The sequence below is a fragment of the Populus alba genome, chromosome 1 (genome assembly GCF_005239225.2).
Source record: "Populus alba chromosome 1, ASM523922v2, whole genome shotgun sequence".
Taxonomy (NCBI): domain Eukaryota; kingdom Viridiplantae; phylum Streptophyta; class Magnoliopsida; order Malpighiales; family Salicaceae; genus Populus; species Populus alba.
In genome coordinates, this window is record NC_133284.1 from 52,028,279 (window position 1) to 52,089,226 (window position 60,948).

General features: G+C 34.1%; 4 protein-coding genes across 5 annotated transcripts; 2 read left to right on the forward strand and 2 right to left on the reverse strand.

The window, feature by feature from the left end:
• The first annotated feature begins 8,595 nt into the window (after positions 1-8,595).
• LOC118048982 (kinesin-like protein KIN-14E) lies at positions 8,596-19,088 on the forward strand. 2 transcript variants are annotated; one of them, XM_035058832.2, is made up of 24 exons: positions 8,596-9,031; positions 9,152-9,400; positions 9,805-9,877; positions 10,165-10,296; positions 10,375-10,613; positions 10,870-11,197; positions 11,905-12,004; positions 12,091-12,272; positions 12,410-12,525; positions 12,729-12,831; positions 13,519-13,671; positions 13,807-13,953; positions 14,048-14,248; positions 14,803-14,967; positions 15,049-15,153; positions 15,302-15,439; positions 15,524-15,718; positions 15,849-15,975; positions 16,639-16,841; positions 16,978-17,160; positions 17,476-17,571; positions 17,679-17,876; positions 18,105-18,376; positions 18,558-19,088. In XM_035058832.2, the coding sequence occupies exons 2-24, from the start codon at positions 9,243-9,245 to the stop codon at positions 18,748-18,750; spliced, it is 3,807 nt and encodes a 1,268-aa protein (XP_034914723.1). In that variant the 5' UTR covers positions 8,596-9,031; positions 9,152-9,242; the 3' UTR covers positions 18,751-19,088. The 2 variants fall into 2 exon arrangements, with proteins under 2 accessions (XP_034914723.1, XP_034914724.1); XM_035058833.2 differs by having other exon boundaries at positions 9,161-9,400.
• A 2,748-nt stretch (positions 19,089-21,836) lies between these two features.
• LOC118048990 (2-oxoglutarate-dependent dioxygenase DAO) lies at positions 21,837-23,519 on the forward strand. Its single transcript, XM_035058840.2, has 3 exons — positions 21,837-22,233; positions 22,678-22,993; positions 23,085-23,519. The coding sequence occupies exons 1-3, from the start codon at positions 21,902-21,904 to the stop codon at positions 23,328-23,330; spliced, it is 894 nt and encodes a 297-aa protein (XP_034914731.1). The 5' UTR covers positions 21,837-21,901; the 3' UTR covers positions 23,331-23,519.
• A 3,126-nt stretch (positions 23,520-26,645) lies between these two features.
• Positions 26,646-30,171, reverse strand: LOC118048984 (probable L-type lectin-domain containing receptor kinase S.5). The gene is made up of 2 exons (XM_035058834.2): positions 28,722-30,171; positions 26,646-27,768 (listed from the first exon to the last, which is right to left on the reverse strand). Exons 1-2 carry the CDS (start codon positions 29,950-29,952, stop codon positions 26,951-26,953), a joined length of 2,049 nt encoding a protein of 682 aa, XP_034914725.1. The 5' UTR covers positions 29,953-30,171; the 3' UTR covers positions 26,646-26,950.
• Positions 30,172-32,229: 2,058 nt separating this feature from the next.
• Positions 32,230-60,630, reverse strand: LOC118049020 (uncharacterized). The gene is given in 49 exon segments (XM_035058880.2): positions 32,230-33,237; positions 33,583-33,652; positions 34,083-34,187; positions 34,265-34,375; positions 34,450-34,554; positions 34,771-34,917; positions 35,118-35,181; positions 35,270-35,629; positions 35,717-36,027; positions 36,110-36,289; positions 36,364-36,414; positions 37,447-37,530; positions 37,615-37,728; positions 38,308-38,578; positions 39,669-39,785; positions 39,892-40,258; positions 40,359-40,622; positions 40,710-40,893; positions 41,243-41,686; positions 41,784-41,855; positions 41,974-42,588; positions 42,900-43,055; positions 43,150-43,278; positions 44,174-45,399; positions 45,514-47,075; positions 47,190-47,476; positions 48,486-48,602; positions 48,682-48,867; positions 49,465-49,567; positions 49,979-50,037; positions 50,480-50,581; positions 50,654-50,749; positions 52,643-52,793; positions 53,231-53,358; positions 53,458-53,655; positions 54,167-54,268; positions 55,001-55,064; positions 55,878-56,027; positions 56,953-57,032; positions 57,169-57,237; positions 57,660-57,867; positions 58,267-58,325; positions 58,649-58,717; positions 59,055-59,098; positions 59,409-59,502; positions 59,685-59,800; positions 59,876-59,953; positions 60,137-60,301; positions 60,495-60,630. Coding segments are annotated over 48 exon segments (10,461 nt in total). The 5' UTR covers positions 60,234-60,301; positions 60,495-60,630; the 3' UTR covers positions 32,230-32,542.
• Positions 60,631-60,948: the final 318 nt, after the last annotated feature.

Here is a 60,948-nt window from a genome sequence, read left to right on the forward strand (position 1 = left end):
TCTAGCTTTACAGCGGCGGTGCAAGCTCTCCCCAACCGTGAGAAGTCCAACAACCTTGCCTCTTTTGTTGAGTACGCTGCCTGAATTTGATTTTGTCTGAGGGATGCATATCTTCTACAGGCAAAACACATGATTAGTCAGCATTTTCAGTATCTTTAATTCGGGCTTTTTTCTTTGCTTAGCCCACATGGTTTCAAGACAAAAGTTTTGTCTTCTTTTAAGCCCATTTGGTTTTTCTTTCTCTTGACCTGAGTTTGGTTTGGGTTTTTGTTGAGTTAATCCATGTTTTATAAGGACTTGGACTCTTCACATGGATATTTGGGTTGATTTTTGTTAAACATGGCTTTATTCTAGTTTATTTTTTAAAATAAATTTTCAAAATTTTAAAAAAATTATTTTGCAATTAATTTTAAGTTCCGCGTATTTTTTTACCCTCTCATAGTTAATATTTGAAATTGTAACTTATATGTAGGTTTTTTTTCAGTATTAAATAAATTATTTTCCTTCCATAAAAACAACAAAAAATCTTTCTTTTAAAAATTACAATTTTATTTTAAATTGTATATGATCAAGTCTCTCGAAACTTAAAAAATAAAAATTATATTTTTCATAAAAAAAAAAATACATGACATGATTTAACATTTTTTAAATATCAAATACTCAATTGAGCTAAATAGAAAAGGTAAAGTATCTATTAAATTCAAATAATATATTTTAAGGTGAGATTGTGGGGTAGAAAACAAAATACCCAAATCCCTAAGAAAATTAGAGTTTATGAGAAATTAGTAAAAAATATATATATATTTTTTGCAAAGATTACTTGGTATAATCTCAAGATAAGGCTTAATTTGATAAAAATAAGCAAGAATTTTGAAGAGATTTTTTAAGGTAAGAACCTTATAGAGGTTTGGCCATGAAGAAAAAAATTGAGGGGAGGGGGTGTTTTGTTGGAAATCTTGATGAATTAATGATGTTAATACAACTTAAAAGGGTGTAAGATCAAAAGTTTCTATTACGTGGAGACATTAAGGAAAAAATCGTAATTTTTATTTCACGGTTCATATTAGGAATTTGGGGAAACCAGAAAGTAATCATAAAATTGAATAATAAGCATGGAAAGGGAGAGGTATTGAGAAATGAGTTGTTTAAAAATTGAAGATAAAGGATAGGTTCGACCAACTAGGAAGGTTTCCTAGTTGTAATCCTTGTTTGAAATTATGCATGATTATGATGATATAAACTTTGAGAGTGTAAAAGGGAAGATGAGTTTCTTGAATTCTTAAATACTAGAATTTATGGCAGTTGAGTGTTGTTTTTTTTTTTTTAAAAAAAATCATTTTTGGTGTGTTATGTATGTAACTTGTATGATGAAAGGATTGATTATGAAGGTAAAACTCAAATTGGTGCAAGGGTGAAGGTTTCAGCTAAAAAAAAAAGAAGAAAGGAATTTTTCAATAGCAAAAACGAGCTAACCATTTTGATAAATGGTTAGATTGATTTAAGAAACGGTCAGACCGTTTTGACTACTGTTCTATGGTAGCTTGATTTTATATTTTGGTCTTTTCTTGATTTTATTTGAATCATTTAGATTGTTTAAGAATATGAGTGATTTTTATGTGGAAAAGAAAACATAATATATGAATACGCATGAAATTAATTTGTATGATAGCATTTCTTATATCACAATACCAAAAGTTGAAACACTATATGTGATGATGTGAGGGTATATATATTAATGAGTAACAAATGCCTCAATTATTAAAAGAATATTGAGAAGTATATTTTTAATATTTTTAAGAAGATGTAAAACTTGATGTGATATAGAAGAGGCATTGATTGCGGGACCCTAGATAAATAGGATAGAACAAATGAGAGGAACATATGGATGCTTACCACCTTAACCTTTTTAATTTACAATAATTTATATAAGTCATTATATTATGAATATTAATTTATATATATGTACTGTGGAATGATAAAAACTCATGAAGTTTCGATATGGAGATTAGTTTAAACAAGTTTTGTATTCATTAAGTCGACCATATGAGTGGGGCTTAGACTAATAAGATGATATTTATAAGATGCTTAAATTGTTCAATGAAAAGTTAACGCGACGAGTGGGGCTTCACTAAATAAACTTGAATTGAGAATATTAGTACACATGGGTTGTGTGCATGATAGTCAATCATATATATAGAGTTAAGGTCAAGGTTTTTTGAAGGGCAAGTTTGATATAATTTTATACATGAGAGTCAACCATAAGAGTGAGGCTCCAAAGTTGTTAATATCAAGTCATCCATGAGAAAATAGAGACTTGATCATAAAATTAATATATTGGCCACAAGTGTAAAGGTGGTGGACAATTTATAGTTAGCTTCATGAGTGAAGATAAAAAAGGTGTCACACATGCATTTTAGGCACGAAAGCTAAGAGAAACAAAGGATTTTTAGTTGTTTATATTAATGAATCTATAAAGAAAGTTTACGAAGGGTTGAATATGATGACCTTTAATGTTAAGATTATCTTTTGGTATTCTTGTGTGGAAAAAAAACATTTTAAATCCAATGCTATAGGAAAAAGTTAGCTTAAAGAGTGGGGCATGTGTGCTAATTGTTGGAATAAAAAGTTTTGATTGGTGAATTATTTCTACTAAAGGTTAATAAATGAAATGTTTATGGTGAATGATGTAATAATGAAATCCATGGAAAAAGTTGTGAAAATAGAGTTAATTTATGTATTAATTATTAGTGCCTTAGTGTAATGATATGCTATTTTTATTCTAAAATTCTAGTTTGTTTACATTTGACAAGTTCTTTGTATCCTTCTCAAAACTAGATTGGTATGGCAATATATTTTTTTAGCCATATGATTTTTCAATTTTGTTTAGTTGTAGTATTTTATTAGTTCTATTTAGCCATATGATTTCCATATTTTATGATATTTAATATAATACTCGAGAGAATGAAATAAATATAACTAATCAATCTTTAAGATTTATTATCTCATTTAGATAAAGCAATTCTGATGATGTTTGATTTATTCTTTTATTAAATATGATATTTTGATCACTTGATCTCGTGATTTATGTGAATGGTTATAAATAATACTAGTGTATAACAATAATAATTTTTACATTTTAAAATATATTGTTAAAAAAGATTTGGGTTTGCCACAATGTCAAACCCAAGAACTTTGGGTCTCACCTGCCAGACCCAAGTTATTGTTACTTGGGTCTTACGCCCTTAATGATAATAAAAATAATAATATTAAACTTGTCCAATCCAAGTTCTTATAATTTTTAATCCCTTCAAATTAAATTTATGGTTTTTTTTAAAAGTAATAATATTTTTTTAAAAAAATTTAATAATAATAATATTTTTAATTTTACCTTTCAAATCAATAATAAAATAATAATCATAAAGAGACTTGGATCAGGCAGAGACACTAAATCCAAATAACTTGGGTATAAAATGTTATTATAATTGTTTTAATTCATAGTCATCTGTGTTTTGATGAACAATAAAAAAGTAAACCTAAAAAACTAATGTATATTGTATAATTATCGGGAGAGTATACGTAATTTCCAAGTTTCTTTTATGTTTATGTACCCGCATAGGCAGGGGCAGAATGAAAGGGAGGCAAGCAAGGGGCCAGGCCTTTCATATATATATATATATAGTTTTTATCTTGTAATTAAATATGAGGTGCTGTAATATTTTTTAAAGAGATGTTTACTTGGAAAGACTTTGCCTTGATTAAATGGTACCTACATGCCTACGTGGGAAAGGAAAAAAAAAATATAAAGTTATCAATGTGTTTTCTAGCCTTTTCTTTTCTCTCCCTACAGACTACAACCCTAATATAAATGCTTACAACGCATCAAAAACAAAAATAGAAATAAAGATACAAATCATAAACATAATTTTTTTGCGGAATGATTGAAGCAGAATACTGATTAATTTATCTTTCATTAAACAAAACAAGATAATTAGGTATCGATAACTCAAATTTAAAATATATTTTTATTTTTGTTTTGAGATGTTTATTAAGAATTTGATGAGATTTTTTTTTTATATAATTTTTTTTTTTTTCTTTCAAATTTGATAGTTCTATCCATTGTTTTTTTAAATTCTTGTTATAGTGAATTTTTTTTTCTAATTAATTAAAACAATTATTATACATGGTTATATTACTTTTAGCCATCCCCAACAAATATTATAAATTAATTAATTTGAAACTCATATACAACAAATTAAAATAAATATTATATATTATTATATTATTTTTAATCATTCCTAATAAATAATTTTAGCTCCGTCCCGGAGTCATGGGTGGGTATCCTCCCCATTGCTCGATGCCCATACTCTGTATCCTAGGGTTACATCACTTTTCTAGATACTGTAATTGTTTGTTGTGTGGCTACACTGTCATCCTTGAAGCTGCCTGCCATTTTGGTAAGGAAGATGAACGAAATGCTTGACGATAAAGCTAAGGCAAGTTGCTGTCATGTTTGCTTTTGGTGAGTTGAAAAGTTGAGCTCAACAAGAACGCAGGACTACGTGAACGTGGCGGCCTCTTCTGTCAGTTCAAAACACGGTCCCATGGTGGTTGGGATGAATGGTGTTCTTAAATTTTATCTTTTTTATTTTTAAATTTGGATTATGGTGATGTTGCTCTCTTATTTTTATCTTTTTGAATTTGAATTGGAAGGTTAGAAGAAAAGATTATGGATTAGCTAGGTTTGATGTTTAAAAACAACTTCATCCATAAAAAAATAATTAAATGAAAAAAATAATGTTTTATGAATTCTTTAATTTTATGTAGTTATAAAACTTGATTTGGATTTTGAATTGAGAAGGTCAATTTAAACTGATTCAATATTTCCTAAGAAGACTAAATTAACATTATTTTAACGAAACAAAAAAATAAAAGTTTTTATCTGAATTTTAAATAGTTTACGAGTTAATTTATATTTTTTATTAGATTAGACTGAATTAATTTTTTAATTAATTTTTTTTAACCTGAATTGATCTAAACTTTGGATTATCTGAGTTTATGAGTAACCTTGCAAACCAGTCTAGATTTTTTTATATCTAGGACAATCATAATACATAAAACAAGCTACATAATTCTCATTTTGACTTGAAAAACTAGTAAATATTTCATTTTTAAATACCCTAATGAAAAAAAAAAGTACCATGGTTGATAACTAGACCTAAGGCAATAATTAAATGCATTTGGTTTCCTATCAAGACGGTTGGTATTTGTTTTTACAATGATAGCTTCCCATTCCCCAATTTTCTCATGTTTGTCTTGAATGCTACTATACAAGTACCACTGTCTGAAAGCTGCCTCCAATTTTACTTCTTGGTTGTCGGACCCTTTCAATTTAATAACATTATTTTTTATTATTTTTTTTTTTTAAAATCAATGGATAAATAATCAGGCTTTATTAGCCGATCAAGTCAACGGGATCCGTTTTCCAACAATCTAGTTTAGATTTTAAAATAATTAGTTAAAAGAAATAATTAAGCATGTTTAAAAATATAGTTATAACTATTTTTTAATTAAAAATATATCAAAATAATCTAAAAATATATTAATTTAAAATTAAAAAAAATTATTAAAATTTTTTTTTTATTTAGCTAAATGGCAGGCATTAGGAGCTATTGCAGGTCACACACAAGTATATAATATAATAATACAAGGAGGTGCCTGGACCGGCATGGCCGGCACTCCAGCAAATTTGCTTTTGAAGGGGTCATTTTGCACAAACGTGCATGTGCTTATGTAGCAATAATTGTAAATAATTGTTGGAGTATGATTCCTTCTTTGAAAGGATCAAAGGAACTGTCCAAAGTAGTAAGGACACAAATCGAGGGGGTCCACTTTAAAATTTCTTCGTAAAGTAACAATGATGTGTGCAAGGATCATGTGATAAAATTTATTGTGCTTTGTATTTATCTAGATTAGACTAAGATTATGTTTATTTTTATATTTTAAAATATTTTAAAAAAATTAATTTTTTTTATTATTTTAACTTTAAATTAATATTTTTTAATATTTTCAGATAATTTTAATGTATTAATATTAAATATATTAAAATAAAAAAATATTATTTTAATATATTTATAAATAAAAAACACTTTAAAAAATAACTATAACCATACTTACTTAACACTAATTTATATTGTTCCTGGTAACATTGTATAAAAATAATATAAAAAGTTTCCTCTCCGTAACCTTTTTAACCCATTTTTTTGGCAGCATAAAATCATTAGGGAAAAACTTAAATTTGATTAACGAATAAATTAGTTGAAAATAAATAAATCGAGGCTTTTGTGATTTTTTTTTGGCAGTCTCAAAATATTTTCTTTTTCTTCGAGCATTGAACTCTGCTAGGAAAAATAATTAATAAAAATGAATTTAGCATTTAAATAAATCAATTGGGCACGCACACGTCTTAAAATGTGAAATAATAAAAAGAAAAAGGATGGCTAAGATCATAAAGATGGGGCCCATGGAAGGTGTCAGGTCTAAATCTTGGGGGGCAGAAACAAATGGGTCGACTCCTGTGGAATGGGCAAAACTCCAGAGAATATTTGTTTTTCCGTTAAAAAGTGTTTCTATTTTTTTTAATTAGTTTTTTTTTAATTTTAGATTATTTACATATATTAATATAAAAAATAAAATTTTAAAAATAAAAAAGTATTATTTTAATATATTTTCAAATAAAAAAATACTTTAGCAATGATTAATATCTAATATTTTATTTGGTATTGTGATAATTTTTATGATTTAAAAACAATATTTTTTAGTTATGGTTTAAAAAATCAAGTTTTAAAAAATATATCTAGTTTAAAATAATTGTAAGATGATTTTTACAAGAAAAAAAATAAAAAACACATTAATTTAGATTATAAAAAAATTAAAGTTTAAAACGGGGTTATATGTGAAAACCTATAAAAAAACACACAAGTTATTTAGCTAATTAAATTTTTTTTTTCTCATTGATTAGGTATAAAAGCAAAAATCCATTACAATATCAAACAACTTCTTAATCTATTATTTTTATATAAAAAACATGATTATCATATATTGATATTAAAATAAAATAAAATTTAAATTGTTTTGATATATTGATATTAAAATTAAATTTTAAAAATAAAAAATATTATTTTAATATATTTTCAAATAAAAAATATTTTAGCAATGTTAATGTCTAGTATTTGTTTGGTATTGTAATAATTTTTATGATTTAAAAATAATATTTTTAGTTTTGGTTTAAAAAATTAAGTTTCAAAAAAATATCTAGTTAAAATCATTATAAGATGATTTTTACACGTAAAATAAATAAAAAATATATTATTTTAGATTTTATAAAATTAAAATTTAAAGCACAATTATGTGCAAAGATATGTAAAAAAATCACGAGTTATTTCTTTTCTTTATGATTAGCATGAAAGCAAAAATTATTACAATACTAAACAACCTCTTAATTTATTATTTTTTTATATAAAAAAACATGAATTTTATTTTTTGAGTATATGTTAAGTTTATCGTATATCTTTCTTTCAGGATTCTTAAGCTAAACTAATGGAATTAGCTACTTCATTTGCACATGAAAATCTTCCATTTGTTTACCTTAGAATATTTTAGAAATAAAAAATAATATATACAAATTGCGTTCCTAATTCAATGATAAAATCGACTATATTAAAGATTATTATGCTGTTTCAATAACAAGTATTTTTTTTAATCAAAATAAAACATTTTTTTTAAAAAGGGAATATATTAAAAAATATATAATTATAATATTAATGATTAGTATGATAACACAACGTTAATATAACTGCAATTCATTAGTAATTAAATATAATTATTTTATTATACAAAACCAAGTTAACCGTTAACTTCTTCATCAATTCATTAGAAGCTCAAAAGTTGAGCTTCTAATCAAATATTTGTTGGTGCAAAAAACTATATTACCTTTTGAAATGAAATAAAAATAATGTTTTTATCTTTATTAAATAGAACATTCAATCAATATCGTGTTTTTTTTTTAATAATTTTTCATTAAAAAAAGTTAATTTATATTTTTAAAATTTGTTCTACAATATCACTCCAATTTTATTTCTAGAATTATTAAATTAGTTAGATCACTTGAAGATCAAACTAACTTGTTTTTAGTGTTAAATATTAAAAAAAATTATGGAAAATTATGGAGTTGACTCGTTAAGTTAACTTGTGATTTATTTAATTTGAGTAGAGTATAATTTATTTATTTATTTTTTTAAAAAATATTATTTTAATTTTCTTGCTGGACCAAGTAAATTTTATAGCCTGTTTGCCATTGCGGCCAAACCGGCTTTTCGAAAAAATTCAAATTTTTTTTTTTTGCCCAAAAATGATTTTTAAAAAATGAAAAAACATTATTTTTTCGGCACGAAAAGCTATTGAAAAGCAACCGACACCCTCTTAGTTAACACGCTGGATTCAAGATTGTTTTTTTTAGTAAATTCAAAAAAATTAAAGTCTTATTAGATGGCGTTGTAAATTTGAATTTTTGGAAGAGGCTAATTTATGTACTCCGCCATGAAACAGAAGAAAAAGGAAAAAAAAGTGTAGAAGTAGAAGCAGCAACTCTGTATTGACATTGCCGTCCCTTCCTCTCCTCTTTTCTCCTTCCCCCGCCTCTTCTCTCCCATTTATATCATTCTCGTGACCATTACCCTCCACTCTCTCTCTCTCTCTCTCTCTCTCTCTCTCTTCACACTTTTATCTATCAGTGCCATCAATACACCATCGCCATCACCATTTCAGATCTCTTAATCTCTCAAAGTTTCCTCCTTTCTTGATTGTCAGCTTCAAAAGGAAAGAAACTTTTTCTTGGTTCCCATTTTTCGTGTGCATTTCCTGATTGATAAATTTCAGTTCCTTTTCACTTCTTGTCACTTTTTGCCATTTTCCCATCTGGGTTTTGTTTCTGTTGCTGTTTTAGATAGATTGTATTGTGGATCTGCATTGATAGGTGTGTGTTTCTTGATTGAATTTTGAATCTTGTTGACTTCTTGGATTGTTATTTTGGATGCCCTTTTAGCTAAAGATAATGTTTTGATCTTTAAAGTGTTTGTCTTTTGCATTTATTAAGGAAATATAGCCGGGGAAGCTACATGGAGAAACTGGTTTATTCGTGGAACGGATTAATAGTCATGTGACGTGGGGTTATTTGTGTTTGAGAAATGAAACATGATGTGCATTCATTAATGGCTCAAAGTATAAGATCAAGAAGGACTTCTTTTAACTCCACTAATGGAAATGAAGAGACTCCTATGCACCCTTCTGCTTCTTTCTCAAATGGGGATGGATATGATAGCGATGGCTCCAATTTCGATACGCCGTAAGTCTACCATGCCATTCTTAGCTTCTTGTTTGATACTTTCATTGTTGGTTTTTTATTATTTGTTTACTGTTGAGATACGATGAAACTCGGATTGAAAATAACTTTAGACTTAACCATTCGATGTAATTTTTTGATCTTGTATCTCTAGATTTTATTCAAAAGTTTTTACCATGATAAAATGGAAAGGACTTGGTAAACATTTCCTCCCAGGTGTTTTGTTTTTGACTTGTTTTGGCTGCCCAATTTTTTAGAACACATAATTCGCTCTTCATAGTCTCTATATTGCTTGTAAAAACTGACTAGATAGCTTTAGAACTTCCAGGAAGTAATTTTTATGTTTTCTTTTGCAAGACTCTATCTAACCTCTAACTCCGAGTGGTATTTATTGTTGTTTCTCACAGTACACCAGCAACCCTTTCCATGGCTATTCCGGCAGAACTTGCTGGTGCTATACCATTGATTGATAAATTTCAGGTGATAAACAAATAAGTCATTTTGCTGTCAAAGTAATACGTGGAAGAACATCTGCTTCTCATTTATGTTTTACTTGCTCCAATATTATGAGTTGAATCCAAATTAGACTTGCGATTGTTATTTTAGGACAATATTCTTTTTTGCAATTTTATGTGGATCTGGTTTATGATAATTGAATGTTGCAAGAGGATACACACAGCTGATCCCAACTAGTTTGTAAACGAGTCTTGGTTATTGTAGTCATTTCCATTTTTGTGAAACTTCTACTTAAGTTTTGTTCCATGCAGGTTGAGGGATTCTTAAAATTGATGCAGAAACAGATTCAATCCACTGGGAAACGTGGGTTCTTTTCTAAAAAATCTGTAGGTCCTCAAGTTCGGGAAAAATTCACATTCGAGGATATGCTGTGTTTCCAAAAGGTAAAAGTATGCTGTGTGTCATTGCAGTGTATTCTCATTTATGAACTCATGAAGAGCTAAGTTAGTGCTTTTTTGCAGGATCCTATACCAACTTCGTTGCTTAAAATTAATAGTGACTTAGTAAGCCGTGCCACCAAACTGTTCCAAATAATTTTGAAGTACATGGGAGTTGATTCATCTGATCGAGGAGCACCAGCAAGCTTAGATGAACGAATTGAGCTAGTTGGAAAATTGTTCAAGCACACACTGAAGCGTGCAGAACTTCGAGATGAAATTTTTGCTCAGATTTCAAAGCAAACAAGGAATAACCCTGACAGGCATGCATAGCTTTTTTATTTAACTTTCTATTCATTTTTTTTTTCCCAGCATCTTGTAAGTTGTGAAATTAAAACCCATTCCAACTGGCCTTTCATTAATTGAGCTGATGCCCAATGGGCAAATCTTTCTCATACATATAAACAGTGATGCTCAGTTTACATGTTTGATTTTATTTGGGCCTATGATTGTTTCCCCTCAAAATACTTTTTTTTCCTTATTTGATGCTATCTAGGTTTGTTGATTCTCATAATGCAGGCAATATTTGATTAAAGCATGGGAGCTAATGTACTTGTGTGCTTCTTCTATGCCTCCTAGCAAGGAAATTGGTGGATATTTATCTGAGTATGTCCATAATGTAGCATATGGTGCAAGTACTGATTCTGAGGTCCAAATCCTTGCATTAAATACACTAAATGCTTTGAAGCGTTCTGTCAAAGCTGGTCCGAGGCATACAATACCAGGGCGTGAGGAAATTGAAGCTCTTCTAACTGGTCGAAAGCTTACAACAATAGTGTTTTTTCTGGACGAAACTTTTGAAGAAATCACGTATGACATGGCAACGACAGTGTCCGATGCTGTTGAGGTATTTTAAAGAGTCATCAACTCTGTCTTCTATGGTTCTTTCTAGGTAGGCACAGATATACAAAAGCAAAAAGCTCAATCTCAACTGGGAAAAAAATAGAAATTATAGCAGTACCTGCTATTTTTATTCTAATTTTCTCAGAGATGTATGAAAACAGAGAAAGATGTACTTATTATATATGGTGGAAGGAGAATTGATCTTATGATGGCCACCTATTCTGATAACCTTTTTGGAAGAGAGCTGATCTTATGACGGTCCTCAAGTTCTCTCTGTACTTTGTCTTTGAAATGCTTGTTGAATATAATTTCCTGATCAGAGAGCTGAGAACACCCACAAGTATATTTTAAAACCATATCCATGATTATGAAAGGTCTAGTGGTCCTGTGAGCTTGATGTTTGGTTCTAGTTGGATTGAATATGGTTAAACAAAGAATAGAAAACTCTAGGCTTCTCACAAACTGGGAGGTTCAGCCAGTTAATCCAGTGTTTTGTCTTTCTTTCTCAAAACAAAAAGCATAACATATGCTGTTAAGGGTTTATCGATGGCAAGTTCTTATTTATTTGCTAAAATCTTGCTACGATTATCGTTGCCCTGATTGACATTGCGGGCTATGGTGACAGCTAAGCTTATCCTGTTAAAAATGATTTATTTTGTGTTTAGTGATTCGAAACATTATTTACATTAATGTAATTCATACTTGTTTCAGGAACTTTCTGGGTTAATCAAGCTGTCAGCATTTTCTAGCTTCAGTCTTTTTGAATACTGTAAAGTTGTTTCTGGTTCAAAGTCATCTGATCCTGGGAATGGTATGCATCCCTTTCCTTTCTTGATTGTTTTCCTAGACAAAGCTCATTTGAAATTGCCATCTAATCTGCAACCTGTTGTCATGCAGAGGAGTACATTGGGTTAGATGATAACAAATATATTGGAGATTTGTTAGCAGAATTCAAGGCAGCCAAGGATCGAAGCAAGGGAGAAATTTTGCACTGCAAGCTGATATTTAAGAAAAAGCTATTTCGGGAGTCAGATGAAGCTGTAACAGATCCAATGTTTGTGCAATTATCATATGTTCAGGTGCGTAAACTCTTCCTATACATTATTGAATAGCCTCAACTTTGACTTGAAAGTTTGGAGTGATTGTCATGCTATCTCTAAAGTTTAGCATGGATTTTAGCTTCTTGCTTTACTGATGCATGATTATCTTGTTACAGTTGCAACATGACTATATATTGGGCAATTATCCTGTTGGTAGGGAGGATGCTGCGCAGTTGTCTGCATTGCAAATATTGGTTGACATTGGATTTTTCGGTAGTCAAGAATCATCAATGTAAGTAGTTTCTTGCTTCCCTTTTTTCTTTGTCTAATTTAAGTTAAATTCTAGCATTTTAACTTCCTAATACACAATGGTTTGTTGGCCTTTCATTTTGGAGTCATAGTGACTTGACCTAAAGCCTTACAGTGATCAGATTTTGATCTCGAGTTACTCTTTATTCATATGAGTTTTGACATGCTGAAGCTGACATTTCACAGTGATTGGACCTCTCTCCTTGAGCGATTTCTACCCAGACAAATTGCAATTACACGAGGAAAGAGGGAATGGGAGTTGGATATTCTTTCTCGTTACCACTCCATGGTAAGAACTAGCATCTGAAACTTCTGTCTTCGTAACTTTCAAGAAAGTATTTTTTTTTAAATGGTACTTTTCTTTAAATTCTGTTATTTCAAGTCAATGTTTACAACCTGCTTTTATGACTTGCAGTTCAGGATTGCTTAGAACAATTTGCTTCCTGGATCTTTGTATATTTTTCCTTATCTTTTTCTTGAACAGAACATTTTTTTCTTAGTTTGTCTGCCAGACAAATATTTTCATTTCTACATCATTTGCCGGTTTGTTTTCTAATTTCAGTTTAATCTTCTTAAATCATGTGGTTAATGGTTTATTTTCTTCTTCCACTTTTGTGTCCATTTAAGTCATATTTGTCAAAGAGGTGGTAGGCAGATGTGGATACAAGTGCGTTTTCAATTAAGTTCAACAAAAACTTATGGGTTCAAGTTCATAGTGACTTTGATTACTCTGTTTATCACTTTTAGTCAGAATTGAATAGATCCAAGGTGGTATCTTCAACAAGGAATCAAAGTAGTGTCATGTTCTACAAAAGTGATGACTATTGCACTCAATATATCCTACTACTTGTTTCACTTATCCATTGCCTCTCATCTTTGTTAAGTCTACTCTTTAAAAAGTTGGCATTTTACCTGTCAGAGGCTATTCTTTATTCTATAGAGAATCTCCTTTTGATATTGTCCTGTTTCCATGTAGGAAAATCTGACAAAGGATGATGCAAGACAGCAATTTCTACGCATACTAAGGTCGCTTCCCTATGGAAATTCAGTTTTCTTCAGTGTTCGCAAGATTGATGATCCTATTGGACTTTTGCCTGGTCGGATTATTTTGGGCATCAACAAGCGAGGGGTGAGTCTTGAATTAATATCACAACCTTGTACTGTAATAAATTCTTAATTGTCTGCTCTCTACATGGTGAAATTCTTTTCACATTCTAGATCATGCATCTGCTGGATCTTAGTTTGTTTGTTCATTGGTCCACAGGTGCACTTCTTCCGTCCAGTTCCAAAGGAATATTTACATTCAGCAGAATTAAGAGACATAATGCAGTTTGGTAGTAGCAATACTGCAGTTTTCTTCAAGATGAGAGTTGCAGGTGTTCTGCACATATTCCAGTTTGAGACCAAGCAGGTTAATATATTTGTCACTTCCCTGTTGGTTCTCCACGGTTGGATCTTGACCTTCTCAACTGTATTTGTCTAAGTAACCAAACTTCATTTATCAGGGAGAAGAAATTTGTGTTGCTCTTCAAACACATATAAATGATGTCATGATGCGTCGTTATTCTAAAGCTCGGACTGTTGCTGGCGGCTCAGTGAATGGAGATGTTCTTAACAATTCTAACCCTACCAGTGTAGAAGTGCACGGAAAACATTTAAACGAATTGTCAAAAACAATTGAAGAATCTCAGAAGAAATCTGAACAAGTAAGCTTTAAAATAAAACTTTAAATTCTATGATCAGTTATGGGATACAGTGGTGGTGAAACTAAAGAACATTTTGAATGTCTTAGACATGTAGGGAACAAGTCGTAGATATTGTCAGAAAAACTGTAATCTGAAACTTGGATGCATTATGAAGTCATTTTGGACACAGCCCAAACATGAAAATCAAGTCTAATTTTGGTAATAATTATCAATGTTAAAGATATTATGAAGAGAAGTAAGTGTAGACAAGGGATGTAAGCAGTACGAAATTGTTAATATCTGAAATATCTTTGTATTTATTGTTGTGTCCCTGTCCTTTTGTTAGGATTTGATTTTTCTGTGTCCATCTTGTCTTGTTCTTGGTCCTGCATCATGGTAACTTTGTGTCAACTTACATGTTTAATTTTGGGGCCTAAGATGTCAACAACTGCTTCATTATATAATGGATTTGAGACTCCTTTTCAGAGAACAAAAACCTTATTTTATATTTCCTTTATGCATGCGATTGTCTTTGAAATTGCACTTAGGATTAATGGGTGAATATGCTTTTCTAGTTATTGGAAGAATTGCATGAGAAGCAAAATCAAGAAGTGAAATTGCAAGAGCAATTGGAGGGCTTGAAAGATTCCTTGAGATCAGCGAAGCAAAACTTGGCAGAAGTAGAGTGTGATCGTGATAGACTTAAGTCACTGTGTGCTGAAAAGGATGCAGCCTTTCAAGTTAGTATTATTAACTCTGATGCACGAGTTCTTTCTTTAGTCACCTGGTCTATTTTGCTAATTTGATGTTTTGTGTTTTAGGTTGTGTTGTCAGAAAAGAGGAGCATGGAAACCAGGTTGGCCAGCCTCAGTAATCTCACACTAGATAAAAATGCCAAAAATGATTTAGTTGGAGCTAATAACCAGGTAGAATTCTGAAAATATAACTATTATGCTTTGGGTTTGAGTTTAATTTGTTACTGATTTTTCTGGTCTGGACTCAATTCTCATTAATACAATAGAATCATATTGCTTGCTTTATGATGAAGTGATCATTTTGGACTGGATAACACAGGTGTTGCATAAGCTCCAGGATGAATTGAAACTGCGGAATGAGGAACTACGTGCAGCAGAAGAAAGGATGCAAAGATTGGGTAATGACAAAATTTTACTTGAACAGAAGATCTCTAGATTTGCAAGGAAAGTGGAAGAGGTAGTGATGCATTCTTGAATTTTAACCATCTATTGGTGATTTGTCACTGCAAAATGGTTAATGTCACTGTTGGTTATAATGCAGATGGAAGTTGTTGAGAAAAACCTTGAGCAGGAACGCCAATCCTTAAAGCTTCGAGTGATTGAACTTGAACGGAAGCTGGAAGTGGTCACACGAGATTTGGCCACTTCCAAATCAACTCTTGCAATTGTGAATGCAGATTTAGCTTCATTGCAGAGGAATTTGAAGGAATTGGAGGATTTGAGGGAAATGAAAGAGGTATATGCTCTTTTGCATTAGTTTCTTTATTTCTGGTGTATACTTGTACGTTATGCAAATACTTTATGAATTGGTTAAATTTTCTTGCATATTTGTTGAACTAAATCCATAAGTTGGAACGTGCTTCCAGGACATTGACAGAAAGAATGAGCAGACTGCTGCCATTTTGAAGATGCAAGCATCTCAACTTGCTGAGCTAGAAGTGCTTTATAAGGAAGAACAAGTTTTGCGGAAACGTTATTTTAATACCATTGAAGGTTGGATAGCCTTGAATATAGTATCCTAATGCCACCACAACATATTCAAAAATTGCATCACGAACATGTTGCTCCCAATTTAAAAGCTCTTCATGACGCAGTCCTAGGATTTTTTGAGAATGTAGCAACTGATTAGGAGAACTTCAGGATGGTAAAGTAAATAGCTAATAACTGTGGCATTTTATGTTGTCATGAACACTGTCAAATAGGATTAAAATTATAATTATTTGACTCTTAGGAATACTGTGACATCAGATTAGGTCATGCAGCCTTTATTAACAAAGATTTTGATGGGTTAAGATGTCAAAACTTGCTAAGGTATCCAGGGTAAGATGTAACTTACTGATATGAGAGTTTTTGCTAGGGATGGTTGTAAAGGGAAAACAAGAAGAGAGAGATTGATGGTCTACTAGTCATTAAAACTTTGAGGAAAGAAGTGAAAGGCTAGAAAGAAAATGAAAAAAATACAGTAAAGAGATTCATGGGAGGGGCAGTAGCCACAAATTTTTATCCAAAGCTGCATTACTTCAAAAACCAACTGCACAGGCCTCTGCGTCATTAATTTTTTTTCTAACATTATTACAATTTCCTTTTCCCGCATGAAAACTATATGTCCTGATACCATAAAAAGCTAATGAAGCCATTTCCTTTGATGCATTTCAGATATGAAAGGCAAGATCAGGGTTTTCTGTCGGTTAAGGCCTCTAAGTGAGAAAGAGATTTCTGAAAAGGATAGAGGCCTGCTTACAAGCACAGATGAATTTACAGTTGAACATCCATGGAAAGACGATAAAGCAAAACAGCATATATATGATCGAGTGTTTGATGGAAATGCTACCCAGGAAGATGTGTTTGAGGATACACGAGTGAGTTTGAATGTTATTTCATTTATCAGTATACTGCTTCAATTTTTAATCCGGAGGGAACCTCAACCTTGTAACTAGTTTGTAATTCTTCAACAAACTCTTAATCAATTCTTTCTTTCTGGCAATTGTGATGCAGTATTTAGTTCAGTCTGCTGTGGATGGTTACAATGTTTGCATATTTGCCTACGGCCAAACTGGTTCTGGGAAGACATTTACTGTTTATGGCTCTGAAGGCAATCCTGGACTGACACCACGTGCCACTTCAGAACTTTTTAAAATTTTAAGACGTGATAGCAACAAATTCTCGTTTTCATTAAAGGTATTTTGGTTTTTACATCAATTTTTGGGTTCTGACAACGATGATGGCTTCTCCATATTCTAAATGGTGGCACTAAATTTTTAGCTAGATTATTTACTTCATTCATTTAAGGATATAAGAAACTTTTATAATCAGCATGAGTTCCTCGCTGGCTTGTCTATGTTGACTGTAGAGTCTGTCTATGCATGCACGGATGCCTCTGCATTTCAATCATTGCGTGTGCAATATGTTTCTGTTATCTTTTTAGGCATTTAAATCAATTTGAATTGCACTCAATTTTATGAAAAAAATTATCCTATTTTTAAAATGATGCAGGCATATATGGTGGAGTTGTATCAAGATACGCTTGTGGACCTTCTATTACCAAAAAATATGAAGCGCCTAAAATTGGATATTAAAAAAGATTCAAAGGTGATTGCTATTTCCCAAAACTGGTATCTAATATTTGTTATTTCAAATCTTGCCTTGTTCGATTGTCAGTATTGGATCTCATGTATCATGTATTATATGATATACAGGGTATGGTTTCTGTTGAAAATGTGACAGTTGTATCCATTACTACATTTGAAGAATTGAAAAACATTATTCAGAGAGGATCTGATCGGCGGCATACATCTGGGACTCAAATGAATGAAGAAAGTTCAAGGTCTCATTTGATTCTTTCAATTGTTATTGAAAGTACCAACCTTCAAACTCAGTCTGTAGCAAGGGGAAAGGTATTCATCTAGTTATCCTTGATTGAATTATCTGATGCTTCTATGCACTGAAATGATTGCTGTCAGAAACATAATGTGCATGTGCATTTACTTGTCTTATGTTCTTTCTTGTGAGATTTGAAGATATAAGCTCAGTCATAGCTGCAAGCATGAAGTGCGAGCCTCTCTAGTTTATATTTTGGAGTTGAAGCTGCTAATTCATGCGTGACATCTTGATATCATGTGCAGTTAAGTTTTGTGGACCTTGCCGGTTCAGAAAGAATAAAGAAGTCAGGCTCTTCAGGTAGTCAACTTAAGGAAGCTCAAAGCATCAACAAGTCACTTTCAGCCCTCGGGGATGTCATTAGCGCGTTATCTTCTGGTGGTCAACACATACCTTATAGGAACCACAAGTTAACAATGTTAATGAGTGATTCCCTGGGTGGTAATGCGAAGACACTTATGTTCGTGAATGTATCTCCGGCCGAATCTAATGTAGACGAGTCTTACAATTCTCTAATGTATGTCTCTGTCTTCATAACATTCTTAACATATCTATACTGTTGGTGTCTTATAGATTAGCATTGGTTAGTTTTAAGATGATAGAATTAAGTTAAGGCTAGAAGTTATCTCATCAAATCTCTTTCAGTTTCATGTATTTGTTTTTGCCTTTCTTTGTATCTCAACATCTTGCCATTTCAGGTATGCGTCAAGAGTTCGATCAATTGTTAATGATCCAAGCAAAAATGTATCGTCAAAAGAGGTTGCTCGGCTGAAAAAACTGGTTGCGCATTGGAAAGAACAGGCGGGTAAGAGAGGGGATGATGATGATCTTGAAGATATTCAAGAACAAAGACCAGTGAGAGACAAGACAGATGGTCGTCATTCGATGTAGAGTATCTTGTTCGTTGAGGTGAAATTTCACCTCTGAGTCCGTTGGTTATCAAGATTTTTTCGTTGGCTTTCTGGTAACTTTAACCACACGGATGACTGGGGATTAACTAACTAGATTATGGATGGGTTCTGACGATCTCTAACTAATACAATACTGAGGCTGAAGAGGTTGTAATTGGCTTAAAGGATTTGATTTGTATAGTCTGAATTGTTTGTATATAATAATACTTTGCTCCTTTTATGCTGATTATACTTGTAGTTGGTAGTTTAGCTCATTAGTCCAAATGTCTTCTTCTGTTCAGACTCGTTAATGCTTAAACTCTGCTTCGATGTGGTACAGTTGAACTCTTCCAGCTTTAAGATGTCTTAAAAGATCCTTGCGTCATCTAATTGCAACAGTTGTTAGTTGTTACTTCATGATGATGATGTTGACGGAAACAACACAATAGAAGACATCAAATTGGCCGAATGAGTTTGTCACATATAAGCTAGGAAACCTAAAAATAAAGGGAAAAAAAATTTAAAATTAAATGAATTAGAAAATAAAATAAAATTATTAGTCTTGAATGTTTAATCTCCTAAACTAAGTAGAAAAAAAAAATACTATAAATACAAATATTTTTCTAAATTAAATAGAAAATAATAATGACTAGGAAAAAATAATCTTTTTGTATATACAAGTTGATTTTGATTTTTTTATGTTTTTTTTTTAAGTTGATTTTTACAACTTTTTTTTAAATTGATTTTTTTCCCGGTTTTTATGGAGAATTCTTGTTGTCTTGTTTCTCATTTACTAGCAAAAATACATGTATATATACAATATCTATGAATCTATTTTAGGCCAGTTCCATAATTATACGGAAATAAAAACCTTTCATAGTATTGTAATTTCAATAACTATCATAGTACTTTGTTTGGTCACTGAGAGCTTCATTTTAATCTTATAGATTTATGCAACATCCTTCATTTTGGAATAGGTTTTTCTCACTAATTTACAAATATTCTTTGTTGTGATTAGACATATGTAAGGACCACAAACCTCCAGCATCATAGAGTTCTATAGCCGCGACATAATCATGGAGTTTTCTTCATCCTAGAGTGTGAACTTTAGTTCTTTTAGACTAGGAGGATTGTCCATCAAATGGTTGATCTTTCCCTTTTCTTTCACAAAGTTTTCATTATTTATGACCGCTTCAAATAGTTTTTTTTCATTAAGCTGATAGGATAATTGTAAATTCTGAAGTTCTCTTGATGTTTACTTGATTTGAGTTTCTTTATGGTGTTTTCAGACATGATTAAGAATTGAACAAATTTACTAGGTTAGACAATAAGAAATGGTAGGGTAGTGTAGGAAAGAAAATAGTTTTTTTTTCAAAAGCTTTGAACCTGGCTCTGATAGTATATGGAGAATTCTTATCTTCTTATTTCTCATTTACTGCAGTAGAAATACATGTATATATACAACATCTATAAGTCTATTTAAGAATAGTTCTATAATTGCTATTAACTACACATAAATAAACATTAGTAATAGATTCTATTTTTATAGAAAAAAATATTTGACTTTCTGTTTTTACATCCTATAAATCAAGTCCAATCAATCTTAATACTAGAATCTTCAACAATTTCTTCTTTCAACATTTGATTTATTAGAAATTGTTCTTTGTGCTTTATTTTTTTTCTCTTTCTTTTCTAAGAGGTTATCCCAATCCTATGCCCAAGATCATGGGGTTAACGAGTTAACTCGGGTTGACTGAAATGTTTTTTCTTTGCTTTTTTTTTTTTAGTTTCTCTTTTTAATATTGAATTGTTTGATAATTGAGCTTCATTTTTTTTTTGTCAATATTTTTATTATCATTGTATTTTTGTTTTCGTATTATTAAGATTATTAAAGTTTGTTAGACTCAGTCAAGTTAATGACTTGAGTCTTGGATTTTTTTTGTTGTTGCTTTTTTTAGGATTGCTTGTGCGCTATAACATCTTTTTTTTCCATGTCAGAACAAAATTTAGATTGGCTTATGGTGTAGTGTGAGCCTCTTATCTGGTTCATCATGTCTTTGAAGCGGGTTCTCAAAATTAACTATGGATCGGAGATCACTCTTCTCACAATCACCAGGGTTCCTCACCTTTGTCAAAAATCAGTTTAAATTTGCAATTTATCTTTATATATCATCTATTACCAACTCATGAACACCTTTTTTAAATTTTGCAATATGTCCTTCCATGTCTTCTATCACCAGTTTTTGAATGTCTTTTTTACAAGGAAAAATCTCCTCATCCCCTCATGCATAATCACATCCTATACTACCACATCTTCTAACCATGATTATTCCAACATACAACAAGCAAATAACCACTGGAATTGTTGTGCTCTGATATTCACTAATACAAATAAAAATAACATACTAGAAAATAACAAACTAGATAAACGGAATTGAAGCCGAATGAAGTTGTCATATAAAACTCTAATTCATATTTTTATTACTATATAAATAACTCTAATTTATATGTGATCTGGATGTCTAAATCCAAACCACAAAATAATAATGAACAAGAGAAATACCCCCCCTCCCCCCGACCTGTGTAAATGATTCATTTGGGCATGTTTTTGAGCAATTTGATGAACCGAGACAGAGGTTATGGTCTTGTTCATTGCATTTCTCTTTCTTGGATAATCCGAATTGATCGCATGATTTTGATGCCCATCCATGAGAAGCACACCTAATCCGTGTTGATCGCATGGCTTTGATGCCCATTCAAAACTTAAATGAGAAGCACACCTTTCTTACTGTCATTGAGTGCTATGAATTCCATTATATTTCCATCTTTTTGCACCGTCATTTTTGTTGGTTTTTATGCAGACCGATAAGATTAATTTCCAACTAAAGTTTTTGAAGACAATACTTTCCTGCTCTAGCCTGCTAAGGCAAGCATAAAGATGTCAATGTTTTGTTTTATATGAACATTTTACATTGCCTTCTCATACTTGTCGGGAACAAAATGTGAAGTCTGTCCACATGATGTCTCCCTAAGCAAAGCAAATCCTTAATTTTATATAAGCGTCAATGCCGTGTTCTAACACAGCTTGCTAAAGAGTGGAAGGCCTTTATATATATACATATATATCAAGAATAGACTTACCACAAACAAAGATGGGAGAGAGTGGTGTCCCAACAATAGATCTGCAGGAGTTTCCAGGACAGTATGAGAAACTGAGAAGAGCATGTGAAGAGTGGGGCTGTTTCAGGCTCGTGAATCACAATATCTCTTTGGCCCTCATGGCAGATATGAAGAGGGTTGTAAGATCATTGTTAGACCTGCCCTTCGATGTGAAAAAACGCAACTTAGATGTCATATCTGGGAGTGGCTACATGGCACCAAGCCAAGTCAACCCTCTTTATGAGGCTTTGGGACTGTATGATATGGGGTCTTCACAGGCTGTGGACACTTTCTGCTCCCAATTGGATGCCTCTCCTTACCAAAGGTAATTTTTCCCTTCATTTCTCTTGAATTTGTACCACTCTTCACTTCATTTTCATTAAGTTTCTTAAAGTTGAAAACAATTGGCTGTTGGAAGGTAAAAAGAGAACTATCATCATTATTACTGGAGAAGGCATTCTGAAAATCACTCTTATGATAGAAAATCCTTAGAATCAGTAGATTGAACCCTTATGATGGAGTGAGATGTGCCACATCACTTTGGATGCTAGTATTGACAAGACAGCTCCGCTTCCTTTTTGGGTTATCTTGTAGCCTCTCTGAAGGGGGGCCAATTGCTCTTATCTTGAACTAAAATGGTTAGAAATCTTTTCAAACTTCTGGCTACAAGGAGTTTCAGCAGCAAATTCTTACTGCAATGAACTTGGTTTCTTTGATGTCATTTCTACACATTGATATTCTATTTTTTATTTGCAATTGTTGTTGCCAGAGAGGTTATAGAGATGTATGCCAAGGCAATTCATGGGGCGGCCAAGGATGTAGCTCGAAAGTTGGCTGAAAGTTTAGGGTTAAGTGGTGATTTTTTTGAGTCATGGGTTTGCCAGTTCAGGATCAACAAGTACAACTTCACCCCTGAAACTATAGGCTCCTCTGGAGTCCAAATACATACAGATTCTGGGTTCCTGACTATCCTTCAAGATGATGAAAATGTTGGAGGGCTTGAAGTGATGAACCCGTCTGGTGTGTATGTAGCTGTTGATCCGGTGCCAGGCACCGTCCTGATCAATCTTGGAGACATTGCTAAGGTAATGACAGAGTTCCTGTATCTGTTTACCTTTTCATAAGTAGTAAATCGGCTTCTTAGCTCTGAAGCTGCTGCTTGTTGATGTCACAAAGGCATGGAGCAATGGGAGGTTGCGTAACGTGCAGCATCGAGTGCAATGCAAGGAAGCTACAATTCGGATTTCAATTGCTTCATTCCTGCTGGCTTCCAGTGAGGAAGTGGAAGCGCCGCCGGAACTTGTGGACTCTGAACACCCCCGTCTCTATGTCCCTTTCACTTATGAAGATTACAGAAAGCTGAGACTTACCACAAAATTGCAGGCTGGTGAAGCCCTTGAACTTAAACGTATCAAGTCCTAAAAAATAAAGGAGCAAGCAATTTGCAGCCTGAAGAACTGCTGCACTTGCCAGTAACAAAAAATAAATTATCATTCTAGCTTTACCTTTCTAGTTTGGTAAAGAAGGGATCTCTTAGATTTTGACATTACCTGAACTGAATGTCATGATTTCAAGCAAATTAAGCAATAAAAGTATGTTCGATTCTCCATAGATTTGCAAGCTTTTATGTTCCTGTGCTCGAACAGAAAAGAGAGGATTTTATCTCAAGAATTTTATAAACAAGAAAGTATTGTTCAACATCATACAATGTACTTGTTAGCTCTCAACATGGAAGTGTTCTGAAAATTGCAGCCTAAGCAACATGAGCTGGGTTTCTCCATAGATTTGCAAGCTTTTATGTTCCTGTGCTCGAACAGAAAAGATAGGATTTCATCTCAAGAATTTTATAAACAAGAAAGTAATGTTCAACATCATACAATGTTCTTGTTAGCTCTCAACATGGAAGTGCTCTGAAAATTGTAGCCTAAGCAACATGTGCTGGTTTCTCTCTGTCTGAACAACCAAACTTCTGAAGAAGAATTGGTTTAGAAAACTTAGAACACATTTACTGCATTGATCTTCAGATTAAGGAAATGAGGAAGAGGTTTTGGAGAAGCATTTGCAAGTTAATCTTAAGAAGACACTATATTATTTATCGGTTCTTCTATTACGCGGGTTGATGAAATTTTTTTAGAACATTTCAAAAAATCTAGGTATTGTTAAATATTTTTTCAAGAAAAAAAATAATTATGTAGGGATTTACCTTGTGTGACCTAATCTATTTTACAAATTCAAAGACAATCTAAACAGTTAGAAAAAAAAAAAAAAAGAAAATTAAGGCTAACATTAAAAAAAAAAACATATTAAAATAAAAATATATTGGATTGATCTGGATCAACCTAGATCAATATGTAAAATTTATGATTTAGATTATGAGATCATAATAACCTCATAGAAAATAAATAAATAAAATATATTAAAACCTAACTCTCAATTAACCTAATATTGAATAATAAAATTGAAAAAAAAATCATTACACAAAGAATAAAAAACCTGAGTCAACCCAGGTTAACTTGTTGAACTTGGATCATGAAACTAGAATAACCCAATAGAAAGCAAATCAAAATAAATTATGAAGCTTAATTTCCTATTAATTCAATGTTGAAAGATGAAATTTAAAATAAATAATTAAAAAAAACAAAAACGACCTGGATCAACCCACGTAACCTTTGACTCTAGCTAGAAATGGAAATAATTTCATAGAAAACCAATCAAAATATAAAACTTAATCTCAATTAATCCATGCATTAAAGATGAAATTAAAAAGAAAAACCCAATCACAAAAGGTATCTCAAAAAAAATAAGTCAACTGGGTTAATTTGCAAAAGGAAAACATTGATTTTGTTAATTAATTAATAAGATCAACATTAATTAATTAATAAAAGCAACATTAATAGCACCACATTCTACTTGATCTTTGATATGGACACAATTGTTGAAAGGAAAAGGTTGAAAAAAAAAAACCTGCTAGTTACAAATAGTAAAAAAAAGTAACTTCAAAAAGAATAGCTTTGAACATAATACTTCAAGTGCAACTATCACGGCAAAAATGTGCACGCAAAAATTTGGCTAATTATGTGAATTAATCGGCTGCTTTGACTGATAATCGTTAATACCTCGGAAATTTGTGGGGTTGTTGCGAAATAATCAACAGCAAATCGGCGAGTATTATCCGTGAAGGGAGTAGTTAATCGGGAGGGATGTCAAATAATCGGAAATTGCTCGGCAGCATGTGAAAACTTGGTATTTGACCGTGAAATAACCGTAAAACAATCGGGTCTGGGATTTTAACCGGAGATCTTTAGATAAAATCGGCAATTCAATGGGAGAGAAAAGAATCGGCGATGAATTGACAATTAATATATTTAATTAATAGCCAAGCACCCAGAAAATCGCCAATTAATCGGGAGCGAAAGATCAGCTAAGAATTCATATTCACCCTAGTAACCCATTAAACACATAACTTCGGTTATGAATTTTATTGGGTTAAATTATTTATTTTATTTTATTATATAATAAAAAATATAAATATTAATTCATAATTAATTTAATATTAAATAAAAAAATAAAATAAAAACCAAACAGCCAATAAAAAAAAATTCATGGACCATTATAAAATAGATTAGACGCATGAGCTTGAGGCAGGAGGCCTCCACATCTTGCTCTTTTTTGTTTTGTTTTTTTTTTTTTTTTTAAAAAATAGAGTCATGAAAGATAATATTGCCAGCGTCATGCGTTAGCCAAGTGAGCCACAAAATAAGAACATTATTAAATGCTTAGAAAATTATATGAATATGAATCAATATCCACGCTCATCCTATGTTATTATATTTATAATTGTGTTTGACTTCACTTTAAAAACATATAAAACTGAATACAAAATCTTGAATGAAAGACAAGTTAACATGAATTTGAAAATAATAACTGACAACTAAGGACAAAGATCATGTTCATCTATGAATTTGATTGAGTTCTGGTTTTATTGCTTTTCATTCTACCATCCTTATTCATGGCAGTGATCTTGTTGTAAGAAACTATCAGTTCCTAGAATACTGGAACTGATGCAAATAGTCTGCATTGCCTTCTGGCTTTCTTTCTACTTCCCTGCATGCTTTCACTGCAGATTACTTGTTCTTTTTGCCTCTTTCAATCTGATTTACTTGTTCTTTTTTTTTTTTTTTTTTTTGTCATTGTTATGGAAGGGGAGAGCGAGTAATTATGGGGAAAAAAACAATTTAATTTTGTGGATAATATTGGATTTGCCCCTTTCCTCTCTTTGTTTCGATTAACCAACAGGGATCCAAAGTCATTGAATCTCACGGTTCAATGTTTGAACAGTCAAAATCTGACCCTTCAAAGTCAAAGCATCCAAATCAGAACACAAAGTCATTGAAGATCACATGACGGAAAAGAAAATTAAGCCAAAGCATCCAAACCAGAACACAAAATCAAAGCAATCAAGTGTCCAACACTCAGGGTCAGCCTGGATTATTTGGTAGGTAAATCTTCGTCAATCTCTGATTTTTTTCAAAAATGCAATCAATAAATTCATAATGATTTATTAAAAAAATCACATTAATTTTCTTTTCCATATGTGATCTTCGAGGGTCAATTTTCTTTTCCGTATGTGATCTTCGAGGGTCAGACTTGAATTAGTACAACTTGAATGTTCAAACATTGAATTGTGAGGTTCAATCAATTTGGATCTCTGTTGGTTGGTTGAAACAAAGAGAGGAAAAGGGCAAATCCAGTGTTGCTTGATTATCCACAAAATATTGGTGGAAATAAGAAAGAAAACTCTTACAATTCTGTGGATTAATTTTTTTTTTTTTTTTTACACAATTACTCGGTCTCCCCTTCCAACAATGACAAAAAAAAAGGGGGTCAATCAAATTGACAGAGGCAAAAATTAAGAACAAGTAATTTGCAGTATTGAAAACTTAGACGCTTCCCTTTTGTTGACAAGAAATGTGAAGAGAGAAGAGGAGGAGGAGGAAATAAAAGAAAGGCAAGGATGATTTAGAAATGGAACTTTGCAGCTTCTAGACAGGACTCACAGGAGAGTCCGTGTATCCTTCACTTTCCCTGCTGATGTATTGAGGGGTCCAACCAGATGTAAGGGGAGTTGTCCCAGCTGAGCTAGCGTCGACGTCGATGCTGCCGTCGTATGCTGGCCACACGAATGCCGGCTTGAAAGGAGGGACGCGCGGCGCTGGCACCGACCCGGATACTATTTGAAAGATGACCTGAGTTTTAGGCCTTTCGTTTGCGATCGGATGGGAGCAAGCTAGTCCGAGCAGCAGCAGCCTCTGTGCTTCCTCAGCAACATAGTCATTGTTCAGCCTTTCGTCCACAGCTTCTAGTATACGCCCTTCGCGGTGTAGTGACCAGACCCAGTCCACCAAGAACTGGAACCCTCCAATCTTGGTCCATGGACGCTGACCGCAGACCACCTCTAGAACTACTGCACCGAAGCCATAGACATCGGACTCGGGGGTGGCCTTGCCGGTGTGAAAGCATTCTGGTGCGATGTAGCCCAAGGTTCCAGGCACTCCCTCGAGCTCAGCGTAGGATGTCTTCTCATTCTCCAATGCCCGAGCCAGACCGAAGTCACCTAATCGAGCATTGAACTCGGAATCCAACATGATATTACTTGCCTTGAGGTCGCGATGCACCACTGTCTGATCATATTCCTTATGGAGGTAGTGCAGAGCTGATGCTACACCGGATATGATCTTGTACCTTAAGTTCCACCCCAAGATGGTGTTCTCCTCATCTTCATGGAATAGGTGATTGTCCAAACTCCCATTTGGCATGTAGTCATACACTAGAAGCAACATCCCATTCTTGTGGCACCAGCCTAGTTAATGAATTTCAAGATTATTATCAGAATTAAACCATTTTAATGAAGATCCACATTGTACTGAAGTATGAACATGGATTGAGCAGTGAGACTGTTGCATTGAAGATTTAGAGCCAGATTGGCTATGCAACCCATGAAAGTGACACGCACACTACGATGTACTCGGTCATGGACGTGGTGTAGTGGGTGGTTGGTCCTTTCAAATTTCCAAATTCCAGTTATGGAGCTCTACATTTTAGACTCTTTGAAAGCAAAATCTTTGGATTCTTTTTTTACACTCTTACTCCAAAAAAGGATCCCAAATCATGTTCACACGGGCATTTCTTAAGATTTTAGCAAAATGATTAAATTAGATATAGCTGTTGACAGCCTTTTCTTTTCAGAAGTGTGATCCACTTGAAAAAATGAACGTGAAAAGAATATAAAAAGAAAAGAAAAGAAACCAATAATTAAAAGTTACAGATGATCAAAACAAAAGCAGAAAAGGTAAATTACGAGAATGATCTGCCAACAACCATCACGAGTCTCTACCGAGTTTCATCAAAAGATTTCCCAACAGCCCTATTGCTACACTTCTGTGATGAAATCGACAATCGTAGGCATACCTAACATACAGAATGTTTAAAAAAGGGTTGTTCGAAATTTGAACAGTTCCAAACCAGGCACATGCCAAGTTGCAAGACAACATTTTGGACCAGCATGTTCTAAGATTCCTTCTTGGAACTTGGCTACAGTGAAAACCTTGTAATTCGCAAACCCTTTTTGTTATTCTCAATATCAAGCTATATTTTCGAAGCAATTGAGTGTTTTCACTTTCAAGATATAAAAAAATGTTTACCAGGACAAAGAAAATGATACGATCTAGACTTTGTATGGACATGTGGTAAAACGTAAAAGGAGAAACAAAGAGAGGTAGATATTGAGATATAGCAAGAGAGAAGAAAACTTACCGAGTAACCGGACTAGATGTTTATGGCGGAGACGGTTAATGACAGTAAGCTCAGACAGGAAATCATCCTGACCCTTGATGTTGTCTCTAGAGAACTTTTTGACAGCAACTTGGATGTTTTCTTTTGGCAGCACACCTTTGTAGACCACACCAAATCCACCTTGACCAAGCTTATGCTTCTCATCGAAATTGTTGGTTGCCTTCTTCAGATCCTTGAACGGGAACTCCCTCGGCATTCCGGGCAAGCTCTGAAGGGCACGTAACAGCGTAGGGTCCGATGCTGCCCTCTTCTTGTGGAGATAGTAGACCAAACTTCCTACCCCTATAAGCAGGAATGAGAATAGAGCCACCCCAATTCCTACACAGATCTTTATCAGCTTCTTGTTATCTCTACCATTACCATTTGCAACCGGATCAGATAGCATCTCTACTGTCAGGTTCCACTTGAGGACACAATTGAGTTGGAAATTGCTTCCTGTGGATGCAGCAAAACCGAAGTAAGATTTCTGTCTGACATGTTCCTTGAGGTTAAGTTCTGCGGCGAGAGCCGGCGTGGCAGGCTTGGCTTTTCCTTCCTCGACCATATACACTTCCATTCTTTTACTGTTCCCGTAATAATGAACCCAAACCATATGATTCCTGCCTCCCACAGGGGCAATTTCAATGCCCAGGTTGACAAGGGGAACGGTTTTCCGAGAAATGACGCTGTGGATGTCGAGGCCCATGTGGTTATCATCAGGATCAAATTCCTGCTTAACAGTATCAAGCTCAATGGCAACTATGCCATTGGAGGTATTGTTGTCAGTAGTCGAGTTGGTCAGACCAAGATACTGCCCGTTACTATTCTCCGGGAGCTCAAGGTCCGGAGCTATGAGAAAGGCAAACCCTTCTCCAGGTATGGAGTTGTTTAGCCGGAAGATGTTAATAAGAAAAGAACTATTGAAAGAAGCCACCCTTGCGCCGCCAACCCCATCATCTTCCCAGAGGGCAAAGGACTTATTGAGCATTACCCTGCCGGACCTGTTCGCAAGAGTGAAGTTGCCATTGATAGAATCAGGAGTAATCTGAAGGGCACTGTTGCTGATTGTGGCGGGTTCTTCTACTTCAAAGATGCCATAGTAAGTTTCGTTAAAAGGACCATATTCTTGGTGGAAAGGTTGCAAGTCTTGAGCTTGAGAGAAGGCGAAAATCAGGAAAGAAATAATGATAACAATGCTTGCTTGAAGATCCATGAAAATGGCTTGGCTGCCGCTGCTTCTTTATTGCTTGCTCCAGCTCAAGAAAACAAAATCTGGAGACCAACTGTAATTTTAAAGAAAATTTTCAAATAGATTGTATAGCATCTAGACAGGAACTTTCCCATGAGGTTCAATAATTCAATAAAAAAAAATTAATTAAAGCAAGATTACTCCAACGCGTTAATTTAGAACTTGTATTCCTATACCTTTTGAATCAGCTATGCATGGACTTTGTCGCTTTCTGTCTTTATTTATTTATTTGTTTCTTTCTTTAGCATGATGATTATCATAATCATGTAATCTTTTTTGTACATTAAGATTAAGTCCATTTTTCTTTTTATTTTCTATCTATATATACCAAGATCATAAAATTAATTTATACAAGTTTTTTTTTTTTTTTTTTTACAAATCTAAAATTAAATATCATTTGCTATGAATTGCTTATTTCCCTTATATATTTTCTATGAATTGCTTATTTCCCTCTCATTTGCTTTAATTAATCAGGGACCGTGACAAAAATCCAATTGATGCCTCTCAATATATACCTCACTAGATGATTTCATTTTCATGATGTGTTCTTACTTAGATTACATGAGCACATGGATGTGTTGTTCATTGGATCCCTCAAACCCTCTACTTAATTAATGAAGAAAACTCTCAAAATGTGAAAATACAAGGTGTTTTATAGTAATTTTCAAAGAACAAGCCACAACTAACCCACATGCTAATTGTGGACATGCAAAGAATTTATGGCTCTACCATCTTTGTTTCTTCTTTCTCATGACTAATCAAGCACTATCTAAACATTTCTTTAATTGTTATAATTCTCTTGGAGATTTAAAAATAGTGGGTCAATTATTTTGAGGAGTGAGTTGTATGTTAAAAGCAAAGCATGATTGCCTCACCTTATGAAATAATTTGCAAAACACTTGACAATTCTCGGCATCACCAACAAAATGAGTCATAAGTGGTAGTTTGATGGTAGAATTGCAAGCTCTTAAACTTGGAAGAAGACTGATTTGAAAAGGCATCAAAAGTTGAGGGATCATTCTTAAATTGGTATCTTAAACTTTTTGTAATGATGCTGATTTTGACCAAGTTGTATAGAAGCTCCCCTTGATATAAAACTAAGCAACTCTCCTCTATCTTACATCACAACATGATGAGAAAAATTATATTGAAAACAAAAGTCGCCAGCCTAGTCTCAATTTGCCCTCTTCTTTTGGTGCCAAAGCAACTTGATTCCCTCTGTGGCATTTCTCTTTACAGATAATGAGCTGCTTTACAAAGGGAACCGAGCAAATGCATAGCACTTGAGTCATGTGTGGACACACAATAAACTGTAGTCAATATACAAATGTTATTTTATTTTATTTTAGATTTGAAATTGGAAATATAGTATGGAAAACAAAACAACTCATCACATCACTCAAGTCTCCAAAAGCATATAGGGAATTTATGTATGGAAGCGTTCTTTGCAGCAGTTGATATATGAACGGAGATGAGCCTTGTATTGTCTAAAATGGAATATAGGGTTAATGTCAAACAATTTGTGTTTTCTCCCCTTGGACTTGGTAATTGTATTAGTTTTTATATTCCACAATTCTAAACATGTTTTGAAAATTGAAGTGATGCTTAATCACGCCCTGCATTCAAAAGTAGTACATATTACGGTGTTTGGCATAACTTCCTCGGTACTTCTTTAGTTAATGTTTTTTTATAATTTTAATGTACTAATCCAAGACTTTAATCCAAGTTTTTATTTCAAACTAGACTCTAGATTCCATGTTAATAGGTTAGCTCACCAAATTCTAGTCATAGAAAATTTCTGTTTTCATACAGTATTTGGTGTGAATTTGTTTGGCAGTATAATTATAATTTTTTTTCAAATAATTTTGTATTAATATATATATCGATAATATTATTTTATTTTTAAAAAAATTATTTTTAAAATCAACACATGAAAATAATTTAAAAACACAAAAAACATTAATTTAAAATAAATAAAAATTTTAAATTTTAAATTTTTTCAAAAATATTTTTAAACACCTGCGAAGAAGAACATGTCTTCATAGGGTGTTAATGGCATCCAAGGGGATACCAATCAGACCACCTCTACCACCTGTCTTTCCGGAATGAATGATGAATCTGAGGGGAGGACACTATTCCAGGAAATATTATGTAGTGTTTTTTTTTTTTTTTTTTTAATTATGTCATTGCTTAATCCTATGTGGGTGGTGCTCATACACTAAAGGCAAATAGATATCAAGCTAAGCTAAGAAAATAATTGAAAATTAATCTATTTTACTCTACAAAATGTACAGATGGAATGTACAAGCATTTCTTGACAAAATTTCTATGCAACAAACAAACAGAAGCTTTTCCACTACACAATTGTACCGACTCTGACAGTAGATTTAGATGAGCAAATTTCTTCCGAAGGAATCTTGTTGTTTCCGGCGAGGAGCACAAGCTTTGCTCAACTCGTTGAAGGAAATAATTCTGGGTTTAATAAGCTAATCTGCGTGCATGATCTAGTATCTTGATCGTCGAAGCTCCCCTATACTGTCACAAGCGTTCCTCTTTACATGATATTACTTCGATGTAGAACATATCCACTGCCTAGTCTACGTTCTTTACCTTGTGCAATAGTAGACAACAAAATCTGTAGCAATTCCTTTGCATCGTTCATGGATGCCAATTCCAAGTTTGTAAGGGAAAGTGGAAGAGAAGTTGGATTGTTCCAGCTCTTTGTTCGTGTCAGAACCCCTTTTTTTGACTGGTGCGGGTTCTGCTTCAGTAAGGCATCTGAACGGGTTCCAACAATATGTACCACCTCTTCCGCGGCATCAACATGGATGACACTGTCCAAACTAATTTCTGACTCTACTAACCACTCCGGGTCAATGGGAACACCTCGAAATTCAGGCTTTCCTAAATCTACCAAACCAGGAGAGCTAACAGTCAACACGAGTCTCTCGGTGACAACAACAAATTTACCAGCTTGTTTAAGGGATTTGCACATCACTAAAACTTCACTCTTGAGATTCAAGCCATCATCAGCCTCCATAAGCACTGAAGTTCCAACTGCTTCTTCCAAAGAGTAAGGCCTCAGAGGAAGTTCTCTACTTAGAGGCCTAGGCAGCCGGACCCTATAGCATTGAGGTCCCATTTGGTATAGCCGACTTCGGTTTCTGATACTCTGTGCAGTTTTTCCAGTAACCTCAAGAATACTAGCAGCTGGTCTTGCCACAAGCCCTGCAACCCCAAAAGCAATTCCTGTGCAAAAGAAATTGCAGCAAGCAAGCACTGTAAATGTTTTACAATAAAAAAAAGGCAAACTACATTTCCTAGAGAAAATATACATGATTCAGTAAATTGGTTTGATTTGGTTTGACACTGAAGTTGAACTGATCTCAACAATTTCTTAATTTTAATAACATTGAACCAAACAATTCAAAAAATTCATCACAAGGAGGTTGGTTTGGTCAGCCTGCTTTTCAATTTGAACAACTTTATACCAGAGTCTGCACGTGGTTGATGTCTAAGCAGCAGATAATTATAACAATGATACTCGCCATGTTAAAAACAGTTGAAATTTAAAGCATAATTGCCATGCATTACCTGAGAGTACACCTGGAAGACCATGTTTCTCAGCTTCTTTTATTGGAGATTGAAGGAGACCTGTTAGCCCCTGGATTCAACAAGCATATCACTAAAAATTTTGTTCATCATTTCACTTCTTTCTTTTCTTTTTTGTTTTTATTTTTATATATCCTTGAAAAGAGAAGCATTAGTACTAAGCATTCATAAAATTTTGAACCAATGTGCGTGCAATATATATTAAGTATCGAAATTTCACCTAGAAAGGTCCACCAATATTAACAATAAATGGTAAGTTGTGTGTAAATCATTTTAAAAAAAAAAAAAAAAATTCAAGAATGACTACTTTTGAATGGAGTTCAATGAGTTTGTTATCAATGCATGAATTTAAGCTTTTATTTTTCTCTCAGTTCTAATGGACATTGAGAATTCCAGGATAAAATTTGGTCTGGTAATGTCAATTGACAATTTGTTTGAATAGCTACCATGAAGACAATTACGAGTTTTATCACACAATATACCTCAAGGACTTCATTTATCACACCTTTACTGTGTGAAGCTGCACCTTTCTGTTGCTTTTCCATTCTTGCAACGGACTGGTCATCAAATGTGAATGCAACAATACCCTATAGCAATCAATTGTTCTGTCAGTAAATTTAACCCATGCAATGATTTGCTTTGATACTAACAGGGGTAGAATTACCTTTTGAGCAGCTTTACTGAACTGGGTGGCAGCATCACTTAAAGCATAGACTGTGTTACTTACAAGACTAGTGGTACCTTGTGCCATGCCAGTAATCAGTCCAGTGGGGCTCTGTAAAAGCAATAGCCAAATTTCAACACAAGGATGCACAGTGTAATCTTCAAGCTATTTGTAAAGCTTTATACCTGCAAAAAGCTTCTGGCAGGAACAGATAAAAAGTCTCTTATGCCAAGGCCTAAACTCCTTGCAAATCCCATTGGGTTACCAATAACACCAGCAGAACCAAACACCTGCATATTGCAGAATTATAAGGAATGCAGGCAGAATGATATTAAGTTATGGCAACATGGCAGGCTGTAAGGCGACCAAAGGAAAAAAACTGATATAAAATTATAATTGATCTTAACAATAATAGAGTGAAATCATGTCTGACAGAGTTAGGCAGAAATTGTGTAGAAACATTGTTCACTTTTGACAAACCAACAAAACCATTTTACACCGTTTACCTTGTACATCTCATGAAGAAGTTGACGAGTGTAATGCCTGATGAGGATATCCTGCATGGACTCCCAACTAGCCATCTGATGTTCAATTCTGAATTGTTTGAGATGAATTCGAGCTCCCTCAACATCAGCAAGAGCCATAAGTCCTCTCTGTTGTTAATAGCAAATAGCATACCACATTTTTAATAGCAAATGTGCTTGAAAGAAAAACATATTAAAATTTATAAAACTGGCCGAAACCAATGCCTTATGCCACTTCGTTCAAACATCCATTCATTTACAGTCAGCTTAAATAACATTAAGAATGTTTCACAATAAATCTTAAATGGAAGGAAAAAAAGGTCACTAACATGAATAAGAGATTCTCCTGATGTAAGAATTCCATTTCTCAGCATCCATGGAGAACTAGAAAAGCTGTGCACAGAATATATTGTGGTTTTAGTCAGTACACCATAGATTGGGAGCGGAGCTGAAGTAAAAGCAAGTGTAGTTTGTGACTTGCCTCAAAGTAAACTTGACAGGGGCCAAATCAAACAGTTCTACATAGATCTTCTTCTGTCTTCCATCCAAAAAGGAAATCTGTTGCCAGGGGGCTCCAATTGGAACTACTGAAGGTAGTGCTGCACTATTAACTTGACTCTTGCTCAATGAAGATAAGTTGATTCCAAGCAGCTGGCTATCTATTGTTTTGAAGTATTCACGAGTTTGAGCATGAATGAAGCCCACATCACATAGAAGCGGGGGGTGTTTGGGATCTGAAAATGGCAAGACATTGCTCTCGAACCTTGAAGAAACAGCTTTATAGAAGTCAAGCAATCTTAATATAACTTCTTGATCAAGCTCAAGGCGGAAATTTGCCACTCTGCAAATTCAACTGATTTTAATAAGAATCAGAATAAAAAAAAAAAAAGCCCGACAATTCAAACAAATTTGATGGGATGACAGGCACCTTAAGCTTATATACTCGAATGAAACCAAGGAGATGTCTTTCTTCCTCCAAGTTGCTACAGCTAGTGATAGTATAGGCTCACGAGATCTTTGCAATACTCTATCACTCTTTGATTTAGTAATGTCATCCTTGACTCTCTGGCCCTCTGTGCTGCCTCGGTATTCTTGATTGAAGGACAGAATAACAGGATATGGTGTTGTTTGCAACTGGTTATCTATTTGCAATGACGAGATTTGAAATGAAATCTTTTGTTGATCCAAACTTTGAAGAAGATTAAGGCTAATATTCTGTGCACAGGCAAAGAGCAGTTCCTAACAAAGAAAGAAAGAGGCCTTGAAAACTTTTTCAGCATGTGTGAGTTAGTTGTCAAAACATATGTTCATTGTCCATTACCTGTGGAAAGGAATTAATCAAGCAGATACCAATATATGGAATAGTGACCGAGAATTTCTCCTTGTAATAAAATACATCTTTCTGTTTCTGTTCATGTTTAGTTTTTTCTCGGAACCATGGAGGTGATGGATCTTTAACATCTTTCAAAACATGGAAACTTGAATCAACAATGCCGAGCACCTGAAGCAGAAGAAAGCGGTTACTGCACTATAAAATGCATATGCATTGTATTAGCAAAACTATGAATGACAAACCTTTATTGCTCCCTCAGCATGGACAGATAAGAGCAACGTTCTTTCCGGCTTCTGAAAACAAAAACTGAAAAATCAAGTTCATGTTTTTTGAAAGCAAAAACTTGTGAAATAAAGCAACTTATCAGACAACTATCAACAAGCAAACCTACAAGGCCAGATAACAACCATGAACACATATCTTGCATAATTATATTTTCCTGTACTGAAGTCCAACAACAAAGCTTTCATAGATTATAAATCACTTATTTCTCTAATCTAGATTGATTGGTCATCTCCATCTCTTTTATTTTACAGAAGGTTTATCAGATTCTTCGTAAAAAAAATCTCGTGTAAGCCTAGGAGAGGTCTGCACAAAACTGGGTTTTCCAGAGAATTCGGCTTTGGCTAACATGTGATATTTCCCAAAATCTTGCAATTGAATAGCACTCAAAAGTTTGAATGTTGCTGTAATTTACATGAAAATGCTAGGTATCTCAATAAATTGTGGTTGAGTAAGATTCGAGTGATACAAAACGGATAATCAGTTGCAAATGGGGCTTAGGGCTTGATCCCTAGGTAGCCCCACCCCCATTTTCTTAATTGTTACCAAAGAAAATCTTGCAGGCCACCCTCTGCTAAAGAAGTAGAAAGAACGAAGATAATATAACAGCGTAATTAATGTGGCCTAGACACAATGATTTAATATCATGACACATGCAGGTACAAGTAAATTTCCTCCCACCCTGGTAGGAAGAAATTATTCTTCCCGAGATAAGATGGGTTTATTTGTAATTGGGAGCTGCCATGAGAGGGCTGATGCAACCCCTTGTATAAAATTCAGTAGGGTATATTTTGTCTTCTAAGACTTTTTGTAAAAGTGATTTTTTCTGCCTGTTGCTTTCCTTGTTCTTATTCTAAACAGAAGGTAATTTTGCTGTGACAGTATTACTTAGTTTTGGACTGTACTTCTGCTGTTTACTATTCTGTCCACAATGCAACTTGCATTGCAAAGTAATACAAAAAAAGAGGACTGAATGATAACATCATTCCAAATCAGTATTTGTGCTGTCTAGGACTCAGTAAATAAGGTCTAAAAGGGCATACCTCAGCAGTTGCCTTCAATTGCACTGGTATGTACTCTTTAAGATCATCAAGAGCATAGGACCCAATGACACGCTGTCCAGGAACCTTGCATGTTTCAGTCAAAAAAATCAGTACTAGGCAACCCATAAGCATCTATCATTATTTTTCTTCAGGGTAAGGAGAACATACCTCAACAGTGAGACGATGGGGAAAACAGGGTTCATCCCATGCATATGGGCAAGAAGTGTAAGACTGAATGACAGTGTCAAAATTTTCACATTTTTGTTGGTAAACCCGTAACCTCTGCAAAGGAGAAGTGCAATAAAAAACTGCTACCAGATTATATAACAAGAACATGTTCGGTTTCTATATTTTTTCTTTTCCATAAGAGTTCTATTAAGAAGAAAATGCACAAGGTCAAATCAAATTGGAGAATAAGACATTCTCCAAACTTAAATGAAAAATCCAAAATCGACCATCACAACAATAAAGCATTTTAATGAAAAGTGGTCCGATAAAGTCCAATAGTAGGTGGAAGAGGTCTGCATATCTGCAGCTATAGAAAACCTAACACTAACTATTGAGTCACATAATGCAAGCAGCACCACAGAAGCCAAAAGAATCTATCAAAATAAACAAGGAAATATGCGGCCAGACAAGTAAAAGGTCACATGATAGAAAAAAATATATTAGCTCCAGAATTTCTTCCAAATTTTGAAATTGCTCCCACTAATAAAGCTAATGTAATTATTTTTTCTTTCAGTTGCATAAACTTGAAAATTGCATTCATATATTACTTTGCAAAAGCAAGTGCCTTTGGACCAAACACCTATTGCATTTGATATGGTCAAGATATTAATGAGCCAACTACCAACTACTGACCTCCTTCGAGAAATTATCAATTCTGTATGGCATAAAACCCGTATCATCATCAGACAAGAGAATCAAGTTTGTCCCAGAATTCCCATGGAGGCTTCCAATGATCTTTTCATCTTTAGCGGAAACATTAGCATTCTGTACCTCCACCCTTATCATTCTTAGCACTCCAGCATTATTCCGCATTTTCACTTGTGTATCACCTAGATGATCTGGCAAGAAACTGCCTGACCACTCCCATCCCGGTTCATCAAAACATATGGAAACTAATAACTCCCTGCAGCAGGTTGCAAATGGAATAAGTAAAAGGTGAGAGAAGAGATAGAGAATGAAAACCAATTATATAATATAGAGTTGACACATTTCATATGCAAACTAGCTAAAGAAAGAATCATATATCAAGATTTCAGACTCATGTTACCAGGTAAATAATATTGAGTGATAAATTTACCACAGAAGGCATGAAGGATAGAGAAGACCTCAGAATGACTTTATGAGACTGGAAAGCAGTTTTTAGCAAATTTCAGCACAAAATGCAACCTAAGGCACCGAATTCAATCCATTCTAACAGCATTTCTTTATCTCTCTCTAATTTGCTAAAGTTGCAAACAATATGTTTCCTTCTAGTTCTACTTAGCCCGAGACTCTAGGATATTAGGATGCTACTCACTTACCCATCTATAGTTTCATCAATCACAAATGCAAAAGGCATGAAAGGAATATACATCCATGACTTAAGGAAAAAAAGAATGATCAGCAGAAATCACAAGGCAACATTCATATCACCTGGAACAGTTTCTCACACAAGTAATTGCTCATTGCATATATTCTGTTATTATATATTAAATGGAAGCTTCTCTCCTCTCCAGCACAGGTTTCTTTCTGTTATCCCATCATTTCCCACTAAACTCAGGAAGCATGCTTTCCATGGTTGATCTACTTGACATGAACTAAAATTGGTTATCAGATATTTTTGTACTCCACCTCAAATTATGCTCAATCACTTCACTGAAGTTTACATAAAATAAATTAAAGCTTAATAAATCAGCAGCCCATACAACCAAGGATTTACCCTTGTTTCAACAAATAGATCCATAGCTGCTCATCACAGTCATCAAGCATTTTCAATTTTTTTACCATGTGTAGCAAAAGACATGTAAAGACTCTGAAAATATCTATTGAAAATGAATTTCCATCTATATGCTCAAAAGGTAAATTGCTTTTTCCATTGTAAAGATGTACTTGATACATGTCTAGGAGTATGACATCAGAAATTTAATTTGTCTTGAAAAATAAGAATTCAATTTCACATACACATTAGGTATTATTTGAGAAGTATATGCATTGAAAGAAATTATTTCACATACCTCGTTGTGTCTTTCCAGTGAAGATGGTGATGCTGTCCAATTCCTAAACGAACTGAATAATCAGTTCCTTTCTGTTTATAACATATTTTTTTGCTGCAGACATTGCTAATGATATATCTGCAGGATGATGAAAATATGAATAACAGGAATAAGCACCTTAAAGCATAAGAATCATGAATTATGAGAATGTTTTGTCTTCTAACAGCAAAGGCAAAATTATTACCTGGGCTGGAAAGCAATAGCTTGGGTTCGCCCAGCGAATGATCCAGCAACATCACTAGAAGTCACGGATATTATCAGTGCAGAATTTGATGATGATTGCGGAACAACAACAGTGCTTGAACCACTTGGTGGAATGAGAAGAAACGGTCTTGACCATGTGGAATGGGAAGCATTTTCCATGACAAATTCATGCCTACTGACTCTTACCATAATTTCATTAGCAGAAGAAACACCATGGGGAGAATACATGCATGCTTTAACCTCTCCACGTCCAGTATCAATTGAGTCAGTACTTGAACACTTGTCAAAAGAAGCCTTTTGACAAACAAATCATGCTTGTCTATTGCTCTTGCAAAGGTCCAGAGGAACTAGATAAAATCAGAGGTTTGCTAATACTTCTCCCAAGATGCGAAGTAGCATCCCTCCTGGAAATAAAAATGTTATTTTTAGAGGAAGAACTCCCTGAACTGATAATATGAGGAGCTCTCGAATGTGAATCCTGGTCAAAAGACAAATGGCTAAGACCAACTTTCCTGCCTTGAAGACATTCATCTTCAACCAAAACATAACAAGATGGGATAGTACAATGACTTCCTTTCATTTCTGAATTGCATTCTGAAATATTGAGTGGAAAACCAGTGCAATTATATAACAAAAAGGGGACATAAATGAATAGTTCTCGTGCACCAGAGAATGCATCCATCATCTTTTCCACTGTAACACATAGCAGACCTAAAACAGCATTACACAAAAGAGGTTAGAAAAATTGTTCAACCACACACTTCCTCGAGAGTAGACAAAACAGAAAGCATATCCCACCATCAGATGAATCAGAATCAAAGGAAACGATCTCAGTTAAAGAGAACTTGGTTCCACTGAATTTCGCCAATGTACAGAATGTTTCTGCACGTGGAAACTTCAAAGTCGAAGGTCTGAATCCATGAATACAGAATTCCATTCCTAAGTCGTATGAAGGATCTATATGATGGAAAGAAGTTTCCACCTGAAAAAGAAGAAAACATACATCACATTTTAAGTGATGGAACAAATGTGATGGAACCACCTTTAGACATCAATAAATCATGAAAAATGAACAGAACTCCAAACAACCAGCTTAAGACTCATCCATGGTTTCAAATATCAGTTGCTACTATTGCATGAGAGCATCACATAACAGATTCTTAGACCATAGAAGGTTTCTAACCCGTTATGCAATGGACTGCAATGGTTGCTGTAAGTAATAAATTCACACATGCAGCAGCCATTACTGTTACATCAACAACCAGGATAGCCCATGAAGTCTGGCCTAAAATTAGAACCATGGATTCATCTAACTAAAGTACTCCACAAACCTCTGAGAGCAACACAGTACGAGTAACCCCACCACTCTCGATTGCCAAAGATACTTCATCTGGAAGATAATTGATCACTACTAATGGAGCACTTAAGGTTACTTGATGAATAAAACGATTACTAGACTTCTTCTGACCACCATCGAAACTTTCAACTGATTGCCTCGAAGTGTTATATGATCCTTTCTTCAGCTTTTTAGATGAAGGCAAGCTAAAACTTTGAACCGATATGCAACAGCGAAAGGGATCACTGCTTGGATGAGATGGATAACAAACAAAAGATCTAAGAAATCCAATCTTGCTTTCGTGTGAAAGAATGTTAGAAATGTCATGTACTTCACTCCACAAGTACGAATTTCCAAGTGGACGCCAGCGCATTCGACCAGCTTCAGCCAAATGCAAAGGCAAAGGAAACTCCTGGTCTGGATAAATTGGATCTAAGACCTGTAAAAACAAAGGTAGCTATGATGTCAAAATTAAAGTAACATGTAGATGTCCATGACAAGACTAGTATGCCAATTTTTTTAAAAAAATTGCATACCTTCGGGGATAGTCCAAAAGGAATGTCAAACCTTAACTCCAGTGGCACTGATGTTGCATTAGCAAGTATAACCTAAATCATCAAATGTAAAGATTGATTGATGAGTACTAAAGCTCTGACAAATACCAAGATCAAAAAATATTGGGGTTATCTCGTTAGTATTATCTCATTAACTAATTTTTGTACGTACTGTTGAGTATAATCGTATTAACTTGGTGTAGCGTTGCACTGAAACATCAAAGACAACAGGAACAACAAAACCACCATCAGTATTGAATCTAGCATTCTCTTCAAGGTCCATATCATATTTTGAAACATTCCTCGTTTTCTCCATTTCTGTCCGCTTCAAAACCTTAGTAAAATCAACCTCAAAGTAGGTAAGTCCTACAAGATCCATTGAAATAGGAGGAGAAGGTAGAAACATCCCGTCAAGCTGAACGCTCATGAAGTGATGAACAGCTCCATTTGATTGCTTCTCACTGAGTCTGTCAGAAGACTGAGCAGGGCCACATCGAAACAATTGCTCCTCTGGAGTTTCATTAAGATAAATAGCAACAGAAGAACCTGGTTGGATAGATTTTGCATCTTTCATTTCAGAGAAATCAAACTCATCTGCATTAACCAGCCCTTTGAAAACATGGTATCCAAGAGGCAAGGAAGTCAAATTTTGAAGCACATAGGGAGCATAACTCCCTTCCTGTACATTTTCAGATAACTGGCTACTTGAGGATCTCTGGTTTTCAAATGGATCATTTGGTCCCAAATGCCAGGCATCGTTAACCATCTCAAGTGTCCTAAAAAAAACACTTTCAAGGGACAAAAATTCATTAGGAAAATTAGTGCATTTTCAGATAAAAACAGTATTTTGAGTTGCATACAGAAGGAAACATCAACATGATCAAACAAAAAGATCCATCTAGACATGCTCAGAAATACATTAGGAAAATTAGGCGTTAGACAGGGTAAACTTTTATAGCCAATAGCACAGTATTAAATAGAAATTCTCATCAAAGCATTCATTATTGCTGCATAAAATCATGCACCAAATTTCCAAAAATTTCCTAAGATGCTTATTGAATGTGACCTAGATAGAATATGTAAAATAGAACTATATACCTCAACAAGAGATTCTGTACAGTTCAAATTAAGTTGCATTGTTGATGTGACATCGATATCTGTCAAAATGGAACTGTTCAAGTGAGCAGTCATCTCCTGTTTTCTAATCATGTTTATCTGAAACTTCCAAGGCTCGACAAATGGCTCCCACAAAACCTACAACCAAAATAAGCACAAAATTACAGAAAATATTAGCAAGACATCCATGCCAAAAAGAACAATGGTAGTCATGCTTCCATAACTAATATACCTTGTGGATGTTATTGTAGTTCACTTCAAGGTCACTTGCAACTGAGCTCTCCATGCTGTTTTCAGTCACAATACCATGCAACAGAAAGTTCCTCATAGCAATTTCTAGCAGAGGACCACCAAAGCTCCACTACATAAGAAAAGAGAAGAAAATTGATGTAAGTTGTTTTTCCAAAAAGTCAAAACATATGTTATTAATGGTAATCCACTGTCACTAAGAAAAAAATGTTATGTTACCAACACGAGTACTGCTCCTAAAACATGTAATTGTAAATCAAATGTCTTGGAAAGTAATGAAACAAATTATGATCAAGAGTTGATTTAACAGAATGAAATCAGTGCATTCCTTCTATCTTCACCAATCAAGCAATCAAAAGGAAGTAAAGCTTTCCTTCCCTCCAATGTCTCCTGACTTTTTTCTTACTCTTCCCTTCATGTTCAAATATAATATTTTTTTTAAATGTAACAAGAACCCTTGTTTTCTTTTCTATTAAAGATTTTGAAAAAACCCTGAGTGATGTTTTCCAGTGACTCATAAAAATCAGTCTATTTATTTCCATGTTTTCCATTAAGAAAACAAGGGATTAGAAACAAACCTACAAAATAAACCAATAATAAATATTTATATGGTCACGTATAGGAAAACATTTTCATGCTTATCAGATGAACAGCTTTTTTAGTTTTACATAGAAAATGAACTTATAAATGGAAGCTGATTTGGAAGAAAAATAAAATTTAATACAAAATGAAGACCACCATAAGAACACAACAACAGTGAATCTTGCAAGACTAAATGAAACCATAAAAGGTACAAGAAGCAAAATCTTAACATCATTGAAAGTGAATATGGCATTTATAATTATCTCAATGAGTAAAGTTATACTTAATAGAAACAACTACAAATGAAAGGGTATTCAAAGGAGACAGTTGCAAGACTGAAATGATAGTGAAACACATGCAATAACCATTCACCACTAGAAACAGTTGAAAAGAATCTGTAACTTAGAATTCAGTGGAAAACGTACCCTTTCATCGGATACAAGAAAGGAAATTTTCCGCAACTGGATTTTGAAATCCATATGACCAAACAAAGAACGAGAAGTTCCTGCTTCAGCAATGTCTAACTGGACACCATGCCAGAAGCAGAGTACTTGATGGGAAAGCTGCACATCTAACCGGTCACACTGTACCCCTAAATTAATATTGACAGACTCAAGCTGGCTATTACAAATCTCAGTTGACACAACAACTTGCGATGTCTCAAAGAGAGGCCATGTGGTAATGCTCTCATCCTCACATATTCCAACAGTGCCCACGGCCTTCTGCAAACTACATTTCAAGGTCACAATTTTACCAACCATGGATAGTTCAGTTCTTCTACTATGTGTAGTGACTGTAATAAATTTATTGTTTTTCCCTTCTGTTGTATTAGATGTAACATCTTGGGGCCTCCTTTCTTGAACTATACCTGCCTGTATTTCACCAGGTACAAATTCTGTGGCACAGACAGGAAAATGAACTGTAAGGCCAATATTTTCTGATCTCACAATAAGTGAAACAGAGTCCTGCTTCACATAATTATGAACATAAGAACTGGACACGCTGATATTTTGAGGAGAATTTTGAGAAACAGCATATATCACAGTTTCAGTCGGATCAACCAGATATTTGGATGAACTCATTGCTGATGCTCGAACCGCTTCAATTTCAGCCATTCTTTTAGCACAAGAATTACAAAGATCAATGATCCCAGTCCAGTCAAAAAGATGTAGCCAAATACTAACAGAAGGAAGAGAAATATCAAGTTCATTTTCACCTTCAACAGATTTTAAGAAACAAAAATGAAGGGCTGATGAAGCAGAGGAACTGCCAGTGCATTGTGCTAACATCACAGAACTAGGCAGTGAATATAGTGCCAAAGAAGAAAAACCGAAGTCCAATACCATAAGTGTCTCATTTACCAGAGATGCTGAACATTTAAACTTCACATCAATCTTGGCAATTGGTTCCTGCAGAGTTGAACCTTCTCTAGAATGATACAATTTTATCAACAAGGAATCAACAGAACATTGAACTTCCAAAGAGACAGTGCCTGAGGCAGCAGGTAAAACTTCACAATTTTCCTTTTGGCTCTTCTTCCACTGAAGAAAGTGCAAAACATCAGATTCAAAATTTTTGGAATGATCATCAACTGAAGAAAACTGATCTATGACATCTAGTAGCGCCTCAAATCCATCCAAACTGTAGCAGTCTATCATTAGAGACAAAAAAACAGATGTATTAATTGGTAAAATAAAATTAACAAACAAAAACATATGGCAAGTCATAAATTCAACCAGAGCATTTGAAAGCCAAAATATCATACCATCAGCAAAAACTTCACAATTGGTAATCCTTGACATGATGCATGTGGAAACAGAAGAGCTTTCAAAACAAGACTCATCATCACAAGGTAGCCAAACCCGAAGATCTAAACTAAGTGCTGCAATTAAGGTGATATTACCACACCCGGTATCTTGATCAAGCTCTAAGCAACCATGTTCATCCTCTCTGCTTAGCAGGAACGATAGGGATAAGTCCCTTCCAAACATATTCAAACAGTGATTTGCTTTGGCAACTTTGTGTGCTGGAACCATATAGTCAGGGGGGATATTCATCATTGCATCATTTGGAGCACACTTATCGATAAAACTACAGCACAGTTGTTGCATTTCTATCTTCAGAAACTGATGGTCATCATGTTCCACAGGTAGAGTCAAAGTGGAGTCCAGTATCTCAAATTTATATACTACATGACTCTTGTTTTCCATTTTCATAGGCTGCTCACTCAGATTTGAACTCCAATCTGGCAATGAAAAGTAACCAATTATAATGGCTAAAAACTCAGGAGGCAACATGCAGTATACATGCTGAATACCGATGCTGACTTCAAGATCAGAAGGCAACGATCCAAATTTCCCTTTTCTCACACGTAAATTTAGAATGGGAGACAGATTTGGTAACGAGGGCCCCCAAAGAAACTCCTGAAAATTTTTAGTCCACCAAGATGATGTGAGAACCAATCCCTCAGCAGAACACAGCAGATCCATAGTGTCTTCAAAAATTGAAAGTGAAGATTTCAAGGTTGGTAGTGCAACAGTTCCAATGATGCAAGAGGAATCATGAAAATGCACTCTGACTCCACAAAGATTTATGTCAATATTAAGTAAATTTGCATCACTAATAATTCCTGGTGCAGCAGATGTATCCACCACAGATGTGAACGTCAATGGTGAAGCATCAAAAGTTTTAAATCCGTTCTTTAAACAGAATTTTGTACTTCTGATTTTTCTTTCCCTTAAATTAAATAATCTCCTCCAGTCAGCAACAGGGTAACAAAGTGAACTCTCTATGCTGCCAAGAGAAGCAGAATTGCAAAGAGTAACAAAGGGATAGTTATCCAAAGAAATGCTAGCATGATCAGAAGACCCAGTTTCAATGAAATTTGAGTAACCAAATCTTTCAAACTCTAAACCAGCCATTCTTCTAGGACTTTTAGCCTCTGTAACAAGGCTAAATGAGTCATCAGAAGTGAAAGGTGAACCATAAGCAGATAATTTATTATAAAATCCAACTAATAACCCAACTATGTATGGATAGCAATGGAAATCAATATCATTCAAGCCAACGGTACACTTGTTAACAACTGTATCTGCCCTTCTGTAAGCTTCATAGTGCAAAAGAAAGCATACTTCAGTGAGTGATTCTAAATTTCCATCCTGATTGCCATGTCGGATGCCCAAGTCTTCCTGATTTGCAGAATTGGAAGAAAGTTGCTTCCCAGATAAACTCAGAATATGGCCATCATTTTCACCTCTCAATGGGGAAGTGGTGATCTTTAATGCTTTTGTACAAACCCAGCACTCGTCAAATTGGGTATGAGATAACCTGCAATTAGAACAGAAGAACCATAAGCACACAAGTTGTTTTGTTCTGAGAATGTCAGCATAAGACTCAAATGCAGATAACATATAAGTGCAAAATCAAACATCAAACAAATACCAGATATCTAATCCTTGAAGAGAGAACATGAGTTCAGAGCTGTTCTCTCCATCATTTGCGAGGTCAAAACAAAAACTGACCAAGTCCAATCTTGCAGAAACAGAGAAACCGAAACCAAAATCAAAAGCCCCAGGTCGATTTGTGATGCCAACAGGTGAATTGGGGTTTGTTAGCATCAGAGGTTCAGTCCTTGAACAAAGATTTTCCATATGTGCAATAAATGCCATGACTGACTCATATATTGGTGGGGAAAAGCTTGCATTAAGTGCTGATAAATTGACATAAACCTGAAATGGAAAAATACAGCAACAAGTAAAGACAGCTGAAACCCTGAACCCTAAAATAATCTGCCACTGTAATCTACATTAAAATTTTATCCTTCACTAATATACAAACATTAACTAATATGCAAAATGTTTGCACAATTAGTCTGATATACTTTTGACATACAAAAATATTCTGAGATTACAGTAATGCTAAGGGCACTAGCTAGTTTATCATAACACGTATTCATCAACTGATGTAGCATTTATAAAATCACTTATCATGATAAGGCATTAGCATGCTTTCTGTATACTTACCATGAAATTAAACAATATATATTACTTACCAGGATCTGCAATATTAGTTACTACAATCATCAAGTAAAAAGTTGATATCTCAAGCATTACTCCCGAGATTATCACCAACAGAGGAAATTGGGGCGAGGGAAGACTGTCTCCTCCTCCCTCCCTACCTATACCTCCATGTATTACAATTCCTCTTGATATGGTTCCATAGATAGCAAGTCCCTCTGAGATTCAGTTCAAATGATGTTGGCCAGTAAGACCCATTTTTCAAGACATTCTATGAAATGAAAGAAGACCAGAGGCAATACCAAAAGACCACATGAACACAAAAGCTACCAACCCTACTCCAAACCAGATGGTTTTTCCTAGTGGTTAATAAGATCTTAAAATGGATATAATATAGGTGATTGCTATGAACTATATTAGATCCCCTTCCTTCAGTGGGAACACTAGGTCGACTAGCAAGAGCTAGCATCTTTCATGCAAGCTTGAGATTTACTTTTTGTAGGGACTGAGGTATGCTGACAAGAGCTTCACCGCTTGACTGATCCAGGGTTGCAAATAAAACATTTACGAGGTCAGCATGCCCTCCTAGAAGACTTTCTTGGTGGAGGGATATAATTTTTGTTGCTTTGCATTTTGTTATAGAATTAACTGAGAGAAATTTACTTTAAAAATCTGTCTATTTAATAGTAGCAATGCACAAATAAGATTTCAAATTAATTACCTCAAATTGTTTCAATACTGATTGATCAGAAATGATGCAGGATGCCAGGGCAACAGAAGCACAAAATTTCTCCAAGATAGAGATTGCTTGAGCATGTTGAAGGCTAATGAGAATTAACTGCAGCATGTGAATTTCATGTTTATGCATCCAATAATCAACATGGAATACAATATGAAACTAAACTAAAATGCCTGACCTCAATGTCATTTAATTTAACCTCAAAGTAATTATAGAGATCTTGAATTTGGAACCCCGTAAAAATATTAGAAGCTGAAATTGAGCTTGAGAACCGTTTCGGGATAGAAGATTGTTCTTCAATAATAGAAGCAACAGAATCCGCATCAAATTTAGAAGTATAAGAAAAAGATTTCAATTTCAGAACCTGCCAAATAAAGTAGATCATAGTTAGATAGGCAGGTAGAAATACTAACACAATAAATAACTCTCCGGCCAGCAGAAGAACAGATATTGTAATAATTTGTTCAGATTTTAGGTGAATTCTATTGTTTCAAGTGCAATTTGTCTACATGAAGGTTTCATAATAATTTGCATTGTATACTCATGCTTTTTGTATGAACATAAGCACCTTTGCTTCCATATGGACAAGGGGCATAGTTTACTCAAATTTCTAAACTTTTTACATGGGAGTTTGAAATCATTAGTTTTCAGTTTTACCATTTAATTATTGCCTTTTAGACCCTTTTTCCTTGGTGTTCTTTGTTGTCCAAAAAAATAGCTCCAAACAAAGTCCATACTAACACCCTGCACAAGCACTCCCATGATCACAAAAGCTAGCAAATCTCCACAATATCATTCTTGTAGCAGTCATAGTTGTGATGTTAATAATAATTATCCAACAAACAGAAGAGGGCACAACAATCTCCCAAATAATTTTACATAACAGAAAACTAAGCATAGCTACAAAACACAACAAACCACAGAACATGATGTGCAATAGAACACAATAAAGAGGTGTTACCAATTTATGTTCTTCCTGCGTTGCTTTTCTCCAAGGAACATTAATTATAATATTGATGACATTAACATCCCAACTTAGCTTTTTATGACTTGATAAGATGTATCTGCACATAGAAGACATAAATTATGAGCTTCTATAAGTCAGAAATACAAATGGGACACAAGCACGACATGAAAGTGCCAAAGATATCTAAGTTCTTTTTAAGTACAAGCAAGAACCAAAATTCTAATACTCAATTTATTTGATCATACAATAATATCCTGTTTTCCACTACCACAAGTGGTTCTTTATATAGACACCAAAGCCTAAAGTCCTAAACAATTAGGAATATGAATTTTAAACAGGAAAACCAACAAAGTACAAAATGAAAAGGGATTAGCATGCTAATGAAGCTAGTTCAGCTACTAAAAAGCAGTAAAAGAAGCAAAAGATACTAGAGAGCTTAAAAAATCAAATGAAACCAAGAAATCAAATATTATCAACAACCAACTCCAGAAGTGGAAAAAGAACTTACTCCACTTTTGACAATAAGCGAGTCCTGACATCTTCAATCCCATTTAGTGACAACAGAACCTGCAATAGGATTGATATTGACAATAATGAAGAAAAAGACTGAGGACTTTCCAATAGCTAAACAAGTGTTTTTACAAATAATGCATCACCTACGTATATTAGACTTTAATGATCAATAATAAGTACTTGATCTTCCAAAAAAAACTTATTATAAGTGTGTTGATAAAACAAATAATAAATGAATGCAAGAAATGAAGTAATAAAAAATTGCTAGCAGGTGCACCACTTATTATAAGTGCAATACCCAGCTGCACATGTGTTGATAAAACTAAAGACAAAGATCATTAAAACCTAGAAGGCCCCAACAGAAAATTAATTAAAAAAAAAAAAAAAAAAAGCACCACAAAAGAGCATACAATAGTTGTGACAGAATCACTCACTTAAAGCAAACACAAGAGCCAACAAGCAGGGACAGGACCAAATCTAAAGGGTAAAAACTTACCCTTTCCAGTTGAAATTCAAAGGATTTTAACACAGTAAAGAGTTCCCAGAGACTTAGAAACAACTCTAGATCACAAGAAACTTCCAGCAGTTGAAGCATGACCTGCATATGACATGGTTCAGAAACTATAAAAAGGATATTGAAAAGTACAAAGTGCAAGGACTAGAACAATACCTTTACTGACAATTCAATATCCCGCTTTGGTGACATGTCCACTTGAAATCTACATGAAGGAGGTTCATCTTCCCGCACATTGCCATCCGTAAGGGACTAAAAAAGAATCCAGGTTAGGCTAAATGTTGATGTAGTGTCCTTTACATGTCTTGCAAAACAAATGATAAGATGCATTCTTAAAATGGTGTTCATCATCCAACTCAAGAACTGATTAAATTCAAACAAATGATTTTCTGGATATCTTACCTTATAGATAGCACAAAGAAGACAGTTGAAGAGTTAAGGCTACTGCTAATATCAGTAATAAAATAACAGTCCCACTTATGCCCTAGTACTTTTCACAAGGATGCCATGAACAAAGCAAATCCATAAAAGAACTCGTTGAAAGCATAATAACAAACTAATTTTTGCACATTATGAAAAACATTCCAAGGGGTCAAGCTCAAGAATCTCAAACCACTTCTAGACCCAGATAACAAAATTCCATCACTTCCAAGTCCAGATGACAATCACTACTGTCTAAATAACCTCTTCACTTAAATCATGGATATCACTTCTGCAACAATACTGGTATTGAAGACTTTGGATACAAACAGCTAACTAGTAGGGCACAAAAAAGAATCTAATAATGGTGTTTAAAATATGAGATTTTAGTCAAGACTATGAAAAGTTACAAAACATAATACAAATTTTGATTCTTGGTTACTCAACATCATGACCAAGAAATAAATTTCTCTCATTAAGATAATTTGTAAAGAAAAGCAAAATCGGTATCAATGAATGTCTTTATGATAGGTTCACTATGCAATTCTTTACTATGGACTGTTACAAAATAGAAGATAAGATTAATGACCTAGGAAAAGCCTGCATTTGAACCATATCACACAGGCCCATGCTAGTGTTAAAATGCTTAAACTTTAATTGTCAAGAACATAACTAGTTTGCACATGGAAAATGCACCTTGAGTGCAGGTTTCCTGCCTGAGAAACATAGAAACATACCATTCATAATTCAGCTCAACTATGGCCAAGCTCTAAATTAGTTGTGGCAAACTACATTAGATCCTTTTCCTCAATTTCTTTTGTTTAGACTGAACTTTCCACAGTTGTCAATCTAAATTACTTCATCCCACAATATAGACAGTTTATTCTTCCTCTTTTTAGGTGCTGGAATTGCAAACCAATCACTCTTTTGCAAGAGTATATCCACAAGTCTACTAGCCAAGCCATCATAGACTACCTTGAAACAGAAAAGCATTTTTTATCTGGCCCCTTCTGTCTCCACCTATCCATTTCGACAATGCCATCCTATCCACACTCCATGGAATGCTCTTAATTTTCCCAGCACTAACACTAACAATCAAAGAGGATATCTACCCTAATACTTAAATTGACCCTGCTGATTAAAGGCTTTGACATCCCCTAGCATGCTAATCATGCTTTGATATCCTCATCAACGTATCCCTCTTTTTCTATGATGAAACCTAGGTATAGAACTAGCTATCCAAAACTTGTAGTATCTAGGAAAGACAATGAACTTGGAAACCTAAGTAAACAGGTTTGAGGAGGCATCTTTGCACTCCTATAATTATTTACTTATCTATTATCCTTCCACCATTTTGCAATTAAACTTGCTTTTCCACCAAGTGCACTACCAACATCCAACTCCAACCTTTAAGTTTCCAAAAGTTGGTGAAACACACTGCTTGTCAAAGAAAATAGGGGATTACGGTATCCTCAACAGACAAGCAATAGTTTTCAATTGAAACTGATTTAGAAAAGATCCACAAGATCATCCATGATGCATCGCTGGAACTGAGACAGAGACCTAATATGTTCTCTCAAAACCACTATTTAGACTCACAGTTTAGTTGTAGAAAATATGGTTGATTAACAAAGGGGAGAGAACCCCATCAAAACAGAAAGAAGAAAATATTTTCAAAATACACATAGCTTGCAACATGTATAGCTGGGATATAAGAAGACAAACCCTTCCTATCTGTAGAATGACTTTCTTGTTGCATGGATCAAACATCTTTCCTGATCTAAAGTGGCAAACAACCGTTGCCAACTCTTCCCAAAGCTTGCATTCAATGACTAGCTCATTAAAAATCAGGTCAGCAATTTTTTTAGAGTAACTCCTGTAAAAAAAAAAAAAACACAATCAGTGTGATTGATTGTCAATGGATCACAATAAAAGCAAAAAAAAAAAAAAAAAAACAGTGATATCACAAAGAATATACTATTCAGTCAAAAACCATTGATCAAACATTAGCAAACATTGGTAATATTATAGATTTTGACAACACATGACATCCACTGGCAATATATAAGTAACAACATGCAAGCAATCATGGACCGGCTTAGAAAGCAGACAAGCAGCCCAAAAATATGAAGCTACAGATATAAACCACTCAAAAATACCACAATGGAAGCGTCTCCTTCCAGAATCTGTCTGCATGCATGCAACATTTGAAAAGATTCTAGAAAGGGCTACAACTATAAAATTATTTTTAAAAAAATATAGCAATTGACTAATTTGTTAATCTAGAGAGATATAAAAGAACAGTAACCATACTTGCTCTGCAGTGTTGCAGTAATGCAACCTACAGTGAACTTCATTGCACATGTAAACATCTTATAATTTGCATCAACATCACCACTAGATAAAACAGATGGCTGGAACTCCGTTGCTTCATATATATCCTGAAAACAGAAGGAAATTAGATAAATTAAGATCTAGATCTAAATTTTGTTTTACTTTTTTGCTCCAGATTTGAACCATCAACAACTTGACACACTTACCTTTACGACTTCATCAGAAACAACACCAGAGAACTGAGTTGAATCATCGGTTCCACCAGCACCAAGCATGCCTCGGGAGATCCAATTCAACCATCCACGGGACCCGCTTGATGAGCGTTCATCATTTTGTGACTTCTCAATGAAACTATGGGTACTGTTAACTTCCATATTTGAAGATAAAGAGTTCGATAAAACTTCCTGTGGCCAAATAAATAAAACATTATTTTATTTAACTGACTGACTAAAATGTTGCTCATAAAGAGCTCTAGTTGCTTTGGAAAAAAAAAAGAATGCTGCTTTATAGAGCATTTTAAAACAGTAAAAATTATACTCCCACAGCTCCATAATATTTATGGTATGAAAATCAAGAAAAAAATTTATTCATTTTTAAGAAACTCAAAGTATAAAAGTTTATAACCAATTTGCAGGAACTAAAAAATCTATAATAAAATGTAAGATATTATTTTTTCTATAATAATAAACGAATTAAAATATTATCAATTTGCATACCAACTATTATGGGACAAAGGATATTAATAAAGTATAGATTGTAAATGTACCTACTGTCCTACTACTTTAAGAAGCTAAATCTCTCATATGAACACAAACCAAATCCCATGTGCACAAATGCTTAAGCATGGAACCAATCTAAATAAATTAATTGATGACACTCTGCAGAGTAATTTCCAAAAGTTAAGATAACAAATACCTGGAGCTTAAGTTCAGCCACAGACCTATAACTTAGGATATCATCTATATCAGATTCTTTCTCCATTTGCTCCAAGTCCTGAATAATATATTCATCGATTGCCTGAATGACAAAGTTCAAAACATAAACAAGGCAACAAGAGTTAGATAGCAACCAGACTTGACCTTGGTTGATAAAACGGCAAACCTCATAAATAGAGGATAAGATCAGGAAATTATGTTTATGTGGATAAATCATAAACCAGAAAAATTGCCTCAACTTGATTTCACACACATCCATTTTTTTTGAAAGCTTTGATTTATATATCATGCATTTCAAATTACTGGATCTATATCAGATTCTTTCTACATTCACAGGATAAGAATTTTTGTTGGGTGTTTGGAGGATGTGTATCAAAATTTGGAAAACAAAGGTTATAAATCAGATCACATTTAAATGGGATTTTCATGTATAGCCTAGTTATTTCAACAAATCATACACACATCATCTACCAACAGACTTAATCACATGGAAACAGAATTGGCTAATAGGATTTAAATCTAAAACGAAGTGAGAGTTTATAGAGTGCAAATCAAACTTTGGCTGGATAAAACAAAGTGATGGGGGAGCTAACTAAGATGATCACTGGAGCTTTGCTTGGACTTCCACAATTTTAAGATAACTAAGCATCTTAGCTAGCATGTTTAAGCATCTGTTCTCATTATTCAAACACAACTTTCTAATCCATTCACCCATTGAGATAAATTATAATATCTAGAGAACTTCAAAGCTACACCATATAGCCTATTTTGGATAATTCATTTGTGTTCATGATAAAGAAACAAGAGAAATCACCTGTTCTCGATGGAGAAACTCTAGTTTAGTCTGGTATAAATTAATATACTTTCGGCGAAAACTCCTGAAATAAGAAATCAAGATAGAGAAGGAAATATTCTCAAAAAATAAATTTTACAGAAGTTACAACAAGCATCTTACTGAGGCAAAATGTTAGTGCTTGCTAAAATATTTAAGATAATTAAATATTTGAGCAGAGAGGCACACACATATATTTATAAACTTCAATTCATTCAGTAGATGAAAGCAGAACAGAGAACTAATCAAAGTGGTTTACAAAATAAGGCACAAACTCCTCTTGTCTTCTGCCATTATACACATACATGGGATTTGCTATGAACTGAAGGCTGGCATGTGAGATAGATTGCTTAACTTCGGAATCATTCAGAAAGAAATGTGGGATTTGCTAGTTCATCGTTAGCCATGGATTTTTTTTTCGTCATCTTTTTTTTATGAAAGGGGAAATGAAGTTCAGAGAATTATAAAACAGAGAATAGATTCACATGGAACTTAATTACACCCAGGAAGATTGAACTATGAAGCTCGGAACAAAAGAGTTCCAATCGCTTTGAATTCCAGAAATAGACAGGAAATCCCACAAAAGATACATTACATTACAAGGAAACCAGGAAAAGTAATCTACTCCACAACAGTTTGTCTGAAAAGAGTGATTCGGAAGATTCATAAGTTCCATTCCATCAATGAGGACAAAAAAACAGAGAAAGAGAGAGAGATGGGGAGCATTGTATAGTCTCAAAAACAAATATAGACAACAAAACAAAAGTAATCAGATGGGGGTAATATTCCCCACCCTCATGTTCATGCCTGACATCTGGAATTACATAACAGGTTAAATCACGATGGAAAATAAACTTACAGTCTCTGTCCTAAATATCTCCATGAAGTTTTCTTCAACTTCAAGCGAACATCTGCCAGAATGGATTCTTGAGCATAGTGCCACCATAATCTTTGCCATCCATCCTGTTTTCTCGATAGAGGACAACCCCAAGGACGGTAACGTCCATACCTACACCACTCACAAATGTGTCAAATTTACAACCACTTTCAGTTTTTAACATTACAAGTACTTGAAAGTTGTGTCGCAATCTTTCATCAGCCTTTTAGAAAAACAAACTGAATAGTGTCATAGCCTTCTTAAAAACATCTTGATCAAAAAAATTAAATGGGAGACCATCTATGTCTATAGATATATTGACAGGGATATAATGTGAGGGCAGCAGATAGAAATGCAAAATAATGGATGCAAGACAGAACTTCAATTTATGTCATTGTAAGCCTTTCCCTTTCTTAAGGAAAGAAAGAAGCACAAAACACACTGCCCTCTTAAAATGGTTACACCATAACTGTAAAGTTAAGACCTAGGGATGCCTCCTCTCCTTTAACAAAATAGCTAGTGTTAATTTTACCATTGTAAGCGTTTCCCTTTCTTAAGGAAAGAAAGAATCACAAAACACACTGCCCTCTTAAAATGGTCACACCATAACTGTAAAGTTAAGACCTAGGGATGCCTCCTCACCTTTAACAAAACAGCTAGTGTTAATTTTACAAAGAATTACAATCCAAATAAATTACTTTCCATGCATCATTGACCAAAGGGAAGCTATGAACTAAGCTAAGAAGTTCAGGGACTAAGTGTAAGAATATATTTACAAGAGAAATTATAAGACCCCTCCAAGGTCCAAAAACCCCTCTATAAAGCCTCAACCAAACTCCTCATCTATAACCTCAGAGGGCCATATTTTCCCTCTTGTTTAAATTTTCCAATCTAGTTGCATGTGAGTTAAAAAAAGTTTGGAAATGTTGTGTTAACTAGTTGTGTATTAAATCTATCTCATGTCACTACAATAAAAGGGAACAGGTAATTATGTAAAAAAATTATTAGATTAATTAACACCAGAGGAAAAAATAAACGAGAAAGATACTAAACTTACTTCTCCCGTAAACTGCTCGTGCTCAAGTAATCTGATAAAATCAATATTCGCTGCAACTGAATCTCATTTAAAGACACGGCCTAGGTAAGAAAAAATTAAGAGAAAAACAATACATAAATACAATGATACTCAACACAATATGCACTGTTTACATAAGGTCACGCAGAAAATGGAGATTTTATATCAATGATATATGCCTCAAAATACTAAACCAACCAATTCATTTAGGTCAGCCCTGATTGAATACTGGGGCAAATCACTGTCAAGCTTTCCTGCTCTGTTAACCTGCAGTTCAGAAACAAACTTCAGCAACCTGCAGTTGTTACGACTAAGAATTCTACAAACTTAGTCCATGCTTATTCTTTTCATTCAAGGGGAAAATTGATTTCAATGTACAAGTATATATGCAACACATATGATAAAAGAACAGATTATTCTGGTGGAAAATGATATCCCCCTTCTATGGCATAAATCATTTTCATGTGTTTAAGGGACAAGATATGAATACATCAACTCCTCATTTTCCCAAAAGATTTCTGAGTTTAAGTTAAAAAAAGAAAAATTCTTTAAATTTCTACCTTTTTAACATTGTGCTATAAAAAGTGTGTTATAGAAAAGATAATTATTTAACGGCATGCATTATGTACAAAGCAAAAAAATCACTTCTAATCAAGTTATTATGTACGAAGCAAAATCAAGCCTTATACCCCAAGTGACACTGATACATTGAGTGGCTGCAATAAGTAGTCAAACTCATTGCCTCCGTTTCTTGCAGTGCACCAGGATTTGGAGTCCACATCATCATCCAAACCCATTGAATCAATATCTCCTTTCGATGTGGTACAATAAATTTCCAAACCTTCAATACTCGCAGTTTTGTTTACTTGGCCACCTACCATCTTCGCACCAAATGATCTGATGTGATAAAAATGATAAACATCAATTGAAAAAAATGAATAAATGAAAAAAAAATGAAAATCTTATTTTAGATGAAAGAAATACCCGTTATATATGAGAAAATTTCAAAAACTTATTTTTTCAAAGAGAAACACAGAAAGGTGATGAACAAAAAAATCAAGCAAAATACACAAAATCAAGTAAAATGCAGATTTCAATAGACAATGACCTCTGAAATCTGCACAAAAGCCATGAGAACTATCATAAAATGCTCACAGATTCACATAATAGTTTTCAAACATGTAGAATACAGCCTCATTTCTCAACTTGTAGTTACTCACAGATTCACATAAAAGTAAAAATTATGAGAACTATCATAAACTACAAGAACACCAGGAGTTAACCTAAAAAAATTACCCAACCAGATTTTGCTTTACCGTCAAGTTGGAAAACTGCAACCCGAACAAAACCTGTGCCTGGAAAGCATGTTGGAAAAATGAAGAGTTACAACCTGCACTTCAGGTAGAGCCTTTACAATGACAAACAACTCGGCACTGTGTAGTTTGATTGATGATGATAAAGAAGGAAGAAGAAAAGGAATACTCAGCCCTTCTTGCATTAACAAAAATAGCATATGCATGATACAAAGAATAAGGATATCAGTTCGCAACATAAGCGAAAGCAATCCAGGGAGCAATAAATGTATCAAAAGAAAACTATTAATTACCAATATGACATAGTACGACAAAAGGTTAAGAGGAACAACGAAAAGTACAGGTAGATTGTGGATTAAGCTCACCAAGTCAAACTGCCTTTCACTGTATTGGACATGAAAATTTCTAATTGAAAGTTGGATGCTATCAAGAACCTGGAAGCAAAACAAGGAACTCAGAGAATAGCAAATATATTACAATTACATCTTCAATATTAACTGTTTTGTTACATATAAAAAAATGAAATCCGATGGGCTACAGTGAGCACAGTAACTAAACGATTTGTGAGCACAATGACCGCATAATCTAACACTCACAACAGACTGTAATATAGCAATACAAATGTACTCATGACTGTGTAAACCCATAAATAGCAGCACAATTAAGATATTTATTATTGTTTCTACAAACATAACATATATTTAAATACAACCCAAAACAAAAGGTTTATTGAGTAAAAGCCATAATGGATAACAAGAAGGCAAATGTTACCTTTGCAGTAATATATGAGATAAATGATTTCCCCGCCTGATTATCTACAGGAAAAAAAATGCCAGGCAAGAATAAGAATCTCTTGAACTAAGCATAAGAAGTCATCTCACAGGAAAAAAATATATCATGAGTCAAAAAAAACCACCAAATCAGATTACACTGTGATATGTGATCAGCCATGCCCTTCTCTCACAACCATTAAGTTTTGGAATCTTTAAGTTGTCAAAACAAAACTTTTTCATGGATCAAAATTTCCAGAGATGAGCATCTTCATGAATAATCAAATGAAAGGGCTTACTCTTGCCGAAACAAAATAAACCACTGATGCTCGAAAGTGGAGTGCAAACAGCTTACCACATATGCGCTTTGACAATTTTGAAAGCTCTGCGGCAGCAAGTTGAGCTTTTTTAGCAGCAAATTCCCGTCTTTCAACTGCGTCCAAATTCCACTGTGATAGGCAGGCAGGGGAAAACAAAGTAGCAAACATTACATATTTGGCGCATGTATGCATATAACTCCAAAGCAAAAGATTTATAATTTCTTTCATTCTACTTTTCTTATAATCAAAACTGCAAACTAATAAAAAAACACAAACATTGTCTTAAAAAAAAACCCAAGATTCATAACTACCTCCTGATCATCCCGTTGGGACAAGCAAATGAACACATCTTCTACAGCAATAATAATGGGGTGATCCCACCCAATCTTTTTCCACGAAAGCTTAATGCTTAACCTCCCAACCCGACCTAAACAAAACAAAAACGAAGATTACAGGCGAAAAAAACAAGTTCGAACAAAATCAAATAATAAATTCATCATACCTTGCTTAATCGAGAAGGGTAACTGGAGATAATCGAAAGCTTCCGGAATCAAATCCACATTCTCCAATAACACCTCCTCTGGAATTATTAATTATTCATCAAAAACACAAATTATCATAAAAAAAAAAAAAAAACCTGCACCTAAACCCTAAGCCATAAACCCTATGTAAAGACTTTTTATTACAATAATACCCTTTAGGCATCATCAATTCCTATAATAATACATAGATAGATAGATAAATAAATAAGCATGAAAATTACCGTTCCAGAGGCTGAGCTTGAGCTGTTCTTTTTGGATATTTTTAAAGTAACGGCCTAGATAACCGACCAGAACGCGATGGACCAGTCCTTCAAACATTCTCTTCTTTAAATGAACTTTATTTATAATCAACTAATTAAAAAAAAACAATCGCTTCTTTGATTTCACTGCAATACAAAGACAGATGGAGCGAAATCAGAATTTGAAATGATGAGAGAATTTAATTTATTAACAGACTAAAAAGAAACCCTAGCTAACAACCATAAAAATATCAAAAATTTAAAAAAAAAAATCGACAACGATCAGATTTTACGATGAAGAAATGAATTGAAAGGGAGAGGAGGGATTTTTAAGCAGTACTTGACCAGTGATAGAGAGAGAGACGACAGTAAGGAGAGGGAGAAATGGTAGATGGTGTGAGCTCTATGGATTGCAGAAAATGAAAGGGAACGGTTCTTTGTTTTCTCGTGGATCGGGCGGGCGGGTTGCCCACCCGAAATGTAAAAGGGACTTGGGCTTGACAAATCGGTGCGGGCCGTTGGGTCAGAGCTAGCGGCTTATTGGTCTTCTAACTCGCCGCGGAAAGTAGAAAGGGGTAAGGGTAGTATTTCTTTAATATCAATTAAGTCCTCAAACATTTTTTTTATATTTTACCCGAGATATTATTGAATTTAGATAATGTCATTCTTTTATCCAGCCAACATTGTTGGTGGTAGAAATATGCTTTTCATTTTGCATGGGTTCATTAAGTGTTTTTATTAAAAGTTTTGAAATTCAATATATCATAAGGTTTCTTCTAGTACAAACATTGTAT

Coding starts and splice junctions, on each gene's coding strand:
- LOC118048984 (XM_035058834.2), bottom strand. CDS start 29,952: ATGGATCTTCAAGCAAGCATTGTTATCATTATTTCTTTCCTGATTTTC. Junction 27,769..28,721: donor ACATCTAGTCCGGTTACTCG/GTAAGTTTTCTT, acceptor TTCATTAACTAG/GCTGGTGCCACAAGAATGGG.
- LOC118048990 (XM_035058840.2), top strand. CDS start 21,902: ATGGGAGAGAGTGGTGTCCCAACAATAGATCTGCAGGAGTTTCCAGGA. Junction 22,234..22,677: donor GATGCCTCTCCTTACCAAAG/GTAATTTTTCCC, acceptor TGTTGTTGCCAG/AGAGGTTATAGAGATGTATG. Junction 22,994..23,084: donor ATCTTGGAGACATTGCTAAG/GTAATGACAGAG, acceptor GATGTCACAAAG/GCATGGAGCAATGGGAGGTT.
- LOC118048982 (XM_035058832.2), top strand. CDS start 9,243: ATGAAACATGATGTGCATTCATTAATGGCTCAAAGTATAAGATCAAGA. Junction 10,614..10,869: donor ACAAGGAATAACCCTGACAG/GCATGCATAGCT, acceptor CTCATAATGCAG/GCAATATTTGATTAAAGCAT. Junction 12,273..12,409: donor TGCAATTATCATATGTTCAG/GTGCGTAAACTC, acceptor ATCTTGTTACAG/TTGCAACATGACTATATATT.